The sequence below is a fragment of the Lolium rigidum genome, unplaced genomic scaffold, assembly GCF_022539505.1.
Source record: "Lolium rigidum isolate FL_2022 unplaced genomic scaffold, APGP_CSIRO_Lrig_0.1 contig_7889_1, whole genome shotgun sequence".
Lineage (NCBI taxonomy): Eukaryota > Viridiplantae > Streptophyta > Magnoliopsida > Poales > Poaceae > Lolium > Lolium rigidum.
In genome coordinates this window covers 40,068-112,156 of record NW_025901511.1, presented here as the reverse complement: position 1 = coordinate 112,156, position 72,089 = coordinate 40,068, and the positions used below count along the sequence as shown (strand labels likewise).

The 72,089-nt window shown below is 44.4% G+C and overlaps 2 protein-coding genes across 3 annotated transcripts; both read left to right on the top strand.

Annotated features, from left to right (window-relative positions):
- Window positions 1-15,416: 15,416 nt before the first annotated feature.
- LOC124682248 lies at window positions 15,417-15,932 on the top strand. The gene has a single exon (XM_047216973.1). It carries the CDS (start codon window positions 15,417-15,419, stop codon window positions 15,873-15,875), a length of 459 nt encoding a protein of 152 aa, XP_047072929.1. The 3' UTR covers window positions 15,876-15,932.
- A 40,535-nt stretch (window positions 15,933-56,467) lies between these two features.
- On the top strand, window positions 56,468-66,600 carry LOC124682251 (protein EXPORTIN 1A-like). 2 transcript variants are annotated; one of them, XM_047216976.1, is made up of 31 exons: window positions 56,468-56,576; window positions 57,054-57,170; window positions 58,458-58,550; window positions 58,660-58,731; window positions 58,836-58,943; window positions 59,018-59,100; window positions 59,252-59,390; window positions 59,479-59,547; window positions 59,748-59,825; window positions 59,909-60,013; window positions 60,295-60,402; window positions 60,481-60,558; window positions 60,776-60,979; window positions 61,073-61,132; window positions 61,438-61,548; window positions 61,691-61,788; window positions 61,867-61,975; window positions 62,193-62,258; window positions 62,443-62,541; window positions 62,632-62,712; window positions 62,798-62,887; window positions 63,567-63,652; window positions 64,077-64,157; window positions 64,234-64,416; window positions 64,595-64,661; window positions 64,744-64,854; window positions 64,958-65,065; window positions 65,145-65,282; window positions 65,498-65,629; window positions 65,704-65,808; window positions 66,043-66,600. In XM_047216976.1, the coding sequence occupies exons 1-31, from the start codon at window positions 56,481-56,483 to the stop codon at window positions 66,163-66,165; spliced, it is 3,198 nt and encodes a 1,065-aa protein (XP_047072932.1). In that variant the 5' UTR covers window positions 56,468-56,480; the 3' UTR covers window positions 66,166-66,600. The 2 variants fall into 2 exon arrangements, with proteins under 2 accessions (XP_047072932.1, XP_047072931.1); XM_047216975.1 differs by having other exon boundaries at window positions 60,481-60,579.
- The last annotated feature ends 5,489 nt before the right edge of the window (window positions 66,601-72,089 follow it).

Here is a 72,089-nt window from a genome sequence, read left to right as displayed (position 1 = left end):
GGGAGCCATGGGGAATGGTCTATTGGAAGAACGGGAGGAAAAAGAGCAAGTATGCGAGGAGCTCGAGGGATGGCAATGGCGGAGAGAGAGAGAGAGAGAGAGAGAGAGCAGATGTGCGGCGCATCGAAGGGGATGAATGAGGATGACACGGTGAATTTATAAACAGAAGATGATTCGCCAAGCCGTTGGATGAGAAGGGAGAGTGTTTCCAGCCCTACGCGTGTCCGAAGGGTAAAAAGGTCTTACCATTCTGAAATTACTGGACGGAAGTTACTTCACGCGTACCTGAAATTACGGAGGACGTGTGTCCCCCACTTGCACGACGTGTCGATGGCGTAGAGCTTTGGACCCACGACACAGTGGGGTGACAGGAGTCGTGGCTTTCCAAGATGGGTATCGTGGCTATCGTCAGCAGTGACATCATTCGAGAAAGCTTCGAGTGGTTTCTTTAAAAGATAGCGACAACAAATCTTTGAGTCCTCAAACAGAGAAACTTCGGGAGCCTATGATCAATTGCAAGCATCTGTTCATATGCTCGGGGGCTACTCTTATTAGAAGCATTGTATATACTTCTGATAAGAGGATAAGGCGAAAGACAAAATACAAGGTTGGTCAAAATAGCAAAAGATGAGCCTACAGCCAAGTGCAAACACTCGACTGTAGCCTCGGGGCTACTCCCATCGGGAGCGCTAGTCGCGCACCCGATGAAATATGAGAAAAAACAAGAGGATGACAAGACAAAAAATAGAAGTGCATAAGAGAAATTATCGTCGTACATCTTTGAGTTACACATAACTCGTCATGTACTCCCATCGGGAGATCAAGATATTTTCATTATACAACTCGGGAAAATTAGCAATTCCAGCAGCCGATAAAGGCACTCGACAATATATTCTCAGAGCGCGTCCGCCGCAGTAAAAACTCTGGATACCGTAATATTTTACGAAGGTAAGTCCCCATGATCCGTCCTGTGTGGCGTGGTATCGCACCCGAATGCGCTCTACTACTTTATCTGTATCAACAGATACGAAGAAAAATCCTAGCGAACGCGCTAGGTACTCGATAAAACATATCTGGGATTCGATTCACGATAAGTCCTTAAGCGGCGCGTGTCGAATTACGACAATATCCCGAGTTCAAGTCCAGGGACTTGAGCTTGAAGTAGGTTTATGTGGGTTTGACACAAGAGCAGTTAACTGGTACCTGATCCGTCAGATGAACCAGCCCCATTTACCAGCATGCCTGTACAAAATAGACGTTAAACAGAAACTTTCGACTCATTAGTATGTAAAGACATGATTTGATTCTACGTTGGAGATTTTGCTCGATTCTACGATTCAAACAAAATCTTGGGGGCTACTGACATAGGCATTCCGAATGGGTCTGCCGAATAAGGTACCCGAGGATATTTGGTGGCCTACGACCCGAAGCTTTCAAGGCCCAGAAGCCCAGTAAAAGTCAATATGGAAGATAGAGTTATTTTAGGAATTGAGAGTCATGTAATTGTACGGGAAGGACTTGGATAGTCTCCCTGAGTTTGTAACTTGTACGATACGAAAGCCTCGGCTCCACCTCCTATATAAAGGGGAGCCGAGGGAGAAAGAAAGGATCGAATCCATTGTCAACATACACCCTAGTTTTCATAGTCGAGCACCTTTTCGGCTGAACCTTCGAGATCTACTTGCCCTCTACTTTCCACGAAACCCAAGTCTACAATCTGTAGGCATTGACAAGTTAAACCCTTGTCAGCGGCCGCGACGAAACTTTTCGTAGATGGAGTCTCGGGTATCTGGGGTTTTCCTGAGATTGTGAATAAATAGGCGGAAGGGCAAGGTCGATGGAGGCCAGGGGGGCCCAGACCACCCCTAGGCACGGCCAGGGCTTCCGCGCCTAGGCCTGGTCTGGCCGCCCTGCTGCCCCTCTTCGACTCCCCTTCGGACTCTGGCTTCGTTACGGTAAAATATTGACTTCGGCTTTTGTTTCGTCCAATTCCGAGAATATTTCCTGTACAACTTTTCAGAAACAAAAAAAACAGCCAAAAAACAGGAAACTGGCACTGTGGTATCTTGTCAATAGGTTAGTGCCGAAAAATGTATAAAAGGGCAACGAAGTGTGAGTAAAACATAGTGCAATTGGTGTAAAACAAGCATGGAGCATCAAAAATTATAGATACGTTTGAGACGTATCAATGATGAGAGCACTTGGAATGCATTGTGGAAGCTGGAAGTTATGCCAAAAATCAGAATCTTCTGGTGGCGGGTCATCAGAAATATGTTACCAGCTACTGGGGAGTTGAAAAGGGGTCACATAAAGGATCTGGGGAATTGCCCTTTGTGTGGACATGATAATGAAATTTTGTTTCATGCGTTAGTGGAGTGTGAGCATGCGATTTTTTTTTGGATTGCTACTCATGATTTCTTTGGAGTCAAATTGCCCAGACTGAATCCTTCTAGTTGGGCAAGGGACATACTTGATGCCTCTTTGTTCAAGAAACAAGATGTGGTAGTATACTAGTAGAAAACCCCCCTTTAGTACCGGTTTCAGAGAGCCTTTAGTACCGGTTTTACCGGTACTAAAGATTCGGGACTAAAGCCTCCCCTCCTTTAACCGGTACTAAAGGTGCCTCCACGTGGGTATGGAGGAGCCCGCGAGGCTGGAGACGTTTGGTACCGGTTCGTAATACGAACCAGTACTAAAGGGTACCGGTGCCATTTTTTTATATCAAAATTTTTTATCTATTTTTCACTCCCTCTTTTTATCTATTTTTTCGAATTATTTTTCACTCCCTCTTTTTATCTATTTTCTCATAATTTCTAATATTTTAGTTATTTGACTCTAACTACACTTATCTCTAGTCAAATTACTTACTCGTGGTTAAACTTCCCGCTCGGTCACCCATCCTCTCACTACTCCAGCACTAGCACGCTTAACTTCCGAGTTCCTTCCCATCTCACTTCCAGGTGCTTCACGCGCATGTTATTGATAGTAGTATCATATCAATCCTATTAACATGTTGGTCACGATATCACACTTCTTTATTGTTTGAATTCCACATGATTATTTTAATAAACAAAAGTAAAGATGAAAAATAGTATTGAATAAATAAATAAACAATAAAAATTTATTATTTTTACTTTTTAAATATATTTTAATTTTTAATTTTTTTTGCAAAATCTAAAAATTTACTAACCTTTATGGTTAAGTAATAGTAATCTTTATGCAGGAAGGAATTATTCATTTAAATTTTAGAAAAATAAAAAAATATAAAATCCTGAAATTCTAGCGAAAACTAAAATATTCCTGCTTTCATATTTCCATTTGGAATTTTGAGAATCTAAAAATTGGCTAACCAGGTAAACCGGGTAAACCCTGCTTTCATGGTTCCTGGCGGACCACACCGCCGCCTGCCGCAGGTCCAGCGTGATGTGCCGGTATTCTTCGTCGACGGAGCGGCCGACGATGAATGCTGGGGAACTCCCCCTCATCATCGTCGCCACGGAGGGCCGCCTGCATCTCGGCCTCCTTCTCCCACCATTTCTTCTTTGCCGGCGGAAGTGGTGGCGAGGCCGCGGCGTCCTCCTCCTTAACGCGGGGGCGGCGGCCTGACCCTGTCGTCCGACGGGCCGGAGCAGAGGACGCGCGCCTCGCCTCATCGCGGATGATGACGCCTCCGGAAGGAGGCGCGGGCGCGGCCGAGCGTGTGCACGCGATGGCAGACAACGATCCGGTGCGCGAGCTACCGGACGCCGCGGTCCTCTCTGGTAGTCTTCGTTGACGGAGCGGCCGTTTCCTCGTGAGGGCTCACGTCTGTGCTCCTGCCGGTGGCAGCGGTGGCACGGCGAAGCCGGCGTTGGAGACGTGACAGCCGTGCGGCAGTTTGTACTGCATCGGCACAGGGATGCGGTGCCAGTACAGTACGTCGGCCTCATCGAGGCTGAGCTACAACGAGCGGAGCACGCCGCCGCCGCCGCCGGCCTCGTCGTTGTGCGCCATCGTCGGTGGGTGCGTGGGATGTTTGCGTGGAGGTTGGACGGTGGCGGCTAGGGTTGGAAGGCGGGGAACAGAGAGAAATGCGCGGCGGTGTGGTTTTAAGGGAGGCGGCGGACGTGCATTGAAGGCGTGTGGGGAAGGTAGGAATCGGATGTAACTTTTTCCCGCGATGATTTTGATATATTATACGTCTTTTTCCGATATCGTATGCAACCAGAAAAGCCGTTTGACCATTTTTCAAACTTTTTTTGCAAAAAAATTCAAAATATGAATTTCTTAATTTCACCTAATAGTAGGTTGCATAACATACAAGAATCTGAAAACATTTTATTTTTTGAATTTTCTATCATTTTCTTTTTTATTTTACCAATGGTAAGGAAATTGGTAATCGTTAACTGCTCGGTCGGCTTGGGAGTAGTGATTAATCGGAATTCTGATGATTAACTGATTTAATCGGTCGGCTATTAATCGGTGCAACCTACACAAATTAGCACTTAAAACAGTTTATATAAGAAAAATAATAGTATATGAGCCTCTATATGTCTCGCCCTACTTCTTTAGAGCCTCAAATCCCAGAAAAACACGTACGCTTTCTCCTCCATGACCTAATCTTCAAGGTCACGAGCGAATCAGGATACACTAGCCGAAGCCGCGTTCCTTCCTTCCACTTCTTCTCCTCTCACCTCTGAAGTTTACCTTCTCACACCACCTACCTAGGGTACGACCCCTCTTACTCCTCAACCACCTATTGAAGGTGTCCTCGAGCTCTCTTGCACGAGCTCATCGAGGTGGTCGAACTCAAGTATCTGAGGTCTGGGCAACTACGAGTAACTGGTCTAGGAGGACAAGGAACTAGTTGGCGACAGTGAAAATCGAGCTGTTGGAAGATGTAATCAAGCGGCAGCTTCGCAAAACCTACTTTATTAGGGAGGGGTAGCGCTTGTACTAGCGATATGCATTGAAAATTTTATAACTTTTTTGACCAAGTGTAGTAGATAATCGGGAACATACCTAGTAATCGGACTTTCGATATGATTAATCGGGCTAAAGGATTAACACAAGCGATTAATGGTAATCGACACGGTCAGGCCCCTAGTAGCGATTAATCGGCCTAGTAATCGGTGAATCGGCCTAGTTTTTTAACAGTGTATTTTACAAAACAAAAAAAGGCGATCCCCGAAGGGGTGGAGGTGCGTGGGGAGCAGGAAAACCTTTAGTACCGGTTCGTGTCCCCTTTAGTACCGGTTCGTGTCACGAACCGGTGCTAAAGGAGGTTTTCCGGCTGACGCCAACTCTTTAGCACCGGTTCGTGACACGAACCGGTACTAAAGGTTGCCGGCACCCTGGGTAGTGAAACCGGTATTAATGCAACCTTTAGTACCGGTTCGTCAGGAAACCGGTACAAAAGGTTTGGACGGAAGCCCAGTTTTCTACTAGTGGTAGCAGTGTCAGTGATGTGGGAGATATGGGGCAGTCGAAATAAACTCAACCACGGGGAGGCTAAGTATCAGCCGATGAGATCTATGGAGTTAGTTGATGAATCTATCAAAACATTAGATTTCCCAGGGACGAATGAAGGGACTTCTAAATGCATTGCCCCTAAGTGGAAACGACCGTCTAGTGGATGGATGGAGATTAACACTGATGGTGCCATCTGTGTGTTAAATTCAAGAGCCGGGGCAGGTTTAATTGCTAGAGACGCAAATGGATGCTTTATTAGTGCAGAGGGTAGACAATACAAACATGCCAGCTGAAGTATTGACTTGAAGGGATGTGGTGTTGTTGGCCTGTTCGAAAGGATGGTCAGGTAGAGATCGAGACAGATAGCCTAAACATTGTTTCGGCATGGGGTGGAGAGAAGGAGCAGAGATCATCATGCTCCCAGTTGTTTAAAGAGATGAAAGTTTTAGTCCCAAACTTCCAGGGTTTTTCGTTTTCTTTTGTAAAAAAGAGAACCTAACAGGGCGGCACACTTATGTGCTCATGTTGCGCTATCTCAAGATAGTTTTGGCAGTCTCATATGAATGTATCCCTGGTTTTCTAGCTAAGGTTATTCAGCTAGAATATATGTCGCCGATTGAATAAATGCCAGTAGGTGAATTCTCAAAAAAAATTACAAAATATGATGTTGTGCGACTCCTGAAATCTCCTATTTTTGGACATGCTCATACAAAATTTGGTCTTCTATATATTTCAGCTCAAGTGCTCACTGAAGCATTCAACAAGCATACAATTCAGATGTTTCATCGAAAGAGAGGAGTAACGATTAAGTGTGAATGGTTCAGTAGTAAACACCTTTATAACTGATAAAGAAAAGATGTGTCCGATTATTTAGCAGTAGAAAAAGAAGTACTTGATTATTTAGCAGTAGAGGATGAAGTAACTGATTAATCAGTAGAGAAAGAAGTTCAGAACACTTAACCCTAACCCTAACCCTAACCCTAACGAATGGATGGGGATCGAAATGGCCGGCCAGATCTGACGAATCCTCGGTGGATTTGGTGGGGGTGGAGGAGAGGCTCACTTAAACACTGGATGCAGGAATGACACTGGTTGGGTACTGCAGGCAACTACGCCATTTCTGGCTGACAAGCTTTTCGTCAGGTGCATCTGGTGGTGAGGCGATGTTTCTGGACATGAAGTACTCATGAGCTTGGCTATACATATCTGCACACAACACAATGAACATGGATAGATAGATGAATGAGTCAGTCTCCAAGTTAATCCACCGCATATCAGCAACTCGATGAGTTGATTAAAATCCTTCCATTTCTCGATTCCCCAAACCGCAAAGTATATTATCGAGGTCCACTGAGTTAGTATCAAGGTTAACACTTTAGGTTATTAGTTAACAGTAAAACTCACCTAGCTAGGAGCCCTCACAGCGATTTGACTCTTTCAGCCGTCCGATCACGTTCATGGACGCCCCAGATCTCTCAATCATCCGGCACTTCTTTAACTAGGCCCGAGCAGCTGAACCACCACCGTAAAAAGGGCTGCTACTCCACCGCCCGACCTGGGCGCTCTCTGGTTAATCGGGCCAACAAACTGTGAAACCCTTTCGTGGGCCGAGGAAGTATTAACAGGAGGCATGCCTCTGGAAATACATGCGGCCGCCTCTCTCAGGTCCTCCACATCCATCGGTCGCACGCACTTCTCCGCCACGCGATCATGCCCTCCTCCGCAATCGCCTCTCGATCTCATCTTACGGAGAAGCCTGGTGCGGAAGGGAGATGTACGGCTCCCATTGCGACGAGCCAGTTTGTCCGGCGGCGGCGGCACCGAAAACGACGTCTGGCTGACTAGCTTACCTAGATGCAGGCCATGATCTTTCCCTATAGGTGCTCCTCGCCCCTCGATCTGATCAAGATCACCGACAGAGCCGCCAGACAAGGCCATGGAGATGCCACCACTGTTCCTGGAGTCCACGCGCATCGACATCTGCAGCTGCACCTTCTCCACCTTCCGCTGCAGCGTACGCATCCTCTCCCTCGCTCATCTGTATTGAACTGTTGATACTTGCTCCTTTGGCTGCTGTGAATCAAACCGTAAATAATCTTGTAGGAAGGGGAACACCATGTCTCTGATTCTGCTGAATGTTACGCTCTTAGAACACCACTGTTGCGGCCCTGTCGGAGGACACGAACAATCTTCCCACCACATGGTACGTACCCAAAACAGATGAGATTCGTGTGTAGGGATTGCTCTAGCTATGTTAATTAAAGTCATTGCTTCGGTTGGTTACAGGCCCTGCCTCATTAGGGGACATACACGGCCACCATGGTCTGCTACGATTGCTTGAACAAATCCTCTAGGTAGCTAGCCCGGTTGTTGTAATCTGATTGTGTAGTCACTTATGTTTGGATTAGATATACTCCCTCTATCCATAAAAGGATGTCGAAGATTTGTCTAAATTCGTGTATATCTATACACTAAAGAGTGTCTAGATACATCTAAATTTTCCAGGTCAAAAAAAACATCTAAATTTTGACAAATTTGAGACATCCTTTTATGTACTGAGATAGTATGTTCTTTCTATTTAGTATATAATTAATATTTTCCTATGTGATAGTGTGTCCTGCCTTTGTGCATATGTGGCGCATCAAAAGCCAGAACCTGCACTTGTGAAGGTAGATCACAATCTGATACATTAAATCATTTTTTATAGGTATGTGCCGACATAATTATCCTATGCTGGAGAATGCCAGTGTCGTTTCCTTGATCGTAGATCGAATGAAAGCCAAATAAATCTTCTAGCAACTAGCATTTAGCCGAATCATCCAGCAGTAATTTAAGGTTTGGACTTTACTTTATACATTATTGAGAGAAATGTTTAACTTATGCATGTTTCTTACAAAATGTACTTAATTCAAAATCACATATGCTACCTTTTCATGTATCGAGATAATTACGACTTCATTGGCGCAATATGATTTTCTGAAATTCTTCTTGCCCATTTGTTCCCAGGTCATTTTTACCCTTTCCCTTATATTACGTTTCACATTTGGACTTGTGTAGTTTTTCTCCCCCTCTTAGACCAATGTTGATTGTACATTTTGAGCAATTTCTTATGTCATCTGTTCTGATTGCAATAAACCCTCCTCTACACGCTAATATGATTTTTTTCGCATTCCATCTTTACAGGTTGAAGTTTTGTTTTATTTTGCAGGTGAAATAGCAATGAGGTTGAGCTTTTTAGGGAGCAAGCCTTGACAAGGTGCTTGCATATTTTGGAAATTTAAGTAAACATGAATGTTCTGTTTTATCTTCTGCATCTCCCTTCAAATTTATCGTTATTATTTTAAGATATTTTTTCTTATTTTAATTAAGGCTATTCATCATTCCATTAGCGACCAGAATTATATTTACTATATAAGTCTATATGATTGCAATTTTCATGTAGTGTGCTCATTTTACGGTTTTAGTTGCATAAGGTATACCAGCTTTAGGAACTTGTTCCTCTTAATATATTTCCTTTCTTTCCTTCAATTAGAGAATCGGGATTATGGTTCTTTGCCATTTGAACAGGTTTTAGCATGTCATCCCTCGGAAAATCGCTAAAAGTACCTATTCCATTTATCAGGTCTTAATGTAAGCATTATCCATAGTGGTTACTTACACTTATCAAGTGAAAATGTAATATTATCCATGGTTGTCTCCACACAAGTTACTATTACCTCTGAACTGACTGGTAGGATGTGCGGATCCTGAACCACCGACAGGTGCCAGCCATGCATCCTTTCAGTATGTACTCCATTCGATAAGATTGGATCACAATATATATTCTGACAAGGAATGACTCTCTCTATATCATGGAAGGGATTATAGTTTTTAATCATGGTGTACGTTGGATCTTGCTGCAATATAACACAATAGGCCACCAAGCTTCTAATGTATAGATGCAACCGTCTTGTTTCCTAAGAATGGTATGTCTTTCTTTGTTTGTGCAAATCTTGAGAAACTTCTTCCCACTTTGTAATTTCTAAGCGGCCATTCAAGTTAGAGAACAACCTTATCAGTTTTTTACAATATTATTTATAGAATTATTCACAAATACTGAAATACTGCTCCCCTATTCATGTTTAACTTTGGCTCATGTTGAGGTTTGTGGTCCACCACATTATTTCGTTACAAACTAATTAATTAAAGTTCCTTTGTTTGGTAACTAACTAATATACATGTAAATTTAATATTTAGTTCTAATGTTTCATGCGTGTATATTTATATAATTCTTACATTATATCTGAAAAATAGGGGGTGCCGCAACCCGCGACACCATACTAGGCATCCCTATGTGTGGTGCTGTCCAAAGAGGCCTGATGGCCTTCCACACTTCCTCTACATTGGCGGTTCCTCCCTCTGCCCCCTTTCGTGATATGCGAGCAGCCACAATGTATGCCAAATTAGGTTACCAAATGGAAAAAATTAGCTTTTCGCAGCGGTTCCCTCCACTGTGAGCTGCCAAAGCCAAAAAAAAAAAGAAGGAATTGGTGCAGCTACTTGCTCCGACACCAAATCTCTCCATTGAATTAAACAAGCATTATGTGCATGAAAGGTAGTAACAGGTTAGGAGAGAAGTCTAGGAATGCATGTGCTTCTAGATTAATCTCTGATTTTTTATTCTCTCATGGGTCCTGCTCCTGGAAAATTTAGCATTGAGACACATTGTAGGAAAAATACACATATAGCACCATTGATGTATATACATACGTGGCAAATTTGTCATTGCACACATTTGGCACATTTGATGCCCTGCATGCACCAGCCATATTTGCACTTTTTCAGGAGATTGAAGTACTTTAGCATGGAGTAAAGATAAATTAAGCAAAAAAATCAATTGCTAGACTATCGTATTTGTCACAGTACCTGCTCTGAATATTTTAGTCCTTGAATCCTGATCTATTCCAAACCATCTTTATTAGTGTAATTTTCTATTTCTTTTTTAAGTGTACCTCATTGCTGGTTGATTATTCCAAACCAGATTTGTTCTTTTGGAACTTATGTAACTACCTTATTGTTCTAGAAATAAGTTACCTGTAAAGATTCATACTTTTGCCTGTATGGTCTGGTTGTATTTATTTAGTACCCAGCAATTTGTATTGATTATTTGAACCCATTCAAATCACTAATCTATTTTGCCACTTAAGAAAATAGGTTATGCAGAGAGAAGAGGCCTTGAGGTAACACATCTTGTTGTAGTAGTTTCCACACACACTCGTCTTCCATTTTCTATCTGATCAAATGACTGATCAACTGTTTGTCCATTTTTATAGATACCGCAAATTAAGAAGAAAGGATTATTAAATATCTGCTGCCCCCAGGGTATGTTAGTTTCTGCTTCATTTTCAGCACCCTAGATTTTTTTGAGGAAGATCAGAAATTCATATGATGGTTATATATTAACATTATAATCTTGCTTTTTTTACGGTACACCTAATGTTCAAGATATAAGCCCGATTCAATTGGAATGATTCAAATAAATAACAAAAGTAGTTTCATTTTGCCAGTCCTGTAGTTTTATTTTACAATTTGTTGGTTAAAAATGGAGATAGCTACTACTCAATTTAACTTGTTCCCAGGATAAGAAATAGTTTCGGGCTGAGAATGTCAATTTACAGACTATACTTTAACATCATTATATACCAGGCATATTTCTTTTTCTTAGAGATAATATTTTGTTGGTGGTTTCCATGGAAGAATAGAATGCCTACTTGTTTTGACAATTCTATAGTTCCTAGCAGAAATTATCTAAATCACTCGCTAGGAATAAGATGTAATTGTTTGTTGACTCAAAATTTTCATACGGCATATGCAGGGAAATGAAGGAAATGTTACCGGCTATGTCACTATTTGATATATCTTCATGCTACATAAATATTGGATAATCTCTTAAAGTTAATGAAGTATGATCATCTAATATGTGAGCCATCAAAATCTACGAGGCATTGTAATAAACACAAACCAAAGAAGGTGCAAGTTCAAAATAAATCAGAAGTCTGCACATATGAAGCAGTAGCTCATAATTATTCTCCTAAAGGTGAGTTCATATACATATCCAATATAAATTGTGCTCCCTCTAGCTAAGTTCTGTAAATACTTCCCAAAGCATTTGTTTTCTCCGATTAATCACCATCACTGAAATTGAGAGCAGAGTTTTGTCAACTTTCCAAGCATTTGCTATTGCTTTCTCCTTTTCAGTTCTACAAGGAAGCATTTGCATTGTGATAGAATAGTTAGGATAAGGAATATCAAGGTTTTGTCTGTAAACAATATTTTTGGTATTTAGTTAGTTCTGTGATATGCAGATATATAGTTGTCAACATGCATATTTGACTGTTGGATAAGTAGTTGAAGCATTTCAATATTCACAGATTTGATATCTCCATCATTTCAATAGCGTGGTTCTTATCAAAATTAGAAACCCCTCCAGGCTGTGTTGTATTGCCATGCCATCTACAGTGGTATAGCGATCTACTCACTTGTGATTATGTGTATGTCTGTGATCAAACCTATTACATTTACTATTCCTTGGTATATTATTTTCGATGGTACTAGGCTACTAGCTTGCAAATTCTACTGTTTAATCTCATCCAAAGTTGTGCTTTCCAGCAACTTCAAGATGAACAAGAGCTATCCTATTGGTTTTCTGCATATGAAATATTTACGAACTGTCCCCAACAAATTGTACCTTTATGATCGCACGAAACAATCTTGTTGTGGGAAAAAATCTCAATGTAGAAATAATAACTGCTCTATTGCCTTTTGTGCATCTACATCGAGCTACTACATTGTAATTCCCAAGGTTCCTCAAATATTTGTAATATATAATTATTTCAGATTGTTTCGTTATCGTTGCTGATCATTATATGAAAGTTAATATAAACTTAACTTTATGTTCCATGGCTTCCCCTATTACCACTATTCTTAACACTTTATCATAAAACATACGGGCGCAGCAACGCGCGCCATCGTGATCTAGTAAGTCTTATTATAAGTAGTTTTCTCTGAGACATTACTATCCACCTCCTGAAAACATTTTAACAAACATAAGGTGAGCAAGTATACATATCAATGAACCTGATGTTTTACCAAGCGATGAGCCTGTTACCTTTGCATCCGTCCCCATTGTCTCCATAAACAAAAACAAGATTAGCGTTGATTGTGCAAGACGCGCGTGCGGCCCGTCCGCCTTCCTTTTCTCTCGCACTTGTATGGGCCAGCTGAAGGCTCACGCACTTCTTTATCCCGTGGGCTGCTACTACTACTGTTCCTAGGTAAATACTTCGCCTGAACAACTTCAGAAGCGCCTCGGTCGCTCCCCGCGGGCGACCTAGGCGCTAACCGTAGCCGTCGGGAGCAGCTCCGCCTCCACCCTCCTCCCCCGCTGCCGCCGGCAAGCGTCGCCGGGCAAAGCCCACGCGGCGTGGATCTCCCTTCCCACCTCCAGAGGCGGGCTGCGCGGGGCAGCTTCGTCGACCGGAGGCGCGGGCCGCCGCCTGGCTTTGGCGCAGGACGGCGTGGAGCTCCCGCTGCTGCGTCATGGACGACCGCGCTCAAGCGAGCGCTGGTGCGGTTAAGGCCGGCGGCACTCAAGCGAGCGTCGTGGTGTACCGGTCACGCTCAAGCGAGCGGGTGGCCTCAGATCGGGCGCCGGGGGAGCGGCCTGGGGATGCGGCGGATGCGGCCGGCGGTTGTTGAGCGTGGCTCTGGTTCTGCGCATAGACGCGCAAGCGCGCTGGCGGCCAGGGGTCCTTGGCGTGGTGGAGGCGTCGGGGTCACTGCGGGCAGGGCCGATCTGGGCCTCTGCGGGCCCATTGTGCGGTTCCTCGACGGCGCGGCGGCTTGGGACCGGATCTTTGACGGCTCCCGTCCCGATCTGGTGCTCCGGCAGTTGTTGGATGCAGAGTGAGGTGCTGCTTTTGGCTGCTGCGTCGGGTGTGGGCGTCTGGTGGTCGGCGGCAAGGTCCCATGCTCTTTTGGCTACTCCTTCTACCAGAGCTTCAAGTTGGCTCGATGGCGGAGATGGCATGCCAGGCGAAAGCTTTGCACCTATCCTGAGTAGGTGCCGATGACGACGGTGCCCACAGCCCAAGGGAGCCGTACTCCTTGAATGCGTCTTGGTGAGCTACATCTCCTGCCGTCGCGGGTGTCTGGTGTTCTCCTGGTGAAAACCTGAGCTTCTCGTGAGCGGGCGATGGCGACATCTATGCCGCTACCTTCTTGAAGGCTCCGCCTTTGGAGGCCTCGACACTTGTGGTGTGGTAGGTTTGCATCAACTAGGCATGGTTGCCTTGCGTCCGAAGATGGTGGACGCCGGGGCAGCGGCTCCGGACGGTGGATGCTGCATCAAGGCGGCGGCCTCAAACGGCCTTGCAACTACAGGCACATGATGTGTGGTCGTGGTCTAGCAAGGCAAGGGTGGCGTGCTCGTGCTACGTGGGTAGCGAGTCCATCGGCCCGGTCGGCGCGATCGAATGGTCGGCCTGGCTGGCACGTCGGGGCAGCGGTCCCCGGATCTTTTGGCGCGATGTTCGTGGTCTGCGGATGGTAGTCTAGTGTAGTCTGGGCTACGAGGTGTCTAGTCCGTGCAGCGTTGCGGCTCGTAACCGAGCAGGGGAAGCCGGAGTGGCGCCTCCGGGCACGGATGTGTTTGTTTTGTACAATGGTGGCTTTGTGGGCGACCAGGCTCTGTTGTCTGTGCGGTTTTCTGATCCTATTTTTCTCAAAAAATTGGGTCGTTTTGTACGGTTTTTGGGGCCGATTTTCCTCATAAACGGGATCAACTGGTCGTCTTGACCTTCTTCTCTATTGCGTAACAGTTCTTCCATTGTTATTCAAAAAAAAAACTATTCCTAGGTAAATGATTACCTGGATGTCAAGTGGGATCCCACCTAGATCCCACATCCTAGCTAGCTGCTAATTTATTTACCCTCTTTTTTATTTGGAAGATGCACATAAAAAGGTTGTAGTTTTATAGGCTCGGGAATAGAGTGGCAATTCAAGGCGATTGAATCGGTGTTGAGTCGCTGGTTGCAACTTCATTCTTTATACATTTTATTTTATAATTTGATAATTGGAAATCTTGGTCGTTATAGTTGTAATTGTAGTTGTACATGAGAATTTGTGTCTAATTACAAGTGAGTTCTAACTGAGTTTTTTTTGTTGTTCCAAATGAGGTTCTAACCGAGACTTTTTCGGTTACAAATGGGATTCCAACTGAGACTTATGTTGCAACTGGGATCACAGTTTAATTCAAGCTTTTCTCCATTGCAAGTGGGGTTGAAACTGAGACTTTCGCCAGTTATGAGTGGGATTGCAACTAAGACTTTCTCCAATTACGAGTATGGTTGCAACTGAGACTTCCCAGTTGCAAGTGGGGTTGTAACTAAAATTTTGTCCAGTTACAAGTGAGGTTACAACCGAGAAAAAAATAGTATCAACATCTCATTAATCGGATTGGTATAGGGGATAATTATTTCTAGGTCAGTGTAGTGGTATATATATACACATTTTCTGACTTTCTGAGTTAAAAATATTTTTTTATAAAAATCAGCGGTTAATGGGCTTAGAAACAAAACATGGCCTCGTTCAACCCAAACCCAACTTCTGTACCTATGTAGTGGTGAGGTGGAAGGAATTTGTCCATCTTTAATTAGTGCATAACATGACACTCATCATCAATTGATTCTCCATTACAATCTTCCTCTCATATGATATCTTCCTAGCTAGGAAGCCAGTTCTTCCAGCAGGTAGCATATATTCTCGCCGGCCCACCTCTCATCGCTGCATGCCCGTGCTCTTCGATCTCCTACCTTTCTTTTCTTCCCCGAAGGCATCGCATCTGCTTCCTTCCCTCCAATACCTACCACGCACCACCACTGGCGACTGGAGCAGAGAGCACGCGCCTACAGCAGCTTAGCCAGACCATGTCGTCCTGGACGCTGCACTCGCACAGAGGCCGCTCGAGCTGGAAGCACAGCTGGACGGCGCGGGCGCTGTCGTCCGCCTCGCTCCCGCCGGCGCGCCTGCTGGCCTTCTTCGCCATCGTCGTCTCCTTCCTCGCCGCCTCCTCCTACGTCGACTACCGGGCCGTCGAGCGCCGCGCCGAGATCGGCGCCCGCGTCTTCGCCGCCCCGCTCGCCGCCATGGCCGTCTTCCTCCTCTTCGCCGCGATCGGGCACTGGCGCCGCCGCACACGCTGGACGCTCCGACGACACGCGCCGGCGGCCACCGCAGTGCCGGCCTCGTCGTCGCACGCGTCCTCGGGGGCGTCGCCGTGGGGCGTGGCGGCCATGGTAGCGGTGCTGCTGGTGATGGTGTCGTTCCAGCCATCGGTGCACGCCATGTGGTTCCGGCCGCTCTGGGGTTCAGACTACGACTCCTAGACCAGTTCGTGTGTAAAACTGTCGGTGTGTCAGTGTGTGTATACATCATCCTTCTTACAAATAACTTACGTGCTTGAGATGTGTATCTTGAAGGGTTGCTTTGTATTTGCATGCGTCCGATCATCGTGTAATCCCACTGTATAAATTAGATCTTATATGCGTATATCTATGTCATATAAATCTTCTTTACTATTAAATTGCTAAGTGACCGTGGTACGTTTGCTAAACGACCGTGCTATTTTTTTGGCTATCACTTATTTTGTTCCGTCACCATGTGGGAATCCGCTCCAGAAATGATCAATCCGATCTATCTTCTCACGATTACTATACAAAGCGCTGCAATCCTAAACGTTCACATCATCCAGCGTATGTCCTTCATCCGCTCCGGTCGTAGAGCAGATATTTTGATACCGGATCCATCACGAAATCCATCAGCAACCCACGATATTTCAATCTAAATTGGGATTCGTTGTCCGCTCCAGCGCATCGCGGCCTATCCCGTGGAAGGTTGGAGGAGGAGCACGAGAAGGGAGTGAATTGGAGGAAGCCTGGGGAGGATAGCTACCACGCCTGGGTCGTGATCCAGTGCATGGTGGCCGTTGCGGCCGTACTATTAAATTGTTAAGCGACCATGGTACGTTTGCTAAGCGACCATGGTATGTTTTGGCTATCGCTTATTTTGCTCCGTCACCATGTGGGAATCCGCTCGATAAATGATCGATCCGATCTATCTTTGCACGATTACTATACAAAGCGCTCCAATCCTAAACGTTCACATCATCCATCGTATGTCCTTCATCCGCTCCTGCCGGAGAGCAGGTATTTTGATACCCAATCCATCACGAAATCCATCAGCGGCCCACGATCGCTTCAATCTAAATTGGGATCCGTTGTCCGCTCCAGCGCATCGGCCTGTCCCGTGGAAGGTTGGAGGAGGAGCACGAGGAGGGAGTGAATCGGAGGAAGCCTGGGGAGAATAGCTACCACGCCTAGGTCGTGATCCAGCGCATGGTGGCCGTTGCGACCTGGGTATCACGCGTCAGCTTGGCAGGTCGAAGGTAGGAGGAGGAGCACATTTTGGCTAGGGTGGCGCTACGCCGTCAAGCTCCAAACGACGCGCTAGAGGAGGGGTTGTGGCCAGTCGAGAGGAAGAGGCAGCGGTCTCTGTGGATAAAGGAGGAGATGTGTTTGTGCATAGCAGCAGCTCGGAAGGTAGAAACATGGGGAGGTGTTATTTTTTCACGTCAACATACATAGAGTTCAGGACACAGGGAGACAAACAAGAGACAGATGATAGATGAAAAAAAGTACTTTAGAATACAAAATATTAGTAGTGTAAAAGAGAAGATCAAATATTAGTATAAAAAATAAAAATGCTGAAATTTTTATGACCATTGTATCCATTATATGAAATGTTTTTGCTATGAAATAGAGCAAACCAAAGTGGGGAAGATTGAAAGTGCATCGAGCCCCATGTGTGGTTTTGGTAATTGATGATAATCCCTATGGACTAATGTGTGCATTGAGTTATATTTGTAGAAGTGGTCCATAGACAATGCTTGAACCATATGTTGGCTTCAAGGTTGCAATAAGAAGAAATTGATGAAGAAAATCAAGTGTCAAATATGTCTTGAAGATGAAGATGAAGTGAGCCCTCAAAGTTAACTTCAAGACATCAACATGATGAAGAATGATGAAATGAGGCGCAAGTTCAAGATGAGCCAACTCGAAGAGATCATATGCTTGAAGCTTGTCATCCATATGGTGATCATGGATATGTGAAGATGCACCAAGAAGAAGATCTCCCAGAGTGGAGTATGGGGAGCAACTCGCATGACTTCATCAAGCAAGCACAATCAAGAAAGGCGTTCCATCTTGTTGCGGTTAAGACCGTCATCATCGAGCTCAAGTGGACTGCGCAAGATTAAGGTTTGCTCTTGATAGGGGTTCTTTCTCACCGGTCTTATGGTGTAGTTGGAGACCGGTTTATAGTTTAGTTGTCATACTATCAAGATCATCAAGAAAGGCGTTCCAATCTTATCCAACCTTACGGTTCAGATCATCTAACGACCCCAACCCTAGCCGCCACACCCACCGCACCCCCTCCTCCCGCCGCCGCCGCCGGTGGCGCCGCCGGGCAAAGCCCAGGTGGCGTGGCGGCGGCGGGGGCTCCTCCTCTGCTGCGCCGGGAAGCGCCCGGCCTAGTCTTCGCGTGGTGCTCTGGGACGGCGTCGAGATGGTGGAGGCGACGTCGCGTCGGAATAAGGATGCTGGAGCTCGATCCCCATCTCGGCAAGGCCACTTGTGGCGGCGCCGGCGAGCTGCTGGCCTGGTTTCCTCTCAGATCTGCGGATCGGGGGAGGGTGGATTCCCGGGCACGGTCGAATTTCGACCATGCCGTGGAGTTTGCGGAGTCCGTTGCGGAGTCGGAGGAGTGCTGATGTTGTTGCCTTCTCCTCGGCCGGCCGTGGTGGCGAGGGAGAGGAAGGAGATGGCACCACTGTCTTCCTTTTTAGGGTTTGTGTTCTTCTGGTGGCTTGCGGCTATCACGTCTTACAGCTTCTTCTGGCCGGCCTTGGTGGCGAGGGGAGGAGGCGGTCCGACGTGGCGACGCCAAAATCGGCCAGATGGTCGGGAGAAAGACCCTTCTTCCTCCTTGTCGGTATGATTTGCTGCTGCTGTTTTTCTTCCTCCTCGGCGCCGATGCTTGGAGGGAGTTCCTGGTTTGCCCGGGCGGACGGCCCGGCCGCGGTGCTGGACCGGTCGGTTGACTCGAGTTCCCTTCCTTCCGGAAGGGACACTTTTCAGCGGTACTCAAAGCCAAAGATGGCGACGGCTGCTGCAGGCGTGTTGGATTGGTGTCCATGCCTTCTCGGCACTGGTGTCAAGGAAGGAGGAAGCAGCGTGGTGGCAATTGCACCGTGGTCGAAGATGATGACCTGCTTGCGCTTGGTTGTAGTTCTTTCTGCAGGGGTCTTCTCTCAAGTTTATGGGATGATGACACAGGGCTCTGGAGATCTTCATGGGCTATGGTGGTCTTAGGGTGTTCTAGGTGTTTTTGGTCCTTTATATTTGTGTTTCTCTGTGCTTGTAAGGGTCAACAACTTTGTATCTTTCCGTGATATGAATGCAGAGAAATTCTCAAAAAAAAAAAAAAAAAAAGGCGTTCCATCTTGTTGCGGTTAAGACCGTCATCATCGAGCTCAAGTGGACTGCGCAAGATTAAGGTTTGCTCTTGATAGGGGTTCTTTCTCACCGGTCTTATGGTGTAGTTGGAGACCGGTTTATAGTTTAGTTGTCATACTATCAAGAGGACTCTCGAGTGAGTAACTCGATCGTATCCTTCGGAGAGCTCAAACCTTTGCATCCTTGCATCATCTTTTTTGGTTGTTATTTGGATCTTCTACATGTGATGTTTTAGAGCTTGTGTTTATTCTCATAACAAGCTCTAGTTCATCGAGAATGGTTTTTTGCATGGGAAACTTGTTGCATTTTCGAGGTTGGAGGTTTTACCGGTATGTCCTTTTTAGATAGGTCAAACCTTTCATCATTTATTTATATCCTCCCTTGTTGGACTATCATGGTTACTTGCATGATCTTGTAGAGCTTGTTCCTAGCTTCAAAAGGAGCCTAAGATCATCAAAATCGGAGTCTGGATGCTAAAGTTATGCCCGTTTCAATTTGATGTTTCTGTCAGTTTTTGGGGGGTGCGGATATTTCGACCCAAGTTGGGGGCGGATTATCCGGTCCCCGGAATATCCGGCCCAATCAAATAATCCGGCCAAATATCTGGCCCCCATCTAGGGGCATCTGTAATATCCCAGTATTTGGGGTTACAAAAATAAAGGAAACAGATGTGTGCATTGCATTCATGCATAGAAAATCCGGGGAATTTTCGCGCTTTAAAGTAAAACAGATCACGATGAATCGAAGTTTCACTTGACCTTGGTGGAATTGAAGTAACTCATCAAGTCAAGTGCTATAAACCTCAATGTGACCTTTGCTAAAACCTTGTTTTGGGTAGTAATGATTTGATCTAAGGGGTTAGATCAAATGGAATTAAAACTAACACAACAACACTTTAATTAATGATCCACTACTTGATCTTATGAAAGATCATAACATGGTATTCTTTGCCATAACATATGAACATTCATTTAATTGGAAATCAAATAACAATAAGTGGAGAAACCATTCTTCACTTATCTTTTCCATGTCTTAAACTAATTAATGATCTTACCATGAACCTCATGGTATTCATTCCACTTCAATATTGGAATTCATGACAAGGGGATCAACTATAGAATTGTTCTCTAGTTTTCCTTATTCTACTCTTCTGAATCTAAATTATTATACATCAAACCTAGAGGAGTGAGAGTTCTATATTATTTATTAGAGAAGCAATGACAAACTTTGAGCTAAACCTTGGATATGTATCCATGTATTCAAATCATCACCTTTAAGAGAAACCCTAGGATATTATTCAAGATAATCCCTAGAGGGAGAAACCAGTTATGTTAAACATGGATATTGATGATCACATCATTCTCTATGGAGCCTAACCTTAGGTTAGTAGTAAAGTCATTCCCAAATGAGAGAGACCATTCATACCAATCCTAGCTTTACCTATTTAAGAATAAAGGACCACCCTTGAACTAAAGTATTATGAGATAAACCATCTCATCTTGGAGTGAGGAGATAACCAAATATCAAATGAAATAATACCATATCTATGAATTGATAAAGTAAGGAGGAGACTAATCCAACCAAGATAGTCAAGTGGAGTCTTAGCCTAAGATATCTAAAGAAATATTAGGAGTACACCATAAACCCTAGAATAAATATTCCTATATGAGAGAGCTCAAGCTTTGGTGTTATACTCAAGATAGTTGAGGCAACACTTGGATTGGAGGGAGAGGACTATTCATAGAACCCAATGATTATATTATCATTCCTTGGAAAGAACCCTAAGTAATTATCTCAGGCATTCTCTTGGGATATAAACTATTGAGACAACCATAATCATGTCCATTCAAGAAACTATAAAAGAAGTTCTATATCCTAGTTGATCAAGATAACACTTGACCTTAGAAGTGAGAAACCAATTCATGGGAGATAATTTAGGAAGCCAAACCTTTGATCATTTCAAATTGGGTAATGATCATATACTCTAAGAAATTTGGAGTAGAAGCCCTTGAGGATAAGTTGCTCATGATAATGCCATGATCATGCTATGGAGAAATAGAAGAGTAGGCCATAAGTTCAATCCTATATGTTAAGTAGATATCATTCACCACATGAAATTATAGGGAGATCACTAGTAAGCAACCCTGGACTTATATCTCAATCCTAACTTGTGAATCATTTGGTGATCATAAGTAGAATCCTACCACGTCTATATTTCACTTATTCCTCAATTAAAGAACATAAGAAAACCTTAGAGTCAAACTCTATATTTCATATGGTGAGAAACCATTGATCATTATAACCAAAGTTAACTATAAAAAGAACCATAGCCACTTTAGTTACTTTTTTAATAGATTAAGGATATAAAAGAAGTTAATAGAATTAAGATAGAATCAATTCTCAAATCCTTAGTAACTAAAAGAGAACAATAACAATTAAGAAAGTAACCATTTTTGTTAGGGGAGATTAGAACCCTAGCAGATACAAGATGAAGTCATCTAATCTCTACAACATAAAAATATCTCAACCCTAGTTTGAGTATCACTATGGTGATTACAATATAAACCTAAACCATAATTGAAAATCAAATCAATGGCCATTAGGTAAATATCATTAGAACCCTAGTATGGCATATTAATAAAATCTTATGCTTCATTTATTAAACCTGAAGAAAAAAAACCCTTGTGATACATCTTATAATTAAAACCATAAGTGTGATTATCAACCACTGATCTATATAATTAAGACCCAACCTTGAGGAGAGTAATATCTACTCTAGGCATTTTAAAGTGTTAATAGACCATAACACTAAAGCTAATTTTGATATAGGTTATAACTAGCAAAAGTGCCCGTGCGTTGCAACGGGTTTAAAATAAAAATCGACCATTTAGGTTTGAAATTTAGTTTTAGCATTGTTTTAGAAATATGTGACTTCACAAATTTCAGTTCTCTTACGTGCCCCACTACACAACAATCTCGACAAAAGTCAATAGCTAATATTAATAAACGGAACACTTCTTCTAGTATGTACTTTTTTGCTCTGTCTATCGGCTCTATGTTTAGCATAGAAACAATTAATTCATTCAACAATATCACCCTCAAAATATTAAGTGCAAGATGATGCATAGTGCTCAGTGATTGAGGAATATGTGTCAAGATTAAGACGAGTATGATTTTAGTGGCATCCCCTCGCTCCCATCTGGCTCCTCCATGCTCAAAGTTATTTAATATACTTTCACTATTTTATGACCAAATATAATGTCCCTTGGAAAATCTAAAACCCAGAACAAAAAAGGGAAAGAAACAAACATGGAAAGATCATTTAGCTTCTTCTTGAGACAAGAAAAAATGAACAGATTGCAACCAATGTAAAGTTGGCTGATAACAGATAACACTGACAAACTGGATGTGGAGCTACTAATTAAAAGAGAGTTGCCGGAGTTGTCAAAAACAAAGTGCAACTTAAAACTTTAGGCATAGACTGAATGTTCTGCACAGAGAGATTAGCAAAGGCAACCACAAAAAAAGGCACGACGTATATGTGTGTACATGGTAATGTAGAGAACAGACTTGCAAACGAAATGCTAATAATTTGACAAAAGTACTTATCAGAAGCTATGTTAAAATTTCTTTTGAGGCATTGCCAGCTATATGTTATGTAATTTGTTGTCAATATAATGCCAGATTAATCCTTCTGCTCAGGTGAATCACATATTCACATATGAAAGTAGGGATAATTTTATAATATAACTCTAGCTACCCAAGCACTATAAGAAAATAATCGGAGAATTAGTTTTAAAACATGGATAACAACATGAGTTTTGTACATTTGCCAGAAAAAGTTACGATTTTTTTTGGCAACGTTGAGAGAGCTAGAAACACAAGGAGAGGAAAATCAATTTGTACCAACAGAAGAAAAGACTCGAGTAGAAGTTGCGACATCAGAACCTAATTTTCCACGCACAATTATGTCCCTTTTTCTTCCTTGTGTAGTCAGCAACTTCGACCTGCAACGCGTTGGGCCTCCGAGGAGGAGCTCGAGCCAGCGTCTAGCTGTATGCAAAGAAGAGCTTTATGTACTCAAACATATCATCGCTTTGCACAGCTGGAGCTTCCATAACTTCGGTGCTGCTAGGATTTTTCTTAAACAATGGCCTTCTCGACCATACCAGATCAGTTCATGGCTTGAAAATTCTTCCATAGAGATCACCAGCAATCCCAGCATGCCCAACCTTATGTTTCGCTGCTCACGCTCGCAAGAGACAGCCACAACCTTCGTCGTATGTGTTCTACTCCTGCCTGCTCCAACGGGGCGCCGGCAGCCGCGGCCATAGTCCTCGCCAGTGTTCGGCGGCGAGATGAATAACGAATCGACGACAAGGCGAGGGTAGGCATCGCGGCGAAGAACGGATCAACGACACAAGCTCCAGCCTGCTCCACTGGTGCCGGCTGCGGCGGCCATAGTCCTCCTACGGCCTCGCGACTTCCTCGTGCGGTCTCCCGCCATGGGAGGGCTTTCCCAGTTCGCGAGCGATTCTGCTCGCGCTCCCCTCCCGCTTGTAGCACCTCCCCCGGAGCGCGGCGTCCCCCACAGCCTCGCCCTGGTTGGTGACGAGCCCGGCCGGCTGGTCAGTGTAGTGGAACCCACGGCGGTGCCCGCACCTCCCCGTACGTGGTCGTGAGGAAAGAGAAAACTTTTTCTCGGTATTGAAAGTTGATTCTTTATTTGGCCTTCCAACATCTGGCAGCACGTCGTAGTCAGTCATACTTTTTGACGCCAAATACTCAGCTTGCATCCCGAAAGTTTCTGATAGCCGATGAAAATCCTTGTCGCACTTATCGGCTAAGGCGAAGCTTCCTTTGACTGTGATTGGTCCCCTTGGTCCAGACAATCTCCATAACAGGTATGTATAGTATGGCACCGCCATAAATCTAGCATATGCTGGTCGTCCCAACAAAGCGTGGTACTGCGACGGAAAATCCACGACTTCAAATTCCAGCCTCTCGATTCTATAATTCTCTCGGGTTCCAAACTGAACGTCGAGATTGATTTTTCCCAATGGATAATTTGGCTTCTCTGGTGTGATACCATGGAACCTTGTGTCTGTTGGCTTCAGGTTCGCTAAGGATATGTTCATCTTCCTCAATGTGTCTGCATACATGAGGTTTAAGCTGCTGCCGCCGTCTATGAACACTCGAGAGACATCAAATCCCGCAATAACTGCTGGTAGAATAAGTGCTGACTGCCCTGGTCGAGGAACTTGTTGCGGATGATCTGCTATGGTGAAGCCAATATCTTGCCCTGACCAATTGAGATACTCAACTGTTGGTGGAGGCATTTTTTCTGCCATAAACATCTGTCGTGAAATTACTTTCTGAGCTCTATTGGATGGCCTTCCCTTCTGAATCATCGACACCACTCCATTGGAGTTAGGATCAACATAAGGTGGTGGTGGGGGTGCTGCCGCTATTCTGAGCTGGTGTCGATTGTCGTCTGTAATCGCGGGAGGTGGTGGCAGGTGAATCTCGCTCCTCGGTTCCCGAGGATTTCTCTGTGCTGCTCGAGCGTTAGCGTGCTCTGCATACCTTAACATTGCCTGGAAATTGCGACAATCTTTCTGTAGGTGTCCTGACTGTCTTTTTCCGTTGCTGTCGAGGAAAAAATGCATCTGGCACGGTCCGTTCATCATTTCTTCGGGGGACACGAAAGGCCTTAGGAACCTGGGCCCGCTATTTTGTCTGTTGTTGCGAGAATCGTCCCTGTTATCGCCTCGCTGCTCACTGCTTCGCTGATAATCATCTCTGTTGTTTCCTCCTGTGTTTGCCCGAAAACCTGCCGAAATTTGTCCTGGAGCGTCATAGTTCTGGTACTGCCGAGGAAATCATCGCCTCGGTTGATAATTTCGACCACGGTCTTCCTCTGGCGACCTGTGCCTTTTGTTGTGGACAGCATCTTCTCCATCTGCCCATCTGTTTGCTATTTCCATTAACGCGGATACTGTTTTTGGGTTGGTCCTTCCCAAGTCCTCGACGAAATCTCCGCGCCTGATTCCTGCGACAAACGCATCTATCGCTCTCTCGTCAGATATATTTTCTGCCGAGTTTTTGATGATGTTCCACCTTTGGATGTATTTTCTCATTGGCTCGTCCGGCTTCTGTCGACATGCTCTCAACTCCTCCAATGACGCTGGTTTCTTGCATGTGGACCGGAAATTCTTGACGAACACATCCTCGAAGCTTTCCCAACTGTCGATGGACCCTGGGGTAAGTTTCTTTATCCAAGATCGTGCTGCTCCACTCAGATGCACCTGGATGCTTTGCAAAGCTGTCGCTCTGGTTCCTCCTGTGAGCTTTACTGTCTCGAGATAATCGACTAACCAATCCTCTGGATCCTGAAGGCCGTCGAACTTCTTGAAGTTGTCGGGTAACTTGAATCCTGAGGGGACTCGAGTTTTTCGGACTCTCCTCGTGAAGCATGGCAAGCCGCACATATCTTCGTCGTTAAGCTCCGGAGATTGCCGATGATCCCTTCTACTTTGCCGCGCTCTATCGACCCTTGCTTGTGCTGCTGTGTCTCTTGCTCCGCTTGGTCCTTCAGGTGCTGCCGCTGTTGCTGCTGCAGGTCGTGGACTATTTTGCCTTGCCGCTCCTTCGGGAGGCGTTGATACAAACGCTGTCCCCATAGCTCCAACCCCTGCTATCGCCATATTGTATAGTGTTTCCCTTGAATCACCTGGAGGTGGTTTAGACGCGAGGATAAAAGCTTGTGTCGCCATATACCCAGCTTCTGGTGTCTTAGGGATAATGTTCCCTCTTGTATCTATCGACATAAAGGACATGTCGAGGTTTTGAACCAAGTGCTCTCTTTCTGCTTCGGGTATGTGTTGTAACCTTGATCTTCCTCTGTTCCGAGCCTCCCTGTGGCTATCACCCGAAGTTCTAGATTGTCGACTTAGATCTGCCCTTCTCCTGTTGGATGCAGAAGCTGCCTCCTTTCTCCTGTTTAACTCGGCTGTCTGTTTTTCCAATTCTCTGGCAGCTCGTGCGAGCCTATATTGATATGCTTGTAATTCCTCTGGTGTGGCCGTGGTAGCCATTGGTTCTGTACCGTTCATAGCTCTCGCGGCTCTGTCCCACGCTGCTTGTGAGAGTTGAACTCTGTCTCGTGGCTCTGGCCCGACGTATTTGTTGCCCAGGCCTTGTCGCAGATTGGAGGGATCGACGTATGGATTTCCCAGATCGTCGAAAGCCTCAGATGTTTCCTCTTGATCCTCAATAGCATAAATCTGATGATATTTTGTATTAAGATCTATGTTGGGTTTGGTGACATCATCGCTGAGATTGATGAAGACCTTGCCCACTGTGATAGATTTGTCGATGAAGTCGTAACTGTCGACATCGCTTGATCCATCGCTTATATATGAGTCCGCAGATGACTCAAACGACATGTCGTTGAAGATCTTGGCGAGTTTCTCTCTTGCTCGAGTGCCGACGTAGCGTGTCGACGAAGTTTCTTCTTCTCCCGACTCGGTTGACGATGTATAGCTTGAAAAATCGGAATCGACCGCCGACGATCCCGACGAAATCGGAATTTCGACACGATACGATCCTTCCTTCTCGACGCGAAAGTGAAACCTTCCGAACATCATCTCCATGGGCTCCGCCAGATACGCATATGCATCCAAACGGGAGGGTGGGTGAGGAACAAAATCGACAAGACCAGCAGTGATCTGTTTACCTCGATCCATAGTGTTGCTTGCAGTTGACGATGTCGGAGATCTTGAACGTGCCATCGAGATCAGATCCTTACGCCTCTAATCCCCACAGACGGCGCCAATTGACAAGGTATCAACTTGTCAATGCCTATGGATTGTAGGCTAGGGTTTAGTTGGAAGTAGAGGGCAAGTAGATCTCGAAGGTTTCAGCCGAAAAGTACTCGACGATTATGAAAACTAGGGTTCATAACAATGATTCGATCATCTCTTCGTCCCTCGACTCCCCCTTTATATAGGAGGCAGAGCCGAGGGTTTCGTTTTGTACAAGTTACAGAGTCCGGGACGGTTTCTAACTCATCCCGCCAGATTACAAATAACACTTCCTATTACAACTCTAACTTTCCTTAATATATTTTGGGCTCCCGAATCTTCTTATTCTTCGGGTATTGGGCCTTCAGTAAACCCCGGGTACTATCTTCGGCAGGCCCATTTGGGATGCCTATGTCAGCAGCGGCGAAGAAAAGCAGATCGACGCGGATCAATCGAAGCGCCGTCGAACGGCGGTTCGATTGATACCCATCTCACCGCCGGCGATGGCCGGAGTTGGCCGGAGAAAATCGGCGAAGGCGGCGGCGACGCGGGAGTCGCCAGAGCTCAGAGGGGTTAGGGTTAGCACGTGCGCGAGAGGAAGGGGACGGGTGCGTCCGACCGAGCCGGACGAGCGGCTCGGGTTAGGGTTAACCGCTGGGCCGCACTGACAGGTGGGCCCAGGGGCAAATCAGTCTTTTCCAAATTTCATTAAAAACCAGAAACTTGGAAATTCAATAGAAAATTGATAAAAGCTCTAAAAAAATAATTAAAAATATGAAAATAGATCAGCATAAAATTCTCTATCTAAATAAAATATCACAGGGAATTTTTGAAGAAAATTAAAGATAAGTCTTAATTTGAGGATTTAAATAATGATTTAAATCACACATATTATTTTTAATAATAAAAATAAGTCCATTAATGCAATTGGACTTTAAAAACACCTTGACAATATTTCAAGGTTGTATTTATCCTAAATAGAGTATCTCCAAATTATTCTTAGTAGCAACCTCTTACATGAAATAAAAACAACATCGGAAGGGGGGAACAAACCCTAAAATTGGAATCATGCATAATTGCTTCTTTAACCATTGCCCTTATCGGACAATGATGCTATTTTTCAGAGACCGAGGACAAGGGTCAGTCCACACCTTCCAACTGCAAAACTTTGTAGTGTTCAGGCAAGTTCATCACTTGCTCATGTCATTTGAGTATTTTTATCAAATTACTTGCAAAGTATTATGGTTATCACTATTGCACAAAAAATCAAAACCACTACTTTCATAACTATGAATATGACTAAGTGGTGGGCAATGGAACCATGGATTGTGTTGATATGGTGGAGGTTCCATTGCACGGGTTTATATCCATCTAGGATTAAACAACAAATGTCGCCGATGATTCTTGTGCCGTAATATCCGTGTTAACCATAAGATCCGGAGTGGGACGGAGTAGTCAAAAGTGTTTCCACCTCTCGTTCATCAACGGATGCGCTTACCGTAGCGGTTGTATCTTGCGGAGCAACTTGTGGGTGGGGAACCCATTCTAAGTCCCCACGGTTATGCTGTGCATACCGTAGCGGTTGCGGCTTGCGGAACAACTTGTGGGTGGGGAACCCATTCTAAGTCCCCATGGTATTGCGGTCTATGATGGGTTGCAGCTACCGGCGAAGGAGTTTGGTTCGATCCTAGACTGTCGTCGTGGTCGGGGTCCACCCTGAAATTACGGGAATAATGGGACCGGCGTGGACCCAGGGTCGGGGCATGCAACAAAGGGTGGGTGTTCGAGGTAGCGGAGGAACATGATTGGCTAGACCTTATACCGGGCCTCACACCAAAGGAAGTGTGGACGGGAAAGCTGCCCGGTTGGCACCAAGGTTAAGATCTCTTATGGGTAAAGCAACACACCTCTGCGAGTGTAAAGAACCGTGACTGTCACTCCTCGTTCCCAGGATGAGGAACTGCGAACGCGGCCGGAAAGGAGCTCCATGAAGTTCTAGTAAACCGGTGAAGGCTGACGGACATAGCTCTTTGAAATAAAAGCAATCTCTTGAAGAAATGTTTATCAAAACTTGCATTGGTATTAGATTTTCTGATCTAATATCGTAGCTAGTGCATTAAACACCTCTTATCTATAATGAACTTGTTGAGTACGCTCGTACTCATACCACTCTTAAATCCCATGCTTAGATTGTCTGAATCGTCTGGAGGAGGACTACGACAACAATGAAGGAGCCGAGATCATCGGCTACGAGGAACCAGACCTCTCAGGAGGTGTTGAAGGCGTAGACTACCTCATCGTCTACGGATCCGGGGAGGCTTCCGGAGGAGAACAAGCCTAGAGATATCCGATAGTAGTAGTAACCGAGCAGCCCGAACTCTTAATATTTAGCTGCTCGAGGAAATAAATGTTTAGCTTAATGAGACACTTATATTGTAAGTTAAGTTGGGTTCGCCTCGAACCCAGGAGTACTCCTCTTAGGACCCAAGAGGAGCTCCGAGATGACATGTGTATGATAGTTGTAATAATAAATGAATGAGTTATGGACCTGCTATGTTCTCGTTGTACTACTCGAGGGATGTAATATTTGCGGAATGGTACTTCGTGAATGTTATATCAACGACCGGCATACTACAACATGCGAGTGGTATGCGGGGTCACCACGGTTGGTATCGAGCAAAAGCTTTGACCTTAGGTTGGAACCTAGTAAATGGGACCAAACGTTAGGAGTCAAATAGGACTAGTAAAGAATTCTCTAAAAATATGGTGTATATTCAATTGAGAATATAACAATCATATCTTTTAGTGCGATAATTCTTTATTATCTCTATTATGATGCATTATTACTAATCTTATAATCTTTCTATTTCTACAGCCAACATGGTAAGTTCACGACCGGGAAGAAACGTGAAAGTTATGGATTCCACACTAAGTGAATACCAAGGAGGACTTGCAGATATCTTACGAGCCATGTTACTTGAATTTGGGTGCAATCCCCAAATTCCAGTAAAGAAATACATGTTCTATGATGGTCCTGTATTGGCCAAGTGCAGGGTAGGACTGCGACTTCCCGAATCTTTGGGAATGAGCGTAGTCATGCCAGCAGGAGAAGCTAGGACAACAAACACAGCCTACCATATAGCTGTTATGAGAGCCATAACCGACATACGGGAACATAAGACGAAGGAGCTTATGGATTCCGAGTTCTCCCATATTCCTCATAATCAGGAGGAAGAAGATCCCATGCTCAACCACTACAAATATGCCAAACGCAAACCCATAGCAGCGGCAAAATATATGGATAATAGCCGCAACTTCATATCATTACTCTTTCAGTTGAACCATCATCTGATAGGAGCAATTGATACGATGCTTGAGGAATTTACTGAACCCAAGGAGGAGAGTAGGGGGAAAGAACCTATGGAGAATGTGGTGCACACACCAGTTTATTCAGCTGGTGACTACATCAGTATTGATCCACTTGAGCGTGAACCTACACCTATTACACCTGGAAACTATCTAGGTAGTTCCTATGGGGGATACGAGGGCGGAGAGGAATCCGGAAACAACTAGCGTTCCGAGACTCCTATCGAGAATTCCACGGGTTGGCGTTGGGGATCGGATACTGGAACTCATAGTACTTCTGTGTATTATGATGGGGAGATGAATGATGACGCAACAACCCAGAACCAGAGCTATCCTAGTAATGAAGTAGTGGATGGAGGGTATCCGACACAGGTTGAGTCGGGTATGAGTTTTGGTAACCCTTATGGTGGGGCTACAGGAGAGTACACCCGATGGGTGGACTATGATGCACTCAACAATCAGTTTGTGAACACTGATTTCTCCTTAGGATCATCATCGGATTCGGATTACCAGCCAACGAGGAGACCTTATGTTCCAGGGTCTATCAGGAGGACGACACGTTCGACCGGATGGAAGCCTGGAATGTACCGGGAGTGAAGATCGACTAGAGTCCACCAAGGGAGGCGAGGCTATAATACACAAGTACCACGTGTATTATAGTTTGTAATATTTGTATAAATTTGTACATATACTTTAATAAGTGAGTTTGCATACTCACATCGACTTGAGTATTGTAATAAGACCACTTAAGTATGTATATACAGGGTATATGTTTTGTATGATTTGGATTTGCTTCTTGATTTCCATTGCGTGACTAGTTCTGTGCACAAAGTTGAGCTCAGAAAACTTGCGCATGGAGTAATTATGAGTATCATCTTGTGTTGCGGAACTAGGGGGTTATGTCGGGAACGCTAGGAGACGAGACCGAAGCGCAGCGCATGGAGCGCGAAGCAAAAAAAAAAGGAAGAGGCTGAGGGTGCAGCCAGAGATCAGTTTCCACCACCACTGATGTCTACTTCCCCCTCCTTTTCCTGTAGACAGTGTTGGGCCTCCAAGAGCAGAGGTTTGTAGAACAGCAGCAAGTTTTCCCTTAAGTGGATCACCCAAGGTTTATCGAACTCAGGGAGGAAGAGGTCAAAGATATCCCTCTCGTGCAACCCTGCAACCACGAAGCAAGAAGTCTCTTGTGTCCCCAACACACCAAATAGGTGCACTAGTTCGGCGAAGAGATAGTGAAATACAGGTGGTATGAATAAATAGTAGCAGTAGCAACGGTGCCAGAAAATAGCTTGCTGGCGTGTAGTTGATGGTGGTAGTATTGCAGCAGTAGTAACACAGTAAAACAGTAAACAAGCAGTAGTAACGCAGCAGTATTTAGGAACAAGGCCTAGGGATTAGACTTTCACTAGTGGACACTCTCAACATTGATCACATAACGGAACAGATAAATGCATACTCTACACTCTTGTTGGATGATGAACACATTGCGTAGGATTACACGAACCCTCAATGCCGGAGTTAACAAGCTCCACAATAATGCTCATGTTTAAGTAACCTTATAGTGTAAGATAGATCAATAGACTAAACCAAGTACTAACATAGCATGCACACTCGTCACCTTCATGCATATGTAGGAGGAATAGATCACATCAATATTATCATAGCAATAGTTAACTTCGCAATCTACAAGAGATCATGATCATAGCATAAACCAAGTACTAACACGGTGCACACACTCGTCACCTTTACACACGTGCGGGAGGAATAGAACTACTTTAATAACTTTGCTAGAGTAGCACATAGATAAATTGTGATACAAACTCATATGAATCTCAATCATGTAAGGCAGCTCATGAGATCATTGTATTGAGGTACATAGGAGAGAGATGAACCACATAGCTACCGGTACGGCCCCGAGCCTCGATGGAGAACTACTCCCTCCTCATGGGAGCAGCAGCGGTGATGAAGATGGCGGTGGAGATGGCAGCGGTGTCGATGGAGAAGCCTTCCGGGGCACTTCCCCGCTCCGGCAGGCGTGCCGGAACAGAGACTCCTGTCCCCCGGATCTTGGCCTCGCGATGGCGGTGGCTCGGAAGGTTTACGTGGTTTTCGTCAATCGTATCGGGGTTTTCGATCCAGGGGCTTTATATAGGCGAAGAGGCGGCGCAGGAGGGTCGAAGGGGCGACGACACCATAGGGCGGCGCGGCCAGGGCCTGGGCCGCGCCGGCCTATGGTCTGGGGGCCCAGTGCACCCCCTCTGGTCCTTCTCGTGTGTTCTGGATGCTTCCGGTGAAAATAGGAACTTGGGCGTTGATTTCGTCCGATTCCGAGAATATTTCGTTACTAGGATTTCTGAAACCAAAAACAGCAGAAAACGGAAGCGGCACTTCGGCATCTTGTTAATAGGTTAGTTCCAGAAAATGCACGAATATGACATAAAGTGTGCATAAAACATGTAGATAACATCAATAATGTGGCATGGAACATAAGAAATTATCGATACGTCGGAGACGTATCAGCATCCCCAAGCTTAGTTCCTGCTCGTCCCGAGCAGGTAAAACGATAACACAGATAATTTCTGGAGTGACATGCCATCATAAACTTGATCATACTATTGTAAACACATGTAATGAATGCAGCGATCAAAACAATGGTAATGACATGAGTAAACAACTGGATCATAAATCAAAGACTTTTCATGAATAGCACTTCAAGACAAGCATCAATAAGTCTTGCATAAGAGTTAACTCATAAAGCAATAATTCATAGTAAAAGCATTGAAGCAACACAAAAGAAGATTAAGTTTCAGCGGTTGCTTTCAACTCATAACATGTATATCTCATGGATATTGTCAACATAGAGTAATATAACAAGTGCAATATGCAAATATGTAGGAATCAATGCACAGTTCACACAAGTGTTTGCTTCTTGGGATGGAGAGAAATAGGTGAACTGACTCAACAATGAAAGTAAAAGAATGGTCCTTCAAAGAGGAAAGCATCGATTGCTATATTTGTGCTAGAGCTTTTATTTTGAAAACATGAAACAATTTTGTCAACGGTAGTAATAAAGCATATGTATCATGTAAATTATATCTTACAAGTTGCAAGCCTCATGCATAGTATACTAATAGTGCCCGCACCTTGTCCTAATTAGCTTGGACTACCGGATCATCACAATGCACATGTTTTAACCAAGTGTCACAAAGGGGTACCTCTATGCCGCCTGTACAAAGGTCTAAGGAGAAAGCTCGCATTGGATTTCTCGCTATTGATTATTCTTCAACTTAGACATCCATACCGGGACAACATAGACAACAGATAATGGACTCCTCTTTTATGCATAAGCATGTAACAACAATTAATAATTTTCTCATTTGAGATTGAGGATATATGTCCAAAACTGAAACTTCCACCATGGATCATGGCTTTAGTTAGCGGCCCAATGTTCTTCTCTAACAATATGCATGCTTAACCATAAGGTGGTAGATCTCTCTTACTTCGGACAAGACGGACATGCATAGCAACTCACATGAAATTCAACAAAGAGTAGTTGATGGCGTCCCCGAGTGAACATGGTTATCGCACAACAAGCAACTTAATAAGAGATAGAGTGCATAATTACATATTCAATACCACAATAGTTTTTAAGCTATTTGTCCCATGAGCTATATATTGCAAAGGTGAATGATGGAATTTTAAAGGTAGCACTCAAGCAATTTACTTTGGAATGGCGGAAAATACCATGTAGTAGGTAGGTATGGTGGACACAAATGGCATAGTGGTTGGCTCAAGTATTTTGGATGCATGAGAAGTATTCCCTCTCGATACAAGGTTTAGGCTAGCAAGGCTTATTTGAAACAAACACAAGGATGAACTGGTGCAGCAAAACTCACATAAAAGACATATTGTAAACATTATAAAACTCTACACCGTCTTCCTTGTTGTTCAAACTCAATACTAGAAATTATCTAGACCTTGGAGAGACCAATTATGCAAACCAAATTTTAGCATGCTCTATGTATTTCTTCATTAATTGGTGCAAAGTATATGATGCAAGAGCTTAAACATGAGCACAAAAATTGCCAAGTATCACATTATCCAAGACATTATAGCAATTACTACATGTATCATTTTCCAATTCCAACCATATAACAATTTAACGAAGAGGAAACTTCGCCATGAATACTAAAAGCTAAGAACACATGTGTTCATATGCAACAGCGGAGCGTGTCTCTATCCCACACAAGCATGATGTAATCCAATTTATTCAAACACAAACAAAAATAAGAAACATACAGACGCTCCAAGCAAAGCACATAAGATGTGACCGAATAAAAATATAGTTTCAGGGGAGGAACCTGATAATGTTGTCGATGAAGAAGGGGATGCCTTGGGCATCCCAAGCTTAGACGCTTGAGTCTTCTTGATATATGCAGGGGTGAACCACCGGGGCATCCCCAAGCTTAGAGCTTTTACTCTCCTTGATCATAGTATATCATCCTCCTCTCTTGACCCTTGAAAACTTCCTTCACACCAAACTCGAAACAACTCATTAGAGGGTTAGTGCACAATAAAAATTAACATATTCAGAGGTGACACAATCATTCTTAACACTTCTGGACATTGCATAATGCTACTGGACATTAATGGATCAAAGAAATTCATCCAACATAGCAAAAGAGGCAATGCGAAATAAAAGGCAGAATCTGTCAAAACAGAACAGTTCGTATTGACGAATTTTAAAATGGCACCAGACTTGCTCAAATGAAAATTCTCAAATTGAATGAAAGTTGCGTACATATCTGAGGATCATGCACGTAAATTGGCTTAATTTTCTGAGCTACCTACAGGGAGGTGGACCCAGATTCGTGACAGCAAAGAAATCTGGAACTGCGCAGTAATCCAAATCTAGTACTTACTTTTCTATCAACGGCTTTACTTGGCACAACAAAACTCAGAACTAAGATAAGGAGAGGTTGCTACAGTAGTAAACAACTTCCAAGACACAAATATAAAACAAAGTACTGTAGCAAAATAACACATGGGTTATCTCCCAAGAAGTTCTTTTCTTTACAGCCATTAAGATGGGCTCAGCAGTTTTAATGATGCACTCGCAAGAAATAGTATTTGAAGCAAAAGAGAGCATCAAGAGGCAAATTCAAAACACATTTAAGTCTAACATGCTTCCTATGCATAGGAATTTTGTAAATAAACGAGTTCATGAAGAGCAAAGTAACAAGCATAGGAAGATAAAACAAGTGTAGCTTCAAAAATTTCAGCACATAGAGAGGTGTTTTAGTAATATGAAAATTTCTACAACCATATTTTCCTCTCTCATAATAACTTTCAGTAGCAACATGAGCAAACTCAACAATATAACCATCACATAAAGCATTCTTATCATGAGTCTCATGCATAAAATTATTACTCTCCACATAAGCATAATCAATTTTATTAGTAATAGTGGGAGCAAATTCAACAAAGTAGCTATCATTATTATTCTCATCAAGTGTTGGAGGCATAGTATAATCACAACAAAATTTACTCTCCATAGTAGGTGGCACCAAAAGACCACTATCATTATAATCATCATATATGGGAGGCAAAGTATCATCAAAGTAAATTTTCTCCTCAATGCTTGGGGGACTAAAAAGATCATGCTCATCAAAACCAGCTTCCCCAAGCTTAGAATTTTCCATATCATTAGCAACAATGGTATTCAAAGTGTTCATACTAACATGTTCCATGGGTTTTTTAATTTTCGGATCAAACCATCCATGTCTTAAATCAGGAAATAGAGTAAAAAGCTCATTGTTGTCCATTATGCCAAACTAGTGTAAACAAGAAACAAAAACTTGCAATTGCAGGATCTAAAGGAAATAGCTTTGAGTACTTACAACAGCGGAAAATAGCTTGGTAGCCGAGATACGGAGTGTGAGTACCTTTTACCTTTCCTCCCCGGCAACGGCGCCAGAAAAGTGCTTGATGTCTACTTCCCCCTCCTTTTCCTGTAGACAGTGTTGGGCCTCCAAGAGCAGAGGTTTGTAGAACAGCAGCAAGTTTTCCCTTAAGTGGATCACCGAAGGTTTATCGAACTCAGGGAGGAAGAGGTCAAAGATATCCCTCTCGTGCAACCCTGCAACCACGAAGCAAGAAGTCTCTTGTGTCCCCAACACACCAAATAGGTGCATTAGTTCGGCGAAGAGATAGTGAAATACAGGTGGTATGAATAAATAGTAGCAGTAGCAACGGTGCCAGAAAATAGCTTGCTGGCGTGTAGTTGATGGTGGTAGTATTGCAGCAGTAGTAACACAGTGAAACGATAAACAAGCGGTGAGTAACGCAGCAGTATTTAGGAACAAGGCCTAGGGATTAGACTTTCACTAGTGGACACTCTCAACATTGATCACATAACGGAATAGATAAATGCATACTCTACACTCTTGTTGGATGATGAACACATTGCGTAGGATTACACGAACCCTCAATGCCGGAGTTAACAAGCTCCACAATAATGCTCATGTTTAAGTAACCTTATAGTGTAAGATAGATCAATAGACTAAACCAAGTACTAACATAGCATGCACACTTGTCACCTTCATGCATATGTAGGAGGAATAGATCACATCAATATTATCATAGCAATAGTTAACTTCGCAATCTACAAGAGATCATGATCATAGCATAAACCAAGTACTAACACGGTGCACACACTGTCACCTTTACACACGTGCAGGAGGAATAGAACTACTTTAATAACTTTGCTAGAGTAGCACATAGATAAATTGTGATACAAACTCATATGAATCTCAATCATGTAAGGCAGCTCATGAGATCATTGTATTGAGGTACATAGGAGAGAGATGAACCACATAGCTACCGGTACAGCCCCGAGCCTCGATGGAGAACTACTCCCTCCTCATGGGAGCAGCAGCGGTGATGAAGATGGCGGTGGAGATGGCAGCGGTGTCGATGGAGAAGCCTTCGGGGGCACTTCCCCGCTCCGGCAGCGTGCCGGAACGAGAGACTCCTGTCCCCCGGATCTTGGCCTCGCGATGGCGGCGGCTCCGGAAGGTTTCTGTGGTTTTCGTCAATCGTATCGGGGTTTTCGATCCGGGGGCTTTATATAGGCGAAGAGGCGGCGCAGGAGGGTCGAAGGGGCGACGACACCATAGGGCGGTGCGGCCAGGGCCTGGGCCGCGCCGGCCTATGGTCTGGGGGCCCAGTGCACCCCCTCTGGTCCTTCTCGTGTGTTCTGGATGCTTCCGGTGAAAATAGGAACTTGGGCGTTGATTTCGTCCGATTCCGAGAATATTTCGTTACTAGGATTTCGAAACCAAAAACGGCGAGAAAACGAGAGCGGCACTTCGGCATCTTGTTAATAGGTTAGTTCCAGAAAATGCACGAATATGACATAAAGTGTGCATAAAACATGTAGATAACATCAATAATGTGGCATGGAACATAAGAAATTATCGATACGTCGGAGACGTATCAACCACCACCACCCATGACGCAGCAAAACTTTATCCAGTACATGCAGCTGGTAGAGGAGAGACAACGTTTAACACTGGAGCAGCAGAACAAATTCTTTCAGGATTTGTTGCAGCAAAACAGGGTGGAGAGACCTGAGAACCCGGGAGTCACATTAGCAGACTTCCAAAACACTAAGCCTATATCTTTCGCATACGCGCCCGAGCCAATGGACGCGGAAGATTGGCTGATGGATACTGAGCGAAAGCTCAACACCGTTGGATGTAACGACCAAGAGAAGGTTCGTTATGCTACCCATCTGCTGTGTGGACCTGCCGCATCATGGTGGGACAATATTGTAGCCGTTTATCCTGCTGGAAAGGTATTTACCTGGGAGGAATTCACGAGGAAGTTCAGGGAATCCAATGTCCCTGAAAGTATTGTGGAGCTGAAGCGTCGAGAATTTGAAAGTCTCGAGCAGAAGGACAAGGCAATCCCGACCTATGTCGGGGAGTTCTCTAAAGCTGTCCCGGTACTGCTGTTGAAGAAGTCAACACCGAGGACAAGAAGAAAAAGAGATTTCGAGGGGTTAAGTCCCCAGTTCAAAGTACAGCTCCGTATGATGAGAGCGATGGAGTTTCAAGAGTTGGTGGATGCAGCCATCACTCTGGAAGATGATTTCAAGCAATTGCAGGAGGAGAAGCGGAAAAAGGCCAAGTTTGAGCCCAAGAGATTTGTCAGTAACAAGCCTAATACTGGTTTGAGTTTCAAACCAAGGTACAACAACAACAACAACAACAACAACAACAACTACAATAACAGGAGGAACCAAGGAAACCAAGCCGCAAACCAAATTGTTTGCCGCATTTGTGGGTTTAAAGGGCATCTTTCACAAGATTGCCGGAAACCCAAGATCATATGTTTTGGGTGTCGTCAGGAGGGGCACATGCTGAAGGACTGCCCCAAGAAAAATAGTGGAGGAGGTCAGTCAGGAGGAGGAGGAGGTCGAGGAGGAAACACCGGAGGCAACTGGAAGAATAAGAAGCCCTTCGGCAGGCTGAACTGTACCAGTCTGGAGGAGGTGGTCAACTCTGACCAGGCGGTGATAGGTACGCTCCAGATACTCTCTCATCCTGGCAAAGTAATTTTTGATACTGGTGCAACTACATCATTCATTTCTCAACAATTCATCACCAAACATGGGATTAGTTGCACTAAGTTAGATACACCTATAACCATACTTTCTGCAGGGGGAACGATAGTAGTAACCCATACCAAACAAAAACAAGTCATCATGATCAATAAGTGCACGTTTGACGCGGACCTGTTCATTTTACCGATGAAGGACATTGATGTCATTCTTGGTATGAACTGGTTGGAAGCTAATAGAGCATTGATCGACTGTGTGAACAAGACGGTGTCTTTGAAAAGCCCCGATGGAAGTAGAATGATCTACCAAGGCGACAAACATACACAGATTGAAGTTGAGCTACAGTTGAACAGCATGAAGGAGGTGAAGTTAGAAGATATACCTGTAGTAAATGAATTCCAGGATGTGTTTCCTGCGGAATTACCTGGTATGCCACCAGATAGGGAGATAGAGTTCACTATCGACCTAATTCCGGGAACGACTCCGATTGCCAAAGCACCATATAAGATGGGGCCTAAGGAGTTGAAAGAACTTAAGGAGCAAGCTGGATGATTTGGAACAAAAGGGATTCATTCAAGAGAGTGTTTCACCATGGGGATCACCTGTGATCTTCGTGGATAAAAGAGATGGAGGAAGAAGGATGTGCGGAGACTACGGGAATCGAACAACGTCACAATCAAGAACAAGTACCCACTTCCAAGAATACAAGATCTATTTGATCAAGTAAGAGGCGCGGGAGTCTTTTCCAAGATTGATCTAAGATCCGGTTATCACCAGATAAAGATCAAAAAGGAAGACGTTCCGAAAACTGCCTTTGTCTCAAGGTATGGACACCATGAATACCTTGTAGTACGTTTTGGATTGACCAATGCCCCAGCAATATTCATGAATCTCATGAATAAGATATTCATGCCATATCTGGACAAGTTTGTCATCGTATTTATCGATGATATCTTGATATATTCCAAGAACAAGGCCGAACATGCTGAACATTTGAGGTTAGTGTTGCAAACACTAAGGGAACATCAACTCTATGCCAAACTTAGTAAGTGTGAATTTTGGCTAGATCAAATGGAATTTCTTGGTCATGTCATTAGTAAAGATGGAATAGCTGTTAACCCGAGTAAGGTAGCGAGCAGTTCTAGAATGGGAAGCACCCAAGGCTCGTCAAGGAAATCCGAGGATTCCTAGGAATGGCGAGGATATTATCGAAGATTCATTGAAGGATTCTCTAAGATAGCGGGACCAATGACAAAGTTGCTAAGGAAGAACACACCATTCGTGTGGTCAGAGGAGTGTGAGAAGAGTTTTCAAACTCTGAAGGAGAAACTCACCACGGCACCGGTGTTAGCGGTTCCGGAAGTTGGCAAGGATTACACCGTGTACTGTGACGCATCCAAGCATGGATTGGGTTGCGTACTCATGCAAGATCGGAAAGTGATATCTTATGGATCGAGGCAACTCAGACCTCATGAAGTGAATTATCCAACACATGACTTGGAATTAGCAGCAGTCGTATTTGCACTTAAAACTTGGAGACATTTTCTCTATGGAGCTAAGTGTGAGCTCTATACAGACCATAAAAGCCTCAAATATTTCTTCACTCAGAAGGAACTCAACATGAGGCAGAAAAGATGGCTAGAATTGATCAAGGATTATGACTTGACAATCAATTACACACCAGGGAAGGCTAATGTTGTAGCGGATGCCCTGAGTAGGAAGAGCACCGGAGGAGTGGAACAAGAAATATCACCGGAGTTGAGGAAGGAAATAAGCCAAGCCCAAATACAACTTTGGGAGAAAGAAGCCCATGAAGGATTATCGGCGTTGCAAGTAGCCGATGAGCTTAATGTCAACCTGAAGAATGAGATAATGATGGGTCAGTTGGACGATCCATTCATTGTAGAGGAGATGAGAAGAATAGATGAGGGAAGACCATCAGAATTTCACCGCGGGGAATCTGGATCTTTATGGTTCCAGAAAAGAATTTGCGTTCCGGATATTGCTGAAATTAAGGAAGTAATACTCCGGGAAGCTCATCAAACACCATATTCCATACATCCGGGAAGTACAAAGATGTACATGGACTTAAAGGAACTATTCTGGTGGAAAAACATGAAGAGGGAGATAGCACAACATGTGGCAGAATGCCATACCTGCCAGAGAGTGAAGGCTGAACACCAGAGTCCGGCAGGGAAGTTACAACCTTTACCTATTCCAGAGTGGAAATGGGAGGAGATAGGGATGGATTTCATCACCGGACTACCCATGACTAATAAAAAGAAGGACATGATATGGGTAATCGTGGACCGGTTGACGAAGAGTGCTCACTTCTTAGCGGTAAATCAGCAGGATAAAGGAGAGAAACTCATCGATCTTTACATCAAAGAGATCGTGAGTAAGCATGGAGTGCCTAAGAAGATCGTGTCGGATCGAGGATCCGTGTTCACATCGACATTCCGGAAGCAACTTCACGAAGCTTTAGGATCCAAGTTGGACTATAGTACCGCTTACCATCCCCAGACAGGTGGACAAACGGAGAGAACTAATCAAATCTTAGAGGATATGCTTAGGGCTTGTGCCCTAGACTTCGGAGGATCATGGGAAGAGCACTTACCACTAGCAGAGTTTTCATATAACAATAGCTACCAAAGCAGCATCAAGATGGCACCATTTGAAGCTCTGTATGGAAGGAAGTGTAGATCACCGATATGTTGGTACGAAGCCGGAGCAAGCAAAGAGTTTAACCCTGATTATGTCAAGGAAAAACAACAAATCATTGACATTATCAGAGATAGGCTCAAGATAGCCCAAAGTCGGCAAAAGAGTTATGCCGATCAGAAGAGGAGGACATGGGAGCCACGAGTTGGAGACATGGTTTATCTTAAGGTAAGCCCGATGAAAGGACTCCAGAGGTTTGGAGTAAAAGGAAAACTCAGCCCTAGATACATAGGACCTTTCAAGATACCGAGTCGGAACCGAGGTTTAGCCTTTGAATTGGATCTACCGGGAAGGTTAGCTCAAGTTCACAATGTTTTCCATGTGTCACAACTTCGGAAATGCTTGAAGACCCCAGATGAACCAATATCACATGATGAGCTCGAGTTACAACCAGACTTGACATACATCGAGAAGCCAGCCAAGATTCTCGAGGAGAGCTGGAAACAACTCAGAAATAAAGCTATCAAGTATTGCAAAATACAATGGAAGCATCACCCCGAGAGGGAAGCCACCTGGGAAAAAAAGGAAGACCTGAGGAAAACATACCCCGAGCTGTTCAGGTATTACAACCACAACTTCGGGACGAAGTTTTCTTTAAGGGGGAAAGGTTGTAATGTCCCGGGTTTAGAGACGATCGAGGGGTAGATTTTAGAAAGGGATGTGCATTGCATAGTAAATTCGGGGAAATTTCGCGCTTTTAAACAAAAAGCTGCATCGAAGGGGGACAATTTTCTCTCTCGACACCTTACAGGGTTAGGGTTTCGAGAGTGCGACAAACTTGCATCTCACTCAACTAGTTTAGGGTTTGGAGAAGAGAGGGGAGAGTTTGCATGATTGAATTATTTATGAAGTGACATGGTTGAATTCAAACCAATGCTGAATTTGAATTTCAAATTCAAACATTAAATAATTACCCTAAATAATTCAATTGTGAGGAAATTCATTAAGTATATAATCAATAATAAACAATATGAACAATTATAATCAAGTAAATCTCATTAGGGAAAACTTTGAGCTTTATTGATCATCACACAATTTACATTGTCATTACAATATTCAAAAGAGTAAATAAATGAATTACAACACATTACAAGAATTGGTGAAATTGAAAAATAAAAGAAAATAAAAAGAAAAGTACAAGGATGGATCTTAGTCTAAATACTACAAGATCATCTTCACTTGATCTTGGATTTGAGGAACTCCATATCCATTTTGATCAATTGTTGATCCCTGCACAAAATCACAACAAAAAGAAGTTATGCCAAGTGGCATAGTTAGAAATCAAATGAAAATATGAAATGAGCAGATAGGACCAAAGTGGCCGAGCTGATCCATGCCATAGTCAAGTTCCAGGTCCAGGTGCACATCACCTGTCTACACACACACACAGCCTGCTCACATGGCTGTGTGCATGCAGCACACACACACAGTGAGTCACCAAAGTGACCAAGCAAGAGCTGTCGACCAGGGATGCAATGGCTGGCCACATATAACCTTTTCCCAGCCAAAACCCTAGTCATATGCTTCACCCATCGACAGGCAGCAGTGGTAAGCCACCAAGAACAGTAAGAATAGCTCAAGAACATCAAGAACAGATGAACAGCTAAAGCTGTTTTATCCACTCCACAATCACCAGAAATTAAACCAAGACCACAAGCTTGCTAGGAGGAGCAGGGCAAGCAAAAGATCATCACTGAAGCAAATCCTCTACACCAACAAATCATCTAGGAGCTGGAGTGAGGTATAAACAAGATCAACCTGAGCAAAACTCTGTTTTGCTCATAAATAAGCATGTGCATAACATATACACAAGCCAGAGGGTGTGGTTACCCTGTGTGCATCATCATTTGGTGATCAAACCATTTGATGCTGGCAAAAAGGGAATTAAGCCAGAAGAAATCATCCCGGGGAAGAAATGGTTAAGCCCATTGTGTTAACACTGGGGTAAACCAAAGAATCCAGCAAGGGAAAGATTCACAGCTAGCCTACCCAACTCACCTAGCACTACATGGTTTGCTAACCATCAGATAGATAGGCACTTGTGCCTATTCTAGTTTGTCAACAGCAAAGAGCACTGGAAAACCAACATGGTTTCTTCTAGTGAGATATTCACCAAATCACAGCCAGCCAACAAAGGTGGGAGCTACTCTAACAGCAAAGCTTTGCTGTCAGGGCCACCTCAACCACTTCACCAAATCCCACAGAGAAGCCATGCACAAATATCATCACCCAGATGGGTTCAAAAAGGAGCTAGGGTTCCCAATAGATGTTGGCATCCCTCTAGCTCAATCTTATTAATATTAAGATGATCATTACTGATAAACAGCTCACATCATTTATCTATTTAGCCAAGCAAAGAATTACAGATAAATGAAACAGACCAGTAACCAAGCCCCAACTCCTTGCCAGTGAACCAATGGCTCACTGCAAGCATCATATGATGCTTGAGCAAGCATTACCATTCACTAGCACAAGTGTATGCATCACACAGACACTAGGAGAGCACAAGCTTAACATAAGCATGAAACATCAGTCAGTCACCAAGCATATGATGATTATAAGGTCATCAGAGCTTGGCAGAGCATGCTAGAGCCAAGCCTAGCATCAACACATGCACACTATAAATTAATTGGTCACAGAACAGGAATAATGGCCTAAGCAGACAATCAAATACATGTTCAAGTGAGCAAGACTATGAATGATAGCACACTGAAGAGCACCCATGTGCACTGGTTCTTGCAAATTTGCAAGAAATTGTACAATATAATCAAGCCAGGGACAGAATTAAGCACACACAGTATGCCCAAGTGACAGTAAAAATAATAGGAGCCAGCCAGGTAAGCCATGAGCATCACTCTGGATGCTCATGAGCAATCACGGGAGGGCCACGGCAGGAGATTACCATGAACAGAAATAGCTAGGAAGCACAGAAGCATGGTAGAAACAGCACAGTAAGCAGCATACGCATAGCTGTAGAGCAAGCACACTAGCTAGGAGCCATGGCGCATGTTGGCAGCAGCAATAGGCATAGCCACAGAGCAGCATAGGCACAAGGAACAGCAAGCAGTGGCCAGAGCTAGCTTAGAAGGAAAGGAAGAGAGGAAGAACAAGCAGTAGAGCAGTAGGGAGGCGGTGCGAGCTTACCAGTAGACGGAGAAGGGCACGGCCATGGCGGCACACGCCGGTCGAACGGCGGCGCCAGGCCATGGTCACGCCAAGCCAGCTCGTTGCCAGGCGCACGGGTCCTCAGCAGCATCACGACGAGGCACCCGGCCGCGCCAAGTCACCAGGAGCAACGGCGGCGACGAGGTCGCCGTGGATCCACCGACTAGATCACAGAGGGCTTGGGGAAGGACAGCAGCGGCGAGGAAAAGCAGATCGACGCGGATCAATCGAAGCGCCGTCGAACGGCGGTTCGATTGATACCCATCTCACCGCCGGCGATGGCCGGAGTTGGCCGGAGAAAATCGGCGAAGGCGGCGGCGACGCGGGAGTCGCCAGAGCTCAGAGGGGTTAGGGTTAGCGCGTGCGCGAGAGGAAGGGGACGGGTGCGTCCGACCGAGCCGGACGAGCGGCTCGGGTTAGGGTTAACCGCTGGGCCGCACTGACAGGTGGGCCCAGGGGCAAATCAGTCTTTTCCAAATTTCATTAAAAACCAGAAACTTGGAAATTCAATAGAAAATTGATAAAAGCTCTAAAAAAATAATTAAAAATATGAAAATAGATCAGCATAAAATTCTCTATCTAAATAAAATATCACAGGGAATTTTTGAAGACAATTAAAGATAAGTCTTAATTTGAGGATTTAAATAATGATTTAAATCACACATATTATTTTTACTAATAAAAATAAGTCCATTAATGCAATTGGACTTTAAAAACACCTTGACAATATTTCAAGGTTGTATTTATCCTAAATAGAGTATCTCCAAATTATTCTTAGTAGCAACCTCTTACATGAAATAAAAACAACATCGGAAGGGGGGAACAAACCCTAAAATTGGAATCATGCATAATTGCTTCTTTAACCATTGCCCTTATCGGACAATGATGCTATTTTTCAGAGACCGAGGACAAGGGTCAGTCCACACCTTCCAACTGCAAAACTTTGTAGTGTTCAGGCAAGTTCATCACTTGCTCATGTCATTTGAGTATTTTTATCAAATTACTTGCAAAGTATTATGGTTATCACTATTGCACAAAAAATCAAAACCACTACTTTCATAACTATGAATATGACTAAGTGGTGGGCAATGGAACCATGGATTGTGTTGATATGGTGGAGGTTCCATTGCACGGGTTTATATCCATCTAGGATTAAACAACAAATGTCGCCAGTGATTCTTGTGCCGTAATATCCGTGTTAACCATAAGATCCGGAGCGGTACGGAGTAGTCAAAAGTGTTTCCACCTCTCGTTCATCAACGGATGCGCTTACCGTAGCGGTTGTATCTTGCGGAGCAACTTGTGGGTGGGGAACCCATTCTAAGTCCCCACGGTTATGCTGTGCATACCGTAGCGGTTGCGGCTTGCGGAACAACTTGTGGGTGGGGAACCCATTCTAAGTCCCCACGGTATTGCGGTCTATGATGGGTTGCAGCTACCGGCGAAGGAGTTTGGTTCGATCCCAGACTGTCGTCGTGGTCGGGGTCCACCCTGAAATTACGGGAATAATGGGACCGGCGTGGACCCAGGGTCGGGGCATGCAACAAAGGGTGGGTGTTCGAGGTAGCGGAGGAACATGATTGGCTAGACCTTATACCGGGCCTCACACCAAAGGAAGTGTGGACGGGAAAGCTGCCCGGTTGGCACCAAGGTTAAGATCTCTTATGGGTAAAGCAACACACCTCTGCAGAGTGTAAAGAACCGTGACCTGTCACTCCCTGTTCCGGGATGAGGAACTGCGAACGCGGCCGGAAAGGAGCTCCATGAAGTTCTAGTAAACCGGTGAAGGCCGACGGACATAGCTCTTTGAAATAAAAGCAATCTCTTGAAGAAATGTTTATCAAAACTTGCATTGGTATTAGATTTTCTGATCTAATATCGTAGCTAGTGCATTAAACACCTCTTATCTATAATGAACTTGTTGAGTACGCTCGTACTCATACCACTCTTAAATCCCATGCTTAGATTGTCTGAATCGTCTGGAGGAGGACTATGACAACAATGAAGGAGCCGAGATCATCGGCTACGAGGAACCAGACCTCTCAGGAGGTGTTGAAGGCGTAGACTACCTCATCGTCTACGGATCCGGGGAGGCTTCCGGAGGAGAACAAGCCTAGAGATATCCGATAGTAGTAGTAACCGAGCAGCCTGAACTCTTAATATTTAGCTGCTCGAGGAAATAAATGTTTAGCTTAATGAGACACTTATATTGTAAGTTAAGTTGGGTTCGCCTCGAACCCAGGAGTACTCCTCTTAGGACCCAAGAGGAGCTCCGAGATGACATGTGTATGATAGTTGTAATAATAAATGAATGAGTTATGGACCTGCTATGTTCTGCTGTACTACTCTGAGGGATGTAATATTTGCGGAATGGTACTTCATGAATGTTATATCAACGACTAGCATACTACAACATGCAGTGGTATGCAGGGTCACCACAGCTGGTTCGATGCGATGCGAGAAGGAGGTCAAACCCTAGATGCGAGGAAGAGGACGACCGCACCTGGTGCACACTTGGTTCGACCGCACCTGATGCGCACCCTGTTCGACCGCACCTGGTATTTGCTGTAATATTTTTGAATAAGTAACTTCCTATCTTTGCTATGTCAACAACTGAAGCGTACCGCAGCGGTTTGGTCGAGGACTCGTGCTCGGTCGAGGGTTCGACTCCTCTCAAGAGCAGTTTTTGCCTATTAATTTGTGTGAGCGCAGTGCATCCACCGCAAGGGCCGTCGGACTAGCTATTCATTCACCGCTTGGGTCGTCGTGATAACAGTGGGGCTGGCCCATTAAAATAGAGATATATCATAAAGAGCCCAATAGAGGACAGCCCAACAGAGGAGGATATCACCAGCAGCCCAACACAAGGGTGGGCAGCACAGGGAAAAAATTAGCGAGATGCATAGGTCCCACATGTCTGAGGAAAAGTGATGACATGGCAGCCAAGTCACAGCTTCAATTACGCGGAAAGCCGAACGATGATCTTGTTTCGTCGCAATAGGCTGCACTAGAACATCGTAATCCATGCCGGTTAGATTATGATGTTTTCGTTTACGCGGCTAACGACGTTTCTGCCCCAGAACGTCACTATTTTCAAGGGTTTTGCCCCCTCCAGCGGCCAACGATGGTGTGGCTGAAAAACATCACGAAATTATGACGTTTTCCTACAGCGTCACTATTAAAACGCCATAGTTGGACAGTTTTCTTGTAGTGACTGCTGATGTTGCATCCGCCAATGTCACTGGTATTGCTTCAATCCATTTGGTGAATCTGTCGACTGCTACGAGCAGATAGACGTGTCCTCCTGGCCAAGACTTATGCAATTTTCCCACCATATCTAGTCCCCATTGGGCAAAAGGCCATGCCAAAGGTATTGGCATTAATTCTGCTGCTGGGGGATGAGGTTTGGACGCGAATCTCTGGCAAGCTTCACAGGTACGCACGATCTCCTTCGCATCCTCTATGGCTGATAACCAATAAAAACCAGCTCGAAAAGCTTTGGCTGCAATTCCTCAACTGCTTGCGTGGTGGCCACATATCCCTTCGTGTATGTCCATGAGTATAACTCGTCCTTCTTCGGGTGTAACACAACTTTGCAGTACACCCGATATACTTCATTTGTATAGTTCTCCTTTAACCACTGTAAATGCCTTAGATCACCGAATAACTCTTCGTGCTTCCACTGGATCTTCGGGTATTTCCTTCTTCGTGATATATGCCAGATACGTTTGCATCCAAGGGATTTGTATCATCATCACCTCCTCTGGCTCTTCCTCTTCATCCGAAACATGCGGCTCTGGGGCTGCTGCTGCCCCCGAGTCTTTTTCGGGTTTATCCTTTTCCTTCGACTGCTTCAGTACGACCATTTTCTTCGGCTTGGTTGACCTCTCACTGATTTCTTCCCAAAACACTCCTGGTGGTATGGGGAGACATTGTGACCCGATGTTTGCCAAAACGTCGGCTTCGTCATTGCTGAGTCTGCTCACATGATGTACTTCGCATCCATCGAAGGTTTTCTCGAGTTCATTGTAAACATCTGTGTATGCTATCATACTGTCATTGACTGCGTCATACTTGTTCATCACCTGTTGTGCGACCAACTGAGAATCACCAAAGATTTTGAGGCGCGTAGCTCCACATGCCTTTGCCATCTTCATCCCATGGATAAGAGCTTCGTATTCAGCTTCATTGTTTGATGCGTTAGGGAAAGCCATCCGCAGTATGTACTTCATCTTGTCACCTTGCGGTGAAACGAGTATTACACCTGCTCCTGCTCCTTCTACTCTTTTGGACCCATCGAAGTTCATATGCCAAGTACTCGATAAATCTGGCGGTCCTATATTTTGGAGTTCCATCCACTCTGCGACAAAGTCTGGCATAATTTGCGACTTGATTGCTTTTCTTTTTTCATATGTGATGTCCCGAGGGGAAAGTTCGATTCCCCAAAGGGAGACACGTCCTATAGCTTCTGGATTATTCAAAATGTTCGAGAGAGACGCCTCGTTGACCACTATTATCGGATGTGCCAAAAACTAATGCCTTAGCTTTCTTGCTGACATGAAAACTCCATATGCCAGCTTCTGATAATGCGGGTAGCGCTGCTTGGATGGTGATAAGACTTCGCTAAGGAAGTACACTGGATGTTGGACTATGAATCTTCCCTTCTTCTTCTCGCTCTACCACGAGAACTGTGCTGACCACCTGAGGTGTGGCCGCAATGTACAGTAGCAGGGGTTCCTTTTCTCGTGGTGCTACCAGTACTGGTGGTGTCAAAATTGTACGCTTCAGATGCTCAAAAGCCTTGTCTGCTTCCTCGTTCCACTCGAACTTTTCCCCTTACTTTATAAGCGCGTAAAATGGCAACACTTTTTCTCCCAACCTTGCGACGAATCTGCTTAAAGCTGCGACTCGCCCAGTTAACTGCTGTATTTCCTTGAGTTTGGTTGGTTTTCTCATCGTCAGAATAGTCTGTAGATTCTCTGGATTAGCTTCGATTCCTCTAGCTTACACCAATTATCCGAGGAGTTCTCCCGCAGAAACACCAAAGGAACATTTTGTCGGGTTCAACTTGATGCGGAACTTGTCGAGATTGTCAAAGGTTTCTCGAAGATCGTCGATGAGGGATAGCCCTTGTTTTGTTGTGATGACAACTTCATCGATGTACACTTGGACATTTTTGCCGATTTGCGCAGCGAGGCACTTCTGCATCATCCTCTGGTACGTAGCTCCTGCATTTTTTTTAACCCGAAGGGCATTGTTCTGTAGCAAAATACACCACAAGGGGTTATAAAAGCTGTCTTGACTTCATCTTCTTCTTTTAGACGGATCTGCTTGTAACCAGAATATGTATCCAGGAAGGAAAGACGTTCGCAACCTGCCGTGGAGTCGATAATTTGATCGATCCTTGGGAGGGGAAAGTGATCCTTTGGACAATGTTTATTGAGACACGTGAAATCGACGCACATGCTAAGGACTTCAGTGTTTTTTTTCGGGACCAACACTGGGTTAGCGACCCAAGTGGCCTCAGTTTTTAGTTCTTTGATGAAACCAGCTTATTCGAGTCGATGGATTTCAGATAGCATAGCTTTGCGGTTCGGCTCGAAGAAACGCCGCAAAGGTTGTCGAATTGGTCTGGCTCTTGGATCCAGATTAAGTGCGTGCTCGTTAAGTTCCCTGAGTACTCCTGGCATGTCAGCTGGGCACCATGCGAAGATTTCCCAGCGCTCACGGAGGAACTCGATGAGCGCGCTTTCCTATGCGCTATCCAAGTTAGTTGCGATGGATGTCATCTTTTTAGGATCTGTCGGGTGGATCTGCACTTCCTTGGAGTCCTTGGAGGTGTCGAAAGCTTGCTCCTGCAAGGATCTACCTCCGTCTGGTAAAACGTCGTGATTGGTGGTTAGTTTAGATGCCTCATATTTAGCTTTCATTCCAAATGACTCGAAAAGTTTATGAAAATCCATGTCGCATTTATCAGACAGAGCAAAGCTTCCCTTAACCGTTATTGGGCCCTTAGGTCCATGGATCCCCCACAACAGATATGTATAGTGCGATACTGCCATAAATCTGGCATATGCGGGTCGTCCCAAGAGTGCATGATACTGTGATGGCAAATCTATTACCTCAAACTCGATATTTTCCTTCCTGAAGTTTTCTTTGGTTCCGAACTGCACGTCAAGTGCTATTTTGCCCAAAGGATAAGTTGGTTTTTCGGGTGTAATGCCATGAAAACGTGTGTCTGTTGGTGCCAGGTTAGCCAGTGAGATGTTCATCTTCCTCAATGTATCCGCATAAATGAGATTTATGTTGCTTCCTTCATCAATGAATATACGAGATACATCGTATCCTTCAATGACTGTTGGTAATACCATTGCTGAGTGCCCTGTCCGCGGTACTTGTGGTGGATGATCCTCTATGGAGAATCCTATTGGTTGACCCGACCAATTCAGATACTCGATGGTTGGCGGGGGTGCCAATACTGCCATGTTTACTTGTCACAAAATCAGCTTATGCGATCTATTCGACGATCTGCCCTTCTGGATCATCGACACCACTCCCTTTGTAGGGGTAAAATCATCATTAGTATTTGGAGGACCCGCAATTTGCAGCTGATGCTGCTGGTAATTGCGGGTGGTGGTGGCAATGGTACATGCACCTCACTCCTTAGCTCTTGTGTATATCCTCTCCTGATTGCCTCCGCTTGCGTGCTCTCTATCGCCCCTCGCAAAGCTTGAAAAGTTTGGCTGTCCTTCTGGAGGTGACCTGACTGTCTTCTTCCATCAGAATCGACATAGAAATGCATCTGGCACGGCCCGTTCAGAAGTTCCTCGGGTGACACATTGTATGGCCTTGGAAATCTGGGTCGATTAGTTTGTCTGCTGGAACTAGGTGCATCTCTGTGATCATTTCGTTGCTCGTTGCTCCTGTGATAATCATCACGATGGTTTCCACCATTGTTTCCTCGGAAGCCAGCCGATACTTGGCCGGGACCGTCGTATTCCGCAAAGTTGCGGAAACGTTGCATGTGCTGATTACTGTTTCCATTGCGATCTTCTTCGGGTGACCTCTGCCATTTATTATCAACAGCATCAACCGTCAGCCCACCGATTTGCTATTTCCATGAGTTCTGCTACCGTCCTTGGGTTAGATCTCCCCAACTCTTCGATGAGGTCCCTTCTTCGTATTCCTGCGATGAACGCATCGATTGCCCTTTCATCAGACACGTGCTCAGCTGAATTTTTGATGATACTCCACCGCTGAATATACGTTCTCATCGATTCGTCTGATTTCTGCTTGCAAGTCCTTAACTTCTCTATCGACGCTGGTTTTTTGCAAGTAGACCGAAAATTCTTTACGAATAGGTCCTCAAAGGTTTCCCAGCTATCTATGGATCCCTCTGGCAACTTCCTTATCCAGGATCTTGCGGCTCCACTGAGGTGGATCTGGATGCTTTGCATAGCTGTTGCTGTTGTGCGGCCCATCAACTTTAATGTCTCCAGATAGTCGACTAACCAATCCTCTGGATCTTGGAGTCCTTCGAACTTTTTATAGTTATCGGGTAGTTTGAAACTAGTGGGTACTCAAGTTTTGCGAACCCTTGGGTAAAGCAAGGGAGTCTACACAAGTCGTCATTGCTATCCTCTGCTGTTTGACGACTTTCTCGAGTTCTATTTTCTCGACCTCTTTCCTCGCGTGCTTTGTCAACTCGAGCTTGAGCTGTTGTATTCCACGCGTCGCCTTCTCTTGGAGCATCTCGTGTTGCCGCCACAGTACGTCGGAGACTATTTTGTCTTGGGCTATTTCGGCGTGGAGCACTTTCAGGTTGCGGTGCTATTTCTCTTCCTGCTATCGCCGCACCCATAACACCGACTCCTGTCATAGCCATCTGGTACAATGATGATCGAGGATCTTCTTGAGGTGGTCTAGATGCCATCAGATATGCGTGTGTCGCCATGTATCCTGCCTTTGGCGTTTTCAAGATTATATGCCCTCTCGTATCTATCAACATGAAGGACATGTCGAGGTTTTGAATCAAGTTATCCCGTTCACCTTCGGGTATGCCTGCCAACCGAGATCTTGCTCTTCCGCGGCTATCTCTTTGATTGTCTGCTGAGTTTCTCGAGTGTCGACTCAGGTTGTTTCTGCGCTCGCTGGAAGCATCTGCTGCAGCCCTTCTTTTGTCAAGTTTTTGCTGTAGTTTTTCTAACTCACATCTGGAACGACTGAGTTTATATTGATATGCTTGTAGCGCTGCTGCCGAGACTTGTGTATTCATCTGCTCCGTGTCGTTCATGGCTCTTGTAGCTCTGTCCCATGCTTCCTGCGACAGCTGCACCTTTTCCCGCGGTTCTGCTCCAATATATTTGCTTCATGTTCCACGCGTAAGATCTGCGGGATCGACGTAAGGGTTGCCCATATCGTCGAAAGCCTCAGATTCCTCATCAGCTTCACGGCATGCTCCCGTGATTACACAAATCTGGTTATATGTTGCAGATGTGTTTTCGCCGAACTCAAGATAGGTGACACCGTCGTATATATCGGTGAAGACCTCCCTGCTAGCGGTATTGTTGGTGTTGGTGAAGTCGAAGTTGGTGAAGCTTTCCGAGTCGCTATCTTGAGATAGATCGGTTTCCGCGAACGACCCGAAAGTCATGTCACCAAACAGATCAGCGAGTACTTCGCCGTCGGCGGGCTTGGTGAAGCGTGGGGGCGAAACTTCTTCTTCGCCTGACTCAACGGATGATGTTGATGATCTCGAGTGTCCCGAAACAATCGGTGCCAAAAGACGGTGCGAACCTTTTTTCCCGACAAGGAAGCGGAAGCTCCCGAAAGTCATCTCCGTCGACTCCTCCAGATCGGCATATGCATGCAAACGGGTGGGAGGATGATGAACAAAATCGACGAGATCAGGTTGGACTCGTTTACCTCCTTCCATCGCATTGCTTGCCGTTGATGATGATGTTGACGATGCCATCGAGATCAGAACCTTGTAACCTCCAGTTCCCACAGACGGCGCCAATTGACGAGGGATTAACTCATCAATGCCTACGTATTGTAGACTTAGGGTTTCGTAAGAAGTAGAGGGCAAGTAGATCTCGAAGGTTCAGCCGAACAAAGGTGTTCAACTCAATATTACGGTGGCTAGGTTACAATGATTTTCCTCCCTCTTTCACCCTCGACTTCCCCTTTACATAGGAGGTGAAGCCGATGCTTAGTCGTGTCGTACAAGTTACAAACTGTCGGGCCCCGTGGGTCTTTCCCTATATTGATACAACTTTCCTATAGTAACTCTATTTTTCTAACCCGAAAGCTTCCAACCTTCTGGGCCTCCAATTCGAGTCCATGGGCTTCCCGCTTTCCTGTGAACCTAGGGTACTTATTCAACATGCCTGGTAGGCATACCTATGTCATTTGGAGACAAGTCTTAGCTTGTTTTGAGAATTTTTGGGCTAGCAAAAGATTTAGAAGCATGCCATAACGTGCATAGTGCCAATCATTTATTATTAAAAAGGCTCCTTAATATCAAACATTCACCTATATGAGCAGAAGGTAGCACTATATAAGGCACTAGCAAAGATTATTCATCAAAGTATTTGGAACTAGCGACACTAAGCACAACTTTGAATTTCAGCTTTTTCACTTTCACTCCATTTTCTTTTCATGGCATACAACTTATTTTAATCAAGGTTCTCGTTCATGGGATAGTTTGTTTCAGTAGCTTTTTTCTAAGCATGCAAAAATATCTATCATGGTGGTCTCATTTATTTCAAAACAAAACTAGACATTACACTAACAAAGACATTCCAAGTTTATGCGATCATTCTATGTTGCCCAAAAAATAAAGTTTAGATATTTGCAAACCAAGAGTTTAAGGGTGTGTTTGGTAGCCCGGGTGACCTTAGAATTTCCCACCTCAACCTAGCTAAAGTGACCATCCCTTGTTTGTTAGCCCGGATCGGACCATCTCAACAGTGCTGGGGTCATACGAAAAAGGCCTCTCGGCCTGGCTAGGTTGTGAAGCTCAAATCGAGCTTCACAACTCGGCCAGGCTCACCTCATACCCGCAAAAGACTGTAGCTGGCCCGCGCCCCTACCCCCAGACCTCCGCCCCCCACTTTTTTCTCCTTATTTTCTCCTACCCCCTTCTCTCGCTCTGGCTCTGGCCCTGCTCCCGCTATTCTCCCGCTTCGGCCCGGCCGAGCAAATCCTCCGCCTCCGAGAGCCGCCTCCTCGTCTCCAAGGCCGGCAACCACGTCCACCCGCCACCACCTCACATCACGATCTCGCATCGCCGCTGCTGTCTGCCACGAACTCGCGCCGCCACGCCGCTAGCAGCAAGATCCGCCACCATGGCTGTAGCAGCAAGCTCCGCCCGGGCCTCGCGCCACCACGGTAGCAGCAGCAACCTCCGCCACTGCCTCGCGCTGCCACGCCAGCCAGCAGCAACAGACACACAGCAGCAGGCCGGCCGCGCCAAGGACGCACAGCAGCAGTCCGACCACGCCAGCAAGCTCCGCCTCCAGCTCCTCGACGAGCACGAACGCGCGACAGCAAGCCGGCCACGCCAAGGACGCGCGGCAGCAGGCCGGCCACGGCAACGGCGAGGACCAACGCTGCCACGGCCAGCCAGGGACCCGATTGCTTTTCTGTTTCTATGTACATGGACCCGATTGATTTGATCTTCTATGTACAGGGACCGATTGCTTTTCTGTTTCTATGTACAGGGACACGATTGATTTTATCTTCTATGTACATGGGTCTGCTTGCTTTTTTTTTTCTATCTACCAAATAACAGATGCACTCAACATATCTCAACAGACACGAGCTACCAAACATGTGAGAATATCCCAACTGAGCTTAGCTAGGGTCAGCTTGTATGAGTGTAGATTGCTATTCTCTGCAGACACAGGCTACCAAACACACCCTAAGTAGGTCCAGTGGGGAGCCTTGGGCATCCCCAAGGTGGAGATCCCTCCGGCGGAGTTTTCATGCAGAGTCATAACCCAAACAAAGGAGATCATTGGTAAATCCCCCAAAATCAATATAAAACATAGGTATTACATGCATCGGGCACTCGGAAGACTCTTAGCCTAGTACTAAAAGTTTGTCGAGGAGAATCCCGAGCTCCATGACCATGTAATGTAACTAACACCCGGGCTAGACATCCCATCAAACGAAAAGCAAGAACATACATACATACATACATACTAATAGAGAAAGGAATCACATGGTGGAAGATAGAACGAAACACAAATTTCAAGCGCAGCCCTGAATGAATGAAAAAGGAAAAGGGAAAAACAGAGCAGAAACACATGCTTTACTTCCCATCACCGCCGTCCATTTTCGAATCCAACGACGGGAGGGGAGTATCGCGTTTTCCTCCCGTTGCAGAAGCAGAATAGAAAGGAGGGACCCGATCGCAAATAGAGAGAGGTGCAGCGCAGGGAGTCGGTACGCAACTCTCCTCTCCCTCTAGAGCAGCCAGCGTCGCGTACATTTGCCGCAACCAACCCTTGCTTGTCTCGTCTGTCCTCTCTTAAACCCACCACCAAATTCCAAACCAAAAATCCCCAACCCCAACCCCAACCCCTCGCCGCCGCTCCCGCTCCCCGCCGCCGCCGCCTCACCTAGGGTTCCGCCGCCGCAGCCCCCCCACCCCACGCCGCCGCGAAAACTCCGCTCCGCTCCGCTCCGCTCCACCGCCCCGCCCCGCCCGCCCTCCCCCCGCCCGCCGCCATGGCGGACAAGCTGAGGGATCTGAGCCAGCCCATCGACGTCCCGCTGCTCGACGCCACCGTAGCCGCCTTCTACGGGACCGGATCCAAGGAGGAGGTAACGCGTCCCGCCCGCCCCTCGCCCCTCCCCTCCCCTCCCCGCTTTGCCTGCCCACCCCCGCCGCCCCGGCTTCGCTTAGGGTTGGTTCCCCAAGCTTCCGCCCGGCGCTTCTGCAGACGCCAACGCCACTTCCCTCATGCTAGCGTGCTACGTTTTCTCCTTCTACTACCCACCAAGGTTCGGGGCATCACGGCGTTGATGATGAGGTCTACATCCCGCCTCCACCAAAGTAGGGTTTCGTCGAAAATGGGCTGCCCCCATTCGCACCAACCCTACCTCTTCCCGTCGCCGTTGACGTGTGCCTGGCCCTGCACGCACGCTCGCTAAATCTTCTGCTTCAAGTTCCCTGATAATCTAAACAAGTGGCCAGCACTCGCGCTCTGTTTTGTCGAGCATGTTGTTCTGCCTCTTGTGTATACAGGCTCCGTTGGTTCAGCGTGTATTAACAGGCTTCATGCCCTCCCCTTGTTTCAGAGGAATGCCGCCGACCAGATACTGCGCGATCTGCAGAACAACCAGGACATGTGGCTGCAGGTCGTCCACATCCTGCAGAACTCTCAGAGCCTCAACACCAAGTTCTTTGCCCTCCAAGTAAGTTCCCGCTCCCCGAGTGCGCTTTATTTTCCGCTCCGTGACGGTGGATGATGGCTGATGCGATTGCTGAAATTGGCCCAGTGTTTTAAAATTGTTACATTGAGCACAACCAGAGTTTTGAACTGTTCATTGGGTTTTTAGGGTTCGACATATTAGGAAAGATGGATTCTGCCATTGCATGTGAGCTCAAGTACGGTCACCCTATCTGTAATTACAAGGGAACACTTTTTTTTTCTTAATCACCGCCAGTTGTTGGGAAATCTCACTATATGAATAGAATAACCTAGAGAGGGTTTTCAATATTATGAGATAAAAGATTATCTATATAACTTTGCTTCATAATTGTTAAGCTATAATCATCTCAAAAATACTTGTCTTGTCTGCCAGCATAGAAACATAATTTACATTTCTTTTGGGATGTATGCCATTCCTGCTCTAGCTTTTCTGTATTCCATTCTGGTCCTTTAAAAAAAAAAACCTGGCCAAGGATATTCGTCCTTTCAATATTTGCTCAATTGTTCCATCTTCTTTTTGTATCTGAAAGTCAAATAAAATAATATGTGTGATGATGCTGTAATGCTGAAATTGAGCCTGGAAGAAATGTCAATGGTCCAAAATCCCTGTGATCCCCCCTATCTACTATATCTAGTGTTTCTGAGTGCCACATTTGCACCAAATGTTGTTACTCAGCATTGCAGTTCACGTTATCATGTCCTGTTTTATCTCTCTACAAAATATGTGCACCGGACAGAAGATATTTCCTCTGTTCCAAATTAAGTGACTGCAGCTTTTTTTTTTTTGAAGATGAGCGAACCTACACACTAAAACGCGTCTACGTACATGCGTATCTAGACCAAATCTGACCAAAGCTGCGTCAGTTAATTTGGAACAGATGCAGTAACTAGGAACAATAAAGCTCCATAACATTGCTAAGAATGAAAAATGCACACTAATGATAATAACACCACCTTGTAAAAGGTATGTCGGGGCCTTCTTATGCATAGTGCATAGTGGGTAGTCTACCACAAATATTTTAATGGGACATGTGTTGTTGTATTTGCTATTAGATAAGTGATTTTGTTTGAACCTTTAGAGAAACACATGAGACTTAATTATAATTATCTCCTTATTTTGTTGATTGAAGTTGCATTTGTTTTTTTACTTTGGAATTTATTTGATCCATATGAAGTATTTATGTAGGTCTGTGTTCATGCATGCTACATATGCACTATTGCGTCAAGTTTTTTTTATCATGTGTTGATATATTTTACAAATCTATTTTAGGTACTTGAAAGTGTTATCAAGTACAGGTGGAATGCGCTGCCGACCGAACAACGTGATGGCATGAAGAATTACGTATCTGATGTGATTGTTCAGGCAAGGGTTAACTTCTGTGTTAACTATGGCAGATCCTTTGTCATTTCTCTCATGAAATAAATCTGATTCATGTACTTTTTCTGGCTGTTAACTTTTGGCACTCTACCAGCTCTCAAGTAATGAGGTTACCTTTCGACAAGAGAGACTGTATGTTAATAAACTCAACATTATATTGGTGCAGGTAAGCTGTACTTATTTTGCCATTTAACCCATTTCTTTTTCTACTACCTGAGTATACGTGCGTTTGAAGATTCACTTGTGTTCTGAATTGTTGCAATATAATAGGTTCTGAAGCATGAGTGGCCAGCCAGGTGGACATCCTTCATTCCTGACCTTGTTGCAGCGGCAAAGAGTAGTGAAACAATATGTGAAAATTGCATGGCTATATTGAAGGCAAGCTGTGTTTCTGTTCTTATCTGCTCAACTGATGTACCAGAATAAATTATTAACTATGCAATAATTTGCAGCTTTTAAGTGAAGAAATTTTTGATTTTTCAAGAGGTGAAATGACACAACAGAAGATTAAAGAACTCAAGTCTTCACTTAACAGGTTGGATTTGTTGCCATTTACCATTCCTGTCTGCCTGACAGCTTTTATTTTTTTAGAGTAAAAGTATATTCATCTAGCGAGAATATTCATTATTTACTCGTTAGTTGGACTACTAATTTTTGGTGTTCCTAATTTCTGTGTTGTTGAACAGTGAATTTCGTCTCATCCACGAGCTGTGTTTGTATGTCCTATCTGCAACACAAAGCTCAGAGCTGATCCGTGCTACATTGGCTACGCTTCATGCTTTTTTATCATGGATTCCTGTTGGATTCATCTTCGAGTCACCATTGGTAATTTTATCTACTTTCCCCCAGAAAATTCTTATTTCTATGGTATCTTTGAAAAGCCGTGTCTTACTCTCTCCCTGATGGATATTAGCTGGAGACGCTGCTGAAGTTCTTTCCTATGGCTGCATATCGGAACCTTACACTTCAGTGCCTAACAGAGGTAATGAAAACATATTGCTAGGCATGTTTAATTTTGTGTTGTTTCTAACTATTGTGTTGTAGAAATGCAAAGGCAGTCTATCTAATAATGATTACTAGGGTGCTTTATTTGTTTTACATAATTGTGGCAGTAAAGTTACTGTAACGTTGTTGTAACTTGTTATTTTGCTTATGCAATATTTTTTTGATTTTTCGTTGCAGGTTGCTGCTCTTCAGTTTGGTGATTTTTATAACATGCAGTATGTAAAGATGTACACAATTTTCATGATGCAGTTGCAGGTGAATGATGTACTTATTCTTTCTTTCTTGAAGTATTTTTGCTTAAACCTTTACTTATCAATGAATTTTTTGCCAATGTTTAGGCTATTCTTCCTGCTGGATCAATTCCCAATGCCTATGCTAATGGTTCCAATGACGAGCAAGCATTCATACAAAATCTGGCACTCTTCTTCACTGCCTTCTTTAAGGTAAGTTCCTTCTCATTATGGATATATACCCAATTAACTGGTATACTTTACCTGACCTATGAGATATTTTTTCTATTCATAAAATATTCGTAGATGATGTATGACAAACTGAATTGCGTTGTTGCCACATTCCAAGCTATAACACAAACCTGCACTTTTTGATTCTAGGACTAGGATTTAGAATTAGAAATATGCTAATGAGCAATATAATGACAGGAAAATAGTAAATCTCTGTATGGTCTGATCCCTTTCCTTTTGTGATAATCGCTTCCTTCATGCAGAGTCATATACGTATACTGGAAGCATCTCCAGAAAATAGAGCTGCATTACTCCTTGGTCTTGAGTACCTCACCGGAATTTCATTTGTTGATGACACTGAGGTTTTCAAGGTAATGGCTCTAGAGCTTTATTTAGATTGCATAAAAGATTCACATAAAGTTGTATATCTTATGATGGCCAATCTACAGGTGTGCTTGGATTACTGGAATATATTTGTCTTGGAGCTATTTGAGGCACACAATCAAATCGAGCCGGCAACAGCAGCTGTAAGCATGATGGGACTTCAGGTGGTTTCAATTGGTTTTTTTTGTTATCTATAAAAGTGCTGTCCACGTGATCTACTTAGATATAGATACATGCATTTCGTCAAAAGACAATCTTTATGGCTCTGCATTTTGCTTTATGGTTGATTCTTGCTTTGGGAAATCCTTCTTCTCTTACTCAAGTTCTAAATACCTCTCGTCATCTATGCATAACTGGTAGGCTCAGATGATTCCCGGAGTTGTTGATGGTACTGGTACAGCTGTTCAGCATAGGAGGCAGCTTTATTCAGGTCCACTGTCAAAATTACGAACGTTGATGATTTGTCGAATGGCGAAGCCTGAGGAGGTATTGATTGTGGAAGATGAAAATGGCAATATTGTACGTGAAACAATGAAAGATAATGATGTCCTTGTCCAGTATAAGGTTTGTAACTAATTGCCAAGCTGCCGTGATTCTTTACGAGGTGTCAATTGTAGAATTGCGCTGAAAACTTCTTCTTTTCAATTGTTTTGTTAGATCATGAGGGAAACACTGATCTATTTGTCTCATCTTGATCATGAGGATACAGAGCAGCAGGTAATGTTATTCATGCTTTCAAGGTCATTTCATTGTATTTTCAGAAATCATGCACCAAATATTACACTATAATAAGCTTGTTTGCCATCATGAGGACAGCAAGTACACATGTTGAGTTGACAACTTGACTTAGATATGGATATGGCTGAAACATAAATTCTATTGATGATAACAGGATTATTCATTTAAGAACGTTCAGTCTGTGTAGCTGTGGAAGGTTGCAAATATCTATTTATTTTATGAATTTGTTGGCCATCCTTGTGAATTTAAACCACAACTCTGTGCCACTTCTTTTGGAATTGCAGATGTTGAAGAAATTGACTAAGCAATTGAATGGGGAAGACTGGAGCTGGAATAACCTCAATACTCTTTGCTGGGCTATTGGGTCAATATCTGGTTCTATGGTGGAGGAACAGGTTTGCACACTGTTATTATGCTAATTTGTTTGGTTTTATAAATGTTTTGGAGGAGTCAGCATTGTAGTAACTTTATATGTTGATCCCCCCTCATGCAATGTGCTGAAAATTCTAAATGGTTCCTTTGGATCTGTTATTGCAGGAAAATAGGTTCTTGGTAATGGTAATTCGAGATTTGCTGAATCTCTGTGAAATCACCAAGGGGAAAGACAATAAAGCTGTAATTGCGAGCAACATCATGTATGCATTTCTATCAATTCTCCCGTGTTTGGAACTATGAAGGAATGTCTTTGCTGATTCGATGATTGCATTACCTAGGTATGTGGTTGGTCAGTATCCAAGATTTCTCAGGGCTCACTGGAAGTTTCTAAAGACAGTGGTCAACAAGTTATTTGAGTTCATGCATGAGATGCATCCTGGAGTTCAGGTTAGTGATTCATTTGCATGCAGTTTGTTTGTTGGAACAGTGAAATTGGTTATCGTTCGTTTAGTGTGAAATAAGTATATATATTTTCTCTCACCTCTAGTTCACTGCTTCTGTTTTGTTGCTTTGCATAGTTGCGCTTCTTTCTCCGTTTCCACAAAGGTTTTCGTACGTCTTCAAGTTTTATATTTTCTTATATGCATTGCACTGCTTTTTGCAGGACATGGCGTGTGATACTTTCCTGAAAATTGTTCAGAAATGCAAGCGCAAGTTCGTGACACAACAGGTAGATTCAAATCACATTTCCGTTGTCTATTATTCTGTATGTTAATGATTGTACTGTCGTTTCTAATTATGTGAACCCAACACATGCAGTTAACTCAATTTAGATATATAGATAGCCACGTCTATGCTATATGATACTCACCCAGTTACCTGACAATTTTTTTGTTTTCTGTGATGCTTCCCAGGTGGGCGAGAACGAACCATTTGTTTCTGAACTGCTGTCCAACCTTCATACGACAATTCTTGATCTGGAGCCACACCAGATTCATACTTTTTATGAATCGGTATGTTGAACAAATTGGTTAAAGCAGGGTTTATAAAAATAGTATATTATTGATACTATCATATTTATGTGTTCTGTGATCATTGTTCAGGTCGGCCATATGATTCAAGCTGAATCTGATAATACTAAGAGGGATGAATACCTCAAGAGATTGATGAGCCTTCCTAATCAGGTTACATGTTTTTCATTCGTTTTGCTTTCTGTTGTGCTTCCTCTCTAGGATAGTCTTTACAATGTTATCTTGTTTGATTTGGCAGAAATGGGCGGAAATAATTGGACAGGCAGGCCAGAGCATTGATATCCTAAAGAACCAAGATGTTATCAGATCTGTTCTTAACATCTTACAGGTAATAATGGAGGCTGAAGAGCTTTAGTTACCACCATTGCTCTACTAGTGTAAGCTGCTATTATGTTAGCTGTCTATCTGTTTGAATCTTTAGTTTGGAGTTGCATGCCTTCTCTTAGCAAGACAAGTCTCCAGAACACTTATGGTTTGTTTGATAGTCAAGTCAATAAGTATTTTCCATGCTTCATTAGTGCCACATACAGCTGTTGGACTAGCAACCGTATGTACTTACTTTGGCTTGTCCATGTATTTCTTGGTTATTGGTGTTTTGGTAGTACCATGTGCTTGGAACATTTGAGCACTGCCTTCTGAATATTGATTATGCACTTATGCCCACTTTATGTAAATCACGAAATACTCGTCTGGACTTGTCAAACTAACCCACTAACACATGCTTGATACCTGAACACAAGGCTATTTGGGAATATTTTTCACCCAAGAGATTATAGTGATATCAGCTGTCATTTTTGCCAACCAGGAGACTACCATCATTACTAGTTTTGCATGGATGCTGTTCTTAGTGATCCTCACATATTCTTTAATAGTGTTGCTAAAGGCGAGATTATTTTTAAGTTTTCTTTCTATCAAGTGTGGAATTGCTCCTAGTGTGGTAATGGACATAATGTTATTTGTGGTTGCTATCTTGGTACTAACATGATGTTTGATATTTACGATTGCAGACAAACACAAGCGTTGCGACTGCACTTGGACCACACTTTTTCCCACAAATTTCATTGATCTTCCTGGACATGCTAACAGTTTACAGGTATTTTCTTTGGCATGTCACATGATGTTTTAGAATACTTGGTTGCTGGTTAGCATGTTCATAAGTTTTGAGATAGTCCTGAACAAGTTAAAAAAACCCTTTCCATTGTACTGGTCCTGCCTGGTGTCATCTGGCGCTGTAAACTTGGGCTGATGTAAGACTAGTATGTGAACCAGTAGTTCAGTTCATGACATTTTTAAGCTGGGTATGTCACAATCTTTTGTTGCTCCCAAGTAAATCTGGCCCAAATGCTGTGCCGGTTCAGTCCATAGTCAAAATTGGCTCACATACTAGTGTGAAATGCTTACATACTCATTGTACCTACTCATTTTGTTCTCGTAGTGTGGGTTGCTTCGTCTTATATCTGCAAAGTAGGAAAATGCATTGCATTCTAATACATCATTTTCTTTTCATTTTGCATCAGAATGTACAGTGAGCTTGTATCAAGCACTATTGCTGAAGGGGGGCCTTATGCCTCAAAGTCGTCATTTGTAAAACTCTTGAGGTACGATGCATCATTGATATCTACCTTATTTTTTCTTCATTTTGCTGTCTTTGATAAATAATAATATTTCATACAGATCTATCAAGAGGGAAACATTGAAATTGATTGAGACTTTCGTGGACAAAGCTGAAGATCTACCACACCTTGGGAAGCAGTTTGTTCCTCCAATGATGGATCCTGTCCTTGGTGATTATGCTAGAAATGTGCCTGATGCAAGGGAATCTGAAGTTCTGTCCCTGTTTGCAACAATTATAAACAAGTATTGCCTTGAATTTGATACCCATTTTTTTTCTAGCTGGGAACCATCTTTTTTTGTTAGTGTGCGGTAGTTTTGTTGGAAGCTTCTTCTGTTAGTCATCTGAGATTCATGTTCAGTTATGTGTTATTAACACTCTGTTGTGCTATACATCATTTCTGATCCTTATATTATACTGCAGGTACAAAGCTGAAATGCTTGAAGATGTGCCTCGTATTTTCGAGGCTGTTTTCCAGTGTACCCTCGAGGTTGGAGTTCTTTCTAGCTTTCTTTACTGATGATTGTTCTCATTTACATTTTGAGATTTAACTGTTCATTTTATCTTGCCAGATGATTACTAAAAACTTTGAAGACTATCCTGAGCATCGTCTTAAGTTTTTCTCTTTGCTTCGTGCTATTGGTACCCATTGCTTCAAAGCATTAATTCAGCTTTCAAGTCAGGTTTGTATTAACTCTTTTCCCAATAATTATCCATTAGCCTCGTTAATGTTATTTATCAGTACGGCAACCTGTTCTCTTTAATATGGTTAACTGTTTATTTCAGCAATTGAAGCTTGTGATTGATTCGATCAATTGGGCATTTAGACATACGGAGCGAAACATTGCTGAGACTGGCCTTAGTTTATTGTTGGAAATTCTGAAGAATTTTCAGGTGCAACATATGATCCATCTTTTTTCTCCGCTGTGTTCAGATATTTGGAAGCTTACTTATTGATATGATTGTGTTGCAGGCTTCAGCATTTCAGAATCAGTTCTACAAAACATACTTTTTGAATATTGAGCAAGAGATTTTTGCAGTACTCACAGATTCATTTCATAAGCCGGGCTTCAAGCTTCATGTTTTGGTGCTACAACACTTGTTTTGCGTGGTATGTTTATTGTGCACTGTAACTTTTATTATACTTGCTCCGTCTAAAATAGGTGTCTCACTTTTGTCTAGGTATGTATGTATCTAGATGCATTTTAGTTAGAGATATATCTGTATCTAGATAAAGTTAAGACACCTGTTTTTAGACGGAGGGAGTATTTCCTTGTACTGCATTGTTTGTATGTGCATCTAATAATTAGATTTCATAATATGCAGGTTGATGGTCTAACTGAGCCTCTGTGGGATGTTGCCACGGTACAAGTGCAATATCAATCTAATGCTATGTTTGTTCGGGAATACACTATAAACCTTCTTGGAGCATCGTTTCCTAACATGACGGTTGTTGAGGTACAATTCTCCCAATGCAGCTATCCTGTGCTTGAGTTTTTGTGAGCATGAACCTGACAAATTGTCTTGTGTAGGTGACAAAGTTTGTTGATGGGCTCCTTAGCTCGAGACATGACCTTACAAGCTTCAAAAACCATATTAGAGACTTCCTCGTGCAATCGAAGGAGTTCTCAGCCCAGGTAACTTGCCCCCATTCTTGCTACGTCACCAGCATTAGATTGGTTATCATAATGTCAAAGAAACAAGACCTTCCAAGAAAAATGCTTCATAATAATCAAGAAAATATATTTATACATGAATTGGAGCTGTTTGTTTGGAAAAATATAATGAGATAGTGCTGCTTATCTTTTACAAGTTATTTGTGCAAGTTCCCTTCTCACGAGTTACTGTGGCTTATTTTGCGTTTTATTTAGGATAACAAGGACCTGTATGCGGAAGAGGCTGCTGTACAGAGAGAAAAGGAACGGCAACGGATGCTTGCCATTCCTGGGCTCATTGCCCCCGGTGAATTGCAAGACGAGATGGTAGATTCATAGAGCTTTCCTGATTCTGCCTTCCTAATCCAGTTGATGTTTGAGGTGGCCTCCAGAGAGGCCACTCATCCTCAAGCAAGCGGTAGTGATCTTCCAGGGTGGTGAAAGGTGCCTTCTGTAATTTTATTCTCGGTTGCCTCCACTTGACTCCATAGGGACTCAATTTTGTCGCAAGAGCTGCTTTGGACTGGTATTGGGTTTGCGGCATTTTGCGCTGTGTGAGTTAGATGTGGTTTAGCAAGCAGCTCTTGCGCCTGGGTTGTAACATTTGGTTTGTGCTGTGTGATGAGCCATGATGATCACGGTGCAAAATTGTATGCTGCTTATTGATAGTTTAGCATATAGTTTGACTGTATGATGTACCAAGACTGATCCAGACTAATGGGAACCTTATAATCCTATTGTGTACTGTTCTGTGAAATATGTGTTTTACCTTTTTTTTGTGTGTCTCCGTCCCATCTTTGTGCTTTTTGTTGCATGCTCATTTGTTTGATATTACTGCTCACATCCATGCCATAGCATGTTTCTTGGCTTGGAATCTGCCGGTATTTATGAATGCTGAAAAGCAGTAGCAGTAGCAGATGGAGAATGTGGTAAGCAGTCATAGTCCGAGACTTAACTGTCAGTACTAAAGCAAACCTGCACTGCTGTCTCTCCTTTTTGTTATTCTTATCTAGACTAGACTAGACAGACATCAGACATGAGGTATATGCAGCAACACATTTACCCATCTGCATAGAGAATGTCCCATTCTCCATAAAGCAGCCGTGCGTTGCAGTGAGCTGATTTGCTACCGTCTTGAAGAAGCAAAGAATTCTGCTTGTTGGCTGGACCAGTGTACTGAGGCAGACAGCAGTTCCTCAGGTACAATCTCACTGCGGTCATACCTTCCAGATGGAATTGCCACGTGCATGCATACTTTCCAGGCTAGTTGTTGTCCATCTGCAATCTTAGATGGCATGATTGTCGAGGAAGATGCCCGCATCTTCACAGCAACGAAGATGGCAATCTTACGTGCGTTCTTGAACTTTTTTTATTTTATTAATATACCTTTTCTCTTCAGCATATTCACATCGAGGAACCAAGTCTAAATGTGCCATGTCCGCCGGTTTCTCAAGTATTGGGCCTCACAAGTCAATGTGAATGGGCACTTGTCTAGGAGAATTAACGCAGTGACAACACATTCAGATTCAGGCATGTCTGGTCCATCACGTCAACAAATATTAACATGAGTAGCCAACTGAAACAAACATATGTAAGCACAAACATACCAAAGTCTGTCGACTACTACTCGAGGTTATATGATCGTTCTGACGCAGATGATTGACTAAATCCATGACATAATTGTCACGTGTTGCCCAACAATTAGTTGAGAAGGCTGTAGATACGTACGTACGTGCGTGCTGACCATAATAAGTTTATTATCTAGCTTAGCTTCCTTGGACTAGGTACTATTTTATAAGCTTAGTCCATGACTCTATGTTGATTGCTTCGATGGAAAAATGAGCAAGCCGCGGTAATTAAGATAACTTAACAAGGAGGTTTGTCGATCTCAGCTCGTCCTGCACGTCCATTTCAGGTGTTTGCCTACTTTCCAGATCAAAATAATCCGAAGAACATGCGTGTTGACTATCGATCCCGGATTCATGTTCATACGTACTACCTAAGTTTCAGCAAACATATGTCCTAGCTAAATTAGTTAAACCATGGACCGGTCAATACTTGAATGGTTGCACTCGCACTAATTTGATGCTAAAATAGATGTATCTTAAACTAAAATATGTCTACATACATCTATATTAGTGTCAAGTAATATGAATCGGAGGAAGTACTATTTAGTTTGACTTGATTTCATCAGTGGCAATTAAGTAGAAACAGAGTACCTGAATCGTCTACGTTTCACCAGTTCAGGCGCACCGAAACTTCAGCAAACATCTGCCGTAGCTACTATCTAGAATAGACCAAGTATTTTTTTTTGAGAATTCGGCAGGTGAGCTGCTCGATATATTAATAGAAGAAGATTTGGCTCAGTTAATCAGGGAAACCGGGCCCAAAAACCATACAGAGTGGCCGAGTTTATGAGGGAAACCGGCCGAAAAAACCGCACAAAAGTCGGGGCCTCATCGCCCACACGAAACGAGACCACCGACGACCAAACACACACCACCAAACCCGGAGCCGCTGCTCCGACGTCCCCTGCTCGGAGGCGAGCCGCAACGCCGCACGGTGTGGACGACCTGTAGCCCAAGCTACCAAGGCGACCACCCGCAGACCACGAACGCCGCGCCAAAAGATCCGGGGCCGCCGCCCCGACTTGCCAGCCACACCGACCACCCCGTCGCGTAGGCCGGGCCGGCGAGCTCGCTACCCACGTAGCACGAACACGCCACCCAAGCCTTGCAAGACCATGACCACACCCCATGGAGTCATCGCTGCAAGACCTTCCGAGGCCGCCGCCTCGGCGCACGTCAACCGTCCGGGGCCGCCGCCCCGGCATCCACCACCCTCGACGACAAGGCAACCAAGCAGCACAACGACCACACATCTACCGCACCACGAGGACTACGGACTCCAAAAGCGGCGCCTTCAAGAAGGTAACGGCACAGTGTGTCGCCGCCGCCCGCTCCAAGGAGCATAGGTTTTCACCCGGAGAACGCAAGAACTCGCGACAGCAGGAGACCAAGCTCCCCGATGAAGCCCTCAACAGGGAAAACGGTACCCAATAGCACCGCCAACATCGGCACCAATGGTGCGAAGCTTTCGCCTGGAGTGTCAGCGCTGTCGTCTGTCGTCGGGCCCAACGTAGGCCCTGGCAGAAGAGGTGTCCCGCCGAGCAGGGTGCCTTGTAGCCGTCCACCAACCAGAAAACGGAGCTGGGAGGCGTCCATCGGGGCCCGCAGGAGCCCATCTGAGCCCGCAGGGGCCCATCTGAGCCGGCAGGAGCCCGCCGAACAGAGCCCTGCGCGCGAGCGCCGGCGGCGCACCAGGCAGCGCCGTGCCCGGCGGGAACCGCGGCCACCCCAAGCCAGGGGCCGCGCAGAGGCCGGACGACGAGCTGCCGAGCAGCAAGGCCCGCAGCCGGCCAACATCCCGCCGCCAGGGCCGGCGCGCAGAGACGGCCACCGCGTGGACGACGTCGACGCGACGAGGGGACGGCGGCGAGCGGACGGCGGCGGGCCACGCACGGAGCCAGCGCGGACGACGGCGACCTCCGGGACCGGCATGGCGGCTTCCCTCCGAGACGGCCATGCGGGGGCCCGAGAGGCGTAGATCCTCGCCGCCCCCGTCCTTGGTGGCGCACGGCTTAGCCGGCGGCGGCCTCGGGAGGCGACGAGGGGGCGGGCAGAGGAGGTGGGGAGGTGGCGGCGGGAGGCTAGGGTTTCCCTCCCCCGTCGCCTGGAGGGGGCGACGAGAGAGAGAGCTGAATCTGGCCTCGTTTATAGACCAAGTATGGACCGGTCAACAGATGGATAGCTGCACTAACTTGCTGCGAATTCGTCTGACTTGATTTTTTTATATGTGGGAGTTGATTATAAGCAAACAACTTGAAGTAAAGAAAGATGAACCATGTACGTTTCACTTTCAACTGACTTTGATGTGTGTCTCTGACCGGGACAAAGTTGCATCATCTAGTACGCACAGAATGCGCTGATCAAAATGTATCTTCCCAGACTATTATTATCCGAACTTTGAAAGGTTGACAGCTTAGCATAAGAGGAAGGCTGGCCTCTTGGGAGGAGACAGGGACAGAAACGCTGCACAAGTAATCATAATCAGCTATACTGCGGTAACTCCAGCTTGCTCACAAATATTTTTCAGACTATTTTATATAGCCGTTTAATGGCTCAAATGGGATGTGAGTGTCTAGTCGACGGTATTAGACCGCAATGGCACCGTGGAGGGATGAAAGATCAATTTCAATTCGAGGTGAATGTTTTGAAATCTTCAAGCCGATATATGTACTAATTCAGGTTGAGACGTGCAAACATATTACTATGAACGAAAAGGGATGATGCCATGATGGTATGTGGTAAGAGTTGTTGATGAGGGCGACTTGAGTAGTGAGCATCGTCTGTTATTCTTCCCACCTTTGTCTGTCTCCTTGTTTCTGTTGGCTGGATAGGATTGGAAGGTAGTACATTCTAAGTTGGTTGCTCCCTATGCCTCCACAGCACAACGCCCACTAGATTACTATTGCTTGGTGGATCCACGTGGGCGAATTTGTTGCCTCACATGTATGACATGGATGCAAAGTTGCAAGAGGACTGAAGTCAGAAGATAATGGACAGGGATATGAATTTATGGACTGAATTGTCTCCTTTCCGAGTGTTGGGGAGGCCACATAATCATGGATTCTATCAACTCTGTTTTTTTTGCAGTCAATCATGCGGCAGCTGCTATGCTATGGTTGCCTGTCATGGATCCAAAGCAAATCGGGATCACCACCATCCCTTCCCAGAAATGGGAATAGAAGGTAGCACAACGCAAATCAGCCATGAGCGACGACTAACTAATTAGTCCAAGATAGATAACACATTTAAAAAAAAAGATATCAGTATGTACATGTGTGTGTTTGGTTGGATGGATATATAATAATCAGATGTATTGGTCATCATAATGTTGAAGAACTAGAACCTCATGAAAAACGCTACATAATGATCAAGAAAATATTCATCCATGGAATGGAGCTCTATGTTTTGAAATATGACGAGAAAATATTCATATGTGAAATGGATCATTTTTCGATAAAAGGCGCTTCATTACTCAAAAGTTTTAAGCCAGCCTCTGCATAACTAAGATGCACACAACCGTTTGAGTATCAAGTTTGAAACGAAACGGAATTATAAAGAAGACAAAGAGAGCCAACTAGACTATGCTTCATTGACTTCAATCCGTCGATTATGCAGCCACCCATGTTAGAAAATAAACTTCTTGACCGTATTCTCCAACCATGTAGACACCTCCGTAAAGAGGTCGTTGTCCTCCAGTCGTTGAAGTGGCGACCAAGAACGGAGCAAAGCCGTAGAGCGGTATACAACCTGCAAGAGAGAAGATTTTTTATCATTAAAAATCTTATCATTTCTACATAGCCAAACTGGCCATAAGACAACAATCGTGCCCACTCTGATAAGCGTTTTATACCTAGATTCCACCCAATTTTTTTTTCGATAAAGGGAATATATTAATATCAGAAGATACCAATTACACTCAGCCTCTGCAACAACGCAATGTCGTAATAACATTACGGATGCACACAGCCAAAAAAGAGAAAAAGAAAACTAAGAAATAAAAGCCCCGCTACAGTATCCCATCCCTAGCAACAGTAATACATCTACCACCATGAAAACACATGAAATTCAGACTCTTCAAAAGCAACGTCTCCAAGAAGGGAACAGTGCACCAGCGCCGTCGTCGCCCGATCAAAGATCTTAGGTTTTCACCCTGAAGATAGTCTCCGCTCTCAAAACAATGCCTTCAATAAGGACATTGCCAGGCACAACCAGTTAAGGCCAGACCTTGGGTTTTCACCCTGAAAGGTAAGACTCCGAACTTCACATGTGCTGCCACCCCCACTTCCATACCACTGTTGCGAAGTCCGAAACACCAAGCAAGCCCCTCAACAGCGCAAAAACTTGAACCTCCATTAGCTAGTCCTCCAAATCCGGCCTTCATGATGTTCTCTTCTTCTGACTTCACCATGGATCAGCTGTCACTTGGTGTCAACATAGAAAAGATCTTCGCGCAACACCCTCCAAAACCAAACAGTCGGAATAAAAGCATGGGCGCGCACGACCGAATACCACCGATCCAGCAAACTCTAGGCAATAGAAGCACTGTTACATTCGCCGGCGGCGCCTTCCGGAACTCAACACTCCGGCCAGATCATGAAGGGCAGGCCTCCGGCAGGTCTTCATCTTCGCCCAAGA

Excerpts from the sequence above, each read along its gene's own strand:
- LOC124682248 (XM_047216973.1), top strand. The coding sequence starts at position 15,417 with ATGTCGTCCTGGACGCTGCACTCGCACAGAGGCCGCTCGAGCTGGAAG.
- LOC124682251 (XM_047216975.1), top strand. The coding sequence starts at position 56,481 with ATGGCGGACAAGCTGAGGGATCTGAGCCAGCCCATCGACGTCCCGCTG. Across the intron at positions 59,548-59,747 it reads CACTTCAGTGCCTAACAGAG|GTTGCTGCTCTTCAGTTTGG; the intron begins GTAATGAAAACA and ends TTTTCGTTGCAG. Across the intron at positions 61,549-61,690 it reads GTTCTATGGTGGAGGAACAG|GAAAATAGGTTCTTGGTAAT; the intron begins GTTTGCACACTG and ends CTGTTATTGCAG.